The sequence below is a fragment of the Falco biarmicus genome, chromosome 10 (assembly GCF_023638135.1).
Source record: "Falco biarmicus isolate bFalBia1 chromosome 10, bFalBia1.pri, whole genome shotgun sequence".
Classification (NCBI taxonomy): Eukaryota; Metazoa; Chordata; class Aves; order Falconiformes; family Falconidae; genus Falco; species Falco biarmicus.
In genome coordinates, this window is record NC_079297.1 from 36,413,317 (window position 1) to 36,483,703 (window position 70,387).

Genomic DNA, 70,387 nt, shown 5'->3' on the forward strand with positions numbered 1-70,387 from the left:
GGTGCTGGAGCCTTGCACAATGGGCATGTTTGGATGGCTGCTGGAAAGCAAACCTTCAAGAAATGGACACCTTGTTTGAATAAACTGTCAGAAAAAAACCCATGCGCTGTCAAAATTCTCTGGTGAAACACCCTTATTATATAATATGAGCTACATGTGTCATGCAAAGTACTGTATGTCATTTGCTGAGGGCCCGTTGATACTCTAACGTCACCACCAATGTCACGCAACACTGGGCGAAGCAACGAGCATAGCAATATCACCAAGCAATACATAATGCCAATGACAGTGGAACTAATGTAGAGGCGATTATCCTTACATTATTCAACACTTCCAATTGCTCTCTGTTTTAAGTGGCTATATGATGTAATAATATATAAATACTGTAATGAAGAGTTTATTTATAGCTATCCTCAATGTTACCAGTGAAAGTATTAATGCATTTTTCCCACGCTATGTTCATTGACCGCAGCAGAGCAACCCATTTTCAAGGGACCGTGTCAAAAGAGTGTTTAAGCCATTCCTCAGTCACAGGAACAGGTGAATAGCTAATGTAGCAGGCAAAGTAATCAGCTTTAAATGTGGGAATAAAAAAAACAGCAAAAAAATGAAGGTGAAGAGAGGACATGCCTCAAATGGAAAAAGAGGGTTCAAGTGTCTCTAAAGCTGGCAACTACTTTCCAGCCTGGGGACCAAAGGGCTCCCTGGAGCAGCAGGAGCTTGCACCCATCTCTCATTTAAGACATGAGCATTGAGCCGGGGGGTGGTCAGACCTTAGGGCTGGGACCAAAAGCCTCTTCAGGTCTCAGAAATCTGGAGTGACGCCATTTGCACGCCAGAGTCGCTCTTGGTTTCTAATGGCATTGACCTTAACTGAGCTGGCATTCCTGTATAATCCTCCACATCCTTCAGCTTGCCAAACCGCTCTGGAGCCACCAGTATCTTCCAAATGTTTCATTCTCTTCCGTGAGGATGATGTGGAGAGCAAAATGGCAGGTCTTGCACGGTTGAAGATGCAGGGCTTCAGAAGGACTGTGTAGCATTTGCAGAGACACTACAACACTCCCATTCTTATGCTCCGTCTGCAGAGAGTTGCCTTTCACTCTGAACACAGCAAAACCAGGAAAAAGCAGAAAGAAAACCACTCCCTTTTCCCTTGTGGAAGAAAAGTGTGATTTCATCATTGCAAATTGTGGGTTTCTTGCGGTGTGTAGGAGAAGCCACAATTACCTGGAGAGACAAAGTGGTAGTGGTGGGGCTTCTGGCTCTCTGGTTTGCCCTCCTGTGTGGCACCAGGTCCTGCCCCACTCCTGAGCCCCTCATGTCCCCACAGCTTTATGCTGGCCCAGGAAGATCTACTTTTCAGAAATTCACCTGCTACCTGCATTTCCCCTATTCAGGGATAAGCTTTCCCTGCCTTTGAATCTGCTAATACGTGCAGCTCATCATTCCTTGCAAGGTCTGTCATGCCTTTCCGTTGGTGGCTCTTTGAGTGGTGAAGCCATGGCAAGACCTGTAGGGGAAAAAAACCCCAAAATCTCTCCACCCAGCTGAGGACTTTCCCATTCATCTTTCTTACTACTAGCTGCTCTGAGAGCGTGAAGATCCTGTGTATCCATGTGGGCTTTTAGAATGAAGCAGAGCAAGAAATGGGGCATCGGCTTTTCATGCAAAAGTGACAACAGGAGGGGATGTACCTTCCCCCATTGCATTGGCATGCTGCCAGCAAGTGCAAGAAACTGCCTTTTTTCCCCCATTTCACAACAAACAGAGCTGCACTGTAAACAGCATTCATCACACAGGGAGTTCCACTTAGAACTGGGTGAATGCTAGAAAAATACTATTTACAAATGCTCTCTCAAATAAAAACCATGAGTTTATTTTGGCACAGCCAGTGATTCTCCCAGTGATTGCTCCTGGCAAGTGATCAGGCAGGTACAACAACACTTGCTGAAATACTCAGAGGATGGGGACACGTTGCAGATACTTGTGTAAATATGAACCATTGGACAAATGCTTGTGCAAATCCGTGTTCACGTGAGTCTATGCAGCAAGGGCTTTGCATAACTGGTTTTGAGAGCTGCTTGTGGGTTCACTCCTCGTATCAAAGCAGAGAAGCTCTGCCACGTGACGGAGGTAAACAGGGACACATGCATAAACTCACTGAGAAGAGCACAAATGAAAAAAAAAATAAGGAGGAAAAAAGAAAAGGGCAAATAGCCAATAGTTGAACTGCAGTCAGGCTGCATAGTTTACAAGCAACCAAAAGACTGAGAAATGGCCAGAGAAACCATTCACGTAATAACGGTGTGTCAAACACATCTGCAAAGTTCCTGCAGTATTTGCAAACAGAGGCCCAAGTTCGATGGGATTGATCTGGGGAGCAGTTCATACAATTAAAATTAGGTGAGTGTGTAAATATCTTACTGGAACAGGGCCAGGAGACAGGACTACACTCACGTGGTCAACTGAGTTTGGTGAGTAGTCATCCAGCTACGTTTCCTCCAGGATCGACGTGTGGAATGGACCGATTAGTGCTGGAAGAATTAAGGATGGGAATTACAGAACAAGGAGGAACGACGGGAGGGCTGCCCAGGCTGGCTCGCCTGGATGGGCAGACAGGCTGATGTTCAATAGGTGGCACCTACATGCAGGGACCCAAGGCAGGTGTCCCCTCACACCACTGCAGCTTCCAAACACTTCTCCTGATGCAGTTGGAGACTTAACCGTATGCTGGCTGTAACCGATGCATCCACATGTGAAAGCAATTGTGATGCCTGGAAAGGCTTGGACTCTGTTTTGTTTGCATTGTTCATTTCCTACAAATGTAATTACCAAGGGATAAATTAAATTAGGTTGTAACATTATTTTGAACATCTTTTCTGGTTTGCTTTACTTCACATTTTCTGAGAGGCCAGTGTTTACAGTTAAAAGTACAACTTGGCAGAAGTATAATCAGGAGTGAGCAACACGTACCACAAACAAAACCATTAAGAGCATTTAGAAAATTTTTGCAAAAGACAATCAAGTGCTACAGGACTAATTTCCCACTTGGTCATCACGATCTTATGTCAACATTAGCACCATTGACTTCAGCTGAGCCCTACAGGCACAAGGCTTGTGTGATGGGGTGGAAAAACTGGCCCAGCTTAGGGTTATGTATACCGTATTCTTTAAAAGACAAAGAACTAGATCCCAGGAGTGTGTAAGTACCCTGAAGTTTCAGAGTGCAGCCCTTTTCCCACTGAAATCAAATGCAGAGCACCTGTGTGCTGGGAGGGGCTGGAATCAGGTGCCTCCCACTTGCCATTAAGAAGGCATGGCCACCAGCAGCATGCTTCTCTGGGCTGGATGTGTGGCTTGTGGGGGGAGGGAGAGGTGACTGGAGAGACAGGTATGTCTTCCTCCTCATGCACATCCTCCCTCACCCATGACTATCTTCTTTTTCTCGTTATTTCCAGTTTCTCCATTTTCAGAACAATATTGAAATTATTCCTGGAAGGCTAGGAAGTGTTTTCAAAACTCCTCAAATCAGTTAAAATATATATATATATATATTTTTTTTTTGTCCATATGTGTATGGATAGAAGGGTGTATATATATATAAACAAAAAAAAAATGTTTTTTACCTGGTTGATCATTAGGGGTTTTTTCATTTTTAGGTCTTTTAGAAGAGCAATTATATTAAAGATGTTACGTTGGCCACTAGGATGAGTAAAACAGTTTGGGAGAGGAAAAGGGTTGTGAATATTTCAGGGTAATTACTAGCAGTTAGTCCCAGAACCAGGATGGGGGGGCAGGGGGAAAGGCAAAGAAAAAGAACAGCTTTCGCCTGTTACTGATTTCCTTTTTGGTTACAGGGGCCATTGTTTGTTTTAATGACAGGAAAAGAGAGCTGTCAGAAGACATTTGCATAGTGCAAATAGGGTCACAAATCAGAGGGACTGCACAGATCGTTTAGCAGTGAGCCGGCAGCCATCCGCGTGCAACTGCGAGGACAAGATTGTTTTGTGGAAAACGAGGAAAAGCTGATAGGTTTTCCACATGCAATTGAGGGCTTGAGCAAATTTTGGGGAGAGAAACTTCCTGCTTGCAGTGGGGTCTGTCGGGCTGTCGTGAAGGCGTTGCTGTTTGTTTATTTTCCTAGCTGCGTGCTTAAGATGCATTCTTTGAAAATGTAGCTGATGGGTCTGTTTGTATAGACTGCACTGCTGGTGAGTTAGACCAGGGGTTTGTGTTCATTTGGGAAAAGAGAAAGAATCCTGGCCATCAGAAATGTTTACTATATCAGGAAATGAATTCACTACTTGAGGGTTCCAGTGGATATAAAACAAAAATTAAAAGAGCCTTGTATAAACCCACTTTGTATTGTCTTCTCCATAAACAGCCCCATACGTGACAAAGCTCGGAGCGAGCGAGAGAGGTAGTTTTATTGGGGCGTGTGGAGGGGAGTTAATTGCTGTCATGTTTTGATTTTTTTTGCACATGTTGGTGAGTTTGAGGCGAAATCTGGTCTTCTTTTCTTCCTCCCGTTCCAGGGAGAGCTGAGCCTTTGCTGAGAAATAACACTAGGCAAAATGACTTCAAGCTGTCACCATTACACAACCTAAACTTTATTTCTTCATTAATGCATTACAGAGCAAAAAAACAATGAGAGCATTCCTCTGGAATGTGTGTTTACTGAGCACAAAATGATATGTTTACTGAAATAGCAGTTGCTGCCGGGTTACCCAGTGGGAGAGAGCTTTCTCTTTCCGCACCGGTCCGAGATCCTGGTGCCGCTCTGCTCCACAGCCTTCAGTGCCAGTGACTTTGGTGGCATCCCTCACCGCCCTGTGCCCATGAGAGGAGAGACCAAGGAGGTCCTGTGGCAAAAAGCAGAGGTGGTGCCGACCCAAGCCAAGGCTCAGCGTTGTCCAGCGGCACCTTTCTGGTGGCTCCGGCAAACCCTGGAGGAAAGGAGAAAAAGGAGGGAGATTTCGAGGCATCCCTTCCTGGAAAAAACATGAGTCAGAGGAGAAGGGGCTAAGCCCGGGATTTTGGGGTGGGTGGCAGTGCTTCTCTTGGCACAGGAGTGGGAAAGATGCTGGGGGTGGAGGACTGGCAGCAGGGGTGTGTGGGCAAAGGGTCCCTTCCTGAAGAGCAGGCAGAGGCAGCGGCCAGGGGCTGGCAGAGCTGTACCGCGGCACTGGGGGAACGCACCGCAGGAGGAAGGGTGGGAGGACAGGCAATGTCCTTTGTGGTCACAGTAATGAAAACATCATTCCTGATGGCCGGGATGTGATGGGCACGTTGCAAATGCCCCAAACAAAAACAGCCAGAGGAGGGAAGAAAGGGAGTCAGAAAGACAAAGCAAAATGAAATCAGTGATGGAGCTTTCTCCTTTCTCCTGAGACTCAAAGTAAACCATGCGTGTGTTGGTACATATGTACACGCGCAGGTGCACGCACACGCACACCCTCCTACACACCCAGTCCCATAAATTCCAAGGTGGTTGGGTTTTTTCTCTTTATTCCACTAAGATTCAGGCAGCAAAAACAATAATTAAGGAGCTTTTGTTCAGTACAACTGCCAAGCAGACATCAGGTTGGCTGCAGTGCTGTTTGGTGTGGATATGGCTCTCCAGTGATTCATAACCAGCCCAATCAGAACAGGGTTCATTGGTGCCCCAACCAACAAAAACACAACTGCAATGTTTTCTGTTTGTTCTCTTCTCCTTTAAAGAAAAATACACACACGCGCGTGGAAGAAAAACAAAACCAGAGAGTGCTTTCTAACCTGGTACAGCATATTACACTAATTAAGGGATGCTGTTACTCATGCATCATTCACGACCCTGCCAAAACTGGGAACAAACAGTCCCTACAATCTGGGTAGGACTGTCTGAGCTGAACTTTGCAGAGTTCTCTGATCTGACAAAGCCCAAATAGGAAACATTCTTCCCCACTGCTAACTCCCTGTGGCTGGCAGTATATCGGGCAGTATTCTTCCCCTGATCTGCTTCTTCAATTACACATTGATATTCTTGTCCAGCAGTGACTGCAGGGCAGGTGAAGGGACCTGCGCAACGTCACATGAAGTCATCTTTCTGCTGGGTTGCAACAAAGACCTCAGGGGCTCTGCACTGGGCCAGCACCTGCTGTAGTGGGAGCATCCCTGGAAACCCAGAGGAGGTTGCACCTGAGCATCGCCTCTGCCTTGGAGGTAAAAGCATCTCCTTGCAGAGATGCCTTCACCCCGGGGCTGTGGGCTTTTTACTGTCCCGTTTGATGCTGCAGGGACACGGGGATACGGCTGCCAGGAAAGCCAGAGGTGTTTTCCCCCCAGACCCTGCCTGCTGAGGTGTGGAGGAGGGTTGGGGAAGTCCTTCGAGGTATCTCCTGCCACGGCTGAGAGAGGCCAGGGAAGCGTGCTATTTGTGTACATGCCGTGCATGTGTCTCGGCACCGCAGTGAGAAGGATTGACAGGAGCTGCAGAAAGGCTGAGTAAAATTTTCCAAAATACCTAAGTGATGTAGAAGCCTCCTGTCCTATTTTTAAAACGTGACTGAAGCATGCGAGGCCCAGTGCCTTAAAGGTACCTCTGCAGATAGCTCCTGGAGAGCTGGGCACCCTAACGATCTGAGCACCTCCATCCCACTGCCCTGGTGACCCGATCCTCCCCATCGCTCTGGGGTGCCTTCCCCTCTCAGCCGCATTGGTTCGGCCCCTGAAGCCCAAGAGGTTGCCCTTTCCCAAGCCCCGCAGAGACCTGCACAGACCGCTGCCAAGTGCCTGCCCCCAGCAGAGATGTCCCCTCTTTCCTTCCCCCAGTCCCACCAGAGCTGCTTCATACTTGGGTTTTGCTTCCAGCCAGGATGCCTCTGGGTTTTTTAATCCTTCTTTTCTTTGCTGATCCAGAAGCCGCTGCTGGGTGGTCACTCCCCTCCAGCCCGGCCAGCTCCCAGCTGGGGCATCCCCAACCCTCCCAGCTGCTGCACTCAGGCACGTTGCTCTCAGCAGACCTTGTAACTCCAGGATGGGTGGCAAGGTGCCTTTAGCAGTGTCTTTTCTCACTGGCCAGAAGGCTCTGCGAGCCCCAGCCTGGCTGGCTTGGCCCAAAATATCTCAGGCTGCTTCCGCAGCAATGAAATGTCGCCTATTTATTGCTGCTGATTATTGCTAATGACAAAGGCAGGTGGCCGGGGCAGGCAAAAGGAGAATGGCAAGGCTCAGAGAGATGGGGCACGATAAAAAGGTCAAAAAGCAGTTATTTTAGCTGCCGGCTTTGTGCAATTTTGGAAGCAGAGGACTGTTTGCGTTAGATGTAGCAAGCACAGGTTTCAGCTGCAACGGCACTCTTCCCACTCCGTGTTTTTGCAAAACTTTCTGCCTATTTGTAGCACCTCCTGCTGTATTGCTCACACCAGCCCTTGCTCAAGAAAGATACTGGAGCCATACGTCGGAGCCGTATGTCTCATCGGTACAGCGAGACTCGAGCAGAAGCTATTGCCAGAGGCAGAAATACTCTCATGGATGCAGCCAGTAGAATAGGTGGAAATTTTCCAAATTTCTTTTTGCAGAGGGAACATTTTTCCCTATAAAAAATGTGGAGGGAATGAAGGGAAGGCTTAATAGTGACTTTTACAACATGTCCTTTCCCATTTCTAACTTGTCTTTTCTATCTTACGATGCCCTTGTGGAGCCCTGACTCTCTCACTGATGTCAAGACAGGAATAGTGAGGAAAGAAATATTGTCACCCAAGCTGCGGTGCTGAAAGCTCCTTCTTGTCAGCGCTCTGATACAAATAACCGTATAGATACCGGGACGTGCTCCTAAAGTTTCTGTCATTGCGCAAGAGCCCTTCTGGCCTCTCAGCTGCTGTGGCAGTGCAGTGTGGTTGACTTTCCCATGTCTCTCCCAAGCAAATCCCTTCTCTGCAGACCTGAAGTGATGCTGGGGGTTCCACTTTGCAACGGTGCTGCGGTCGATGAGGATGGAGCAAGAAGCGGGTTGGAGAAGACAAGGGTTTGCGAAGCACCAGCGAGAGGCAGGCTGGGTTCTGGGAGGGAGCACAGGCACCACGTGGTGCTCGGGCTGAAGCAACCCCTGTGCTGTGCATGCTTTTCAGGGGGAAGCCTAAACCACCCAGTGTTGCAGGGGGATCCCTAAAGTGATAGGGGGAGGAACCCATTAACAGCAGGATGTCAGCACATCACAGCGAGCAGCCCTGGAGCTCGTACTGATGCAAGCACCTACACCAGAGACAGGTCCAGAAGAAGCATGCAGGAGTTCACCCCCTCCAAATACCACCCCTACAGTACAAAATCACGTAATTTAAATGTCAGGATGTCTGTTTTGCTTTCCTTTGAAGCTGTGAGATGCTGGTAGAGGCGTTGGTGACTTGTGAGCTCGTGTCTCTGCAACCTGTCACTTGCTGAACCCCGGGGACCATCACGCATCCTTCAGGTACCAACAGTCACATCCCTTTCAGCATGATGCGGCACCGGCTCCCGCTCCAGGGAGCTGCAGCCATGGGGAAGCCACGACTGCTCAGGTGAATGCCTTTGATAAATGGCCACCCTCCCACTTCCCTGCTGCATGGACCAGATAGCTGCAAGCCAAGGCCATTACTCAGCGTATCATCAGGTGTGTAGCTGTGTCCTGTGCACTCCAAATTGGCAGGGAGATGACTATTGGAAGGAAGCTGAAGCCAAAAGGGCTGTGGCATCTGGCCAAATCCACTGTCGATTTTAAAGCTGATTCCGCTGTTCCTCCTGTGGAGCAAAACAACCATATTTTTCATTTTGCAAAGGACAAAGCTCAATAGGTCTGCGCTTTTTTTTTGTTGCCTTTTTTTTTTTTTTTTTTGGTTGCGTTTGCTAGGAATTTATTGAACGCTGTTACATTATTCTTCTTGCTGTCAGGAAACAGGCTGACTCCCCTCCCAAGTAGCAAAGTTTGGCTACTGAGCAACCAGGCTGCATGGGGCTTTTTGGCCACTGGTGAGGCTACTGTCTTAGATGGTGGCCTGTGAACTTCCTTCAAACACTTGGCGCTGAAGAGCTTTGCTCTCAGCCTCTGGAAGTTCCCCTATCAAAGGGCAGTGAGCGGGTGGCACAGCTTTTGGGCCTGAAGAGAGTAAAACCCTGTTGCCATAAAATCTCTAACGTAGCATCTGGTTCGGTTTATACTCTCTCTGCTGTGTTGCATCCCGAGCAAGCGGCCCCGAGCCGCTCAGGATGCATGCTGCATGGTCCAGGGCTGTTGGGGAAGGTGCCCCCTGCCCCAACACCCACAGCTGGTCCCGCATGCTAATAAAGGCACAGTCCCACAGTGGGAAATTCATGAATCTGACGCTCCTTCTTTATTCCTTCACTGGAAAGTGCAGTAGGAAAAAGCTCGCAGTTTATTTTTGTGATGGGGATGAGTGGCAGAAACGGGTTGTAAGAAGGGACAGTAGCATGAACAGAGCGGGAACTGGCACTGTTCTTATGCCTTCTCCTCCCAGTTACCCATTGTGATTATGCACCTGACCCATCCACCTCCATCTACACCAAAAATCTGGCACTTGGCCACCTGCCAGCCATCCTCTTTCTGTGCTGAGCAGGTCTCATACAGGGGAAATTTCTCCAGCCATGGAGAAACCTGAGCAAGAAGCGATTTCCCTGGGTTCATTCCATTATTCATCGTTATCCTCCCCTCGGGCTGCCCTGAACAATTTCCTTCCTCTCCCCTCCGTGTACACCCTTCAAATGGTTTTACAATATGGCACTGAAAAATAAAGTTTAAAAAAAACCCAAAAACCCAAGGCATTGAAAACATTCAAATATATTGCTCAGCTCTTTCCTCCCTGCACCATTGTCTTAGGAGGGCTGGCGTGGGACCAGACTTCTTTCTTATTACCAATCTTAACTACTCCACTGGGCATCGAAAAATAAAGCCCTATAAAAGTCACTAATTAAATAAGTTCTCCCATCTGACCTAATACAAGCAACATGGGAGGTTGCATGATTATTTTTTTTTTTTAGATTTTTTTTTTCTTTTCTCCTCCCTTTTGTAGAGCCCACTTCTCTGACGGGGATTCGTTGTTTTTCTGGTGAGGGAGAGGGATTTCAAGGTCATGGAATGAATAAATGATGATAATGCGCGGCCGCAGGGAGAAGCGAGCACAGCAAGCGCGCAGTGAGCAAGCATGGCAGCAGCCGAGGTGCTCGCTGCCTCCCCGGTCTCCTCCATGGGGGTCTGGGCTGGGGTCGTCCCCTCCCCGTGGTGGCTGTGTGGGTGCTTAGCCTTCCTACTATTGTTTGCCAGGGCAGGCGCTTCTTTTTTAAATTATCATTATTATTTTCATCTCTTGCGACTCAGAGGCGTGTGGTTATCTCGTCTGAGTGTCCCCCGCCCAGGGCTCTGCGGGGCTCCCTGGCTCCAGCCCTCGCGGGGTGCGTGCCTGCCCCAAAGCAAGCAGGATGGAAAATTAGCGGCTGGATTTCCTGTTATTCTTGGGAATTTCGGATGGGTTTGTGCAGCTAGATATTTGCCATGCTCAGCTGCGGTGATTCCAGTGCTGTGTGCAATCTCTCTCTTCCTCCCTGCTCCTTGGGCATAGGTGCACAAGTGATATGAGCTGGGCAGTCTCAGCCCACTGCCCCACCGCCGGGGTTACGCAGGGCAATGCTCTTTTCTTTGCTCCCGACTCGCTGGCTAATAAGCTCGCCTCTTGCGAGAGCATCCCGGGGTTTTCTAATAACAGGAAGCAGGAGCTGCCTGCCCCAGGTTCCAGCCGCCTGCGGGAAGAGGTGTGGCTGCCTCCAATTTCGAGGAACACCAGTGTCACCAGCGGCCCCGGTCTTGGCGCGCTTCCTCCTCGGCATCCTCCTTGCCGTCTCCAGCAGTGTAGCCCTTTTATTTCACTTTCTACCTGAGTAACCCAAGGGGTTGCAGCCAGGATCGTCCCCTGCAGAGACAGGCATCTGGAGGGAGAGGGTTGCAGCTCCCAAAAGGTGGCAGGTAGCGGGTGAGGATGCAGTTGTGGGTTGACGGGGGTCCCAAAGCCAGTGCTGCAGTGAAACAGACACCAAAGGGCTTGAGCACACACCACTAGAGGATTCCCCAAACCTCTTTTCCCTTTTTTAATGCAGAACCTGTGGCAGTGAAGGGTCTTGCCCTTTAACAAAGCAGCGGACGGGACGTGCCCAGCTAGACAAGTTCTTCAGCTGCTCCTCCTGCCTCTCTTCATGCCTGGAGAGCCAGGCAGCGCAGACCCCTGGGGACACCTCCCGACAGCCCTGATTTACCTTATTCTAGGCCATGCTGAGAATTATTAGCTGCAAGAGTCTGCCTCTCTCCCTTCCTTGTTGAGACCAGTTTTCTTATTATAGCATGGTGCTTCACTTTCCCCCCACCTGGGATATTCATTCTATAGCTTTTACGCTAGGATAAATAAACAGCAGCTGAGAGGGGGCCGTGGCTCTCAGGGAGGGCAGGGATGGGAGCCCGGCACTGGGCACTCTCCTTATGCAGTGCCCGCAGCCAGGGCCGGGGGAAGCCATGCAGCATCTTCCTGGCTGTATTCCCGTGATGGTGGTCGTGGTTGAGCTCAACCCTCAGTTTCGAGCACAAGGTGCTGCTGGGTGGTGCAGCCTCTCCGCAAACCTGTTCGATAGCAGAGCAAGCCCCAGCAGCTGCAGGGAGCCAGTGGGCTCATCGCTTAACCCATGGAAAGACTTCACATGATTTTTCTGTAACCGGTCACTTCAAATCTTCCAGCAAATGCCGTCTGGCTGTTAACGTTATGCGAATATTCCTGTGTACTCATTTATTGATGACAGGCCCATGGAAAAGACAAACCCTAAACAAATGCAGGAGACTGTTCATAGAACAATTAAATTTGCTTTGCACCAGCTTGTGGCCTGGAAAAAGACATCCCTGAATTTGGCTCATGTCAATCTAGTCATGAGTCAAATATTTTGTGTGACTTGGCTTAAATGACAGGGCTCTCCGCTAGCTTTCCAAGTGGTGGCGAGCGCGTTTGTTTGAGGTCGGGGACTCAGCAAGCTTCATTTCAGTTGACGCTTCACGCAAGTTGCATTATTTTCCTGTGCACCATCTACAATCTCGAAGGGCTTCTTGCCTCTTGGGGCTTGTGCTGAATATGTGACAGAAACTGTCAGAGATACCTGCACAGGCCTCTTAGGAGATGATTTCCAGAAATGAAGAGCAAGTAAGCTGCAGAACAAAAGCCAGGGTGAGAAGGATACGAGCACGGCCGTGATGGAGCAAGCTCATCTCCAAGCTCATCTCCTGGCCAAGGCGTTAGCAGGACCTAACTGGCTGCTTACCTTGCAACTTAAGGAGGAAACTCTTTACATTTCTGTGTTCCTTATATATATATTACAAATATGAGACACGTGCACTGTCACTAATTTATTGCCTAAGCAAATTTGATTAGGAGAGAGGCCAAGTCTTGAGTGTAGAGACTGTTCTCCAGTGATAGAAATGATTGCTGAATATTTAATATGATGTCAAGCATCATAGCACACCTCAAATGGGAAGATCTGGGGACTCAGCCTCTCTCTGGTGACTTTCTCTGGACCACTGAGGCCTCCTGTTGCCATCCTATGCTGCGCACATCCTTCGCGGTGTCTGTGTTCCTGCAGGCTACCCGGTGGGAATGACTTTCATTTTTCCATGGGTAAAGACTGACAGTAATTACAGGTGTTTGGGGGCTGCTCTGGGAAAAGCAGGAGACGAATCACGTTGCTGCTCTGACCAAGAAAGGCTGTGGGTAAAAGATAATCATTTAGTCTTCTGCAGGTGCAATCGTTGGGAGGCATTGCCTGTCTCCTGCAGCCTCTCGAGCTTTACAGTCAGCGCAGCTCAAGCTAAAAGTGTTTTTAGTTGGGAACCTGGACGGGGTGGTAGGAATTAGTGCCCTGCAGGGCTTGGGATATGTAGATAAACCATTTGTTGTTGAGCAGTAAAGAAAACAATTATTGCCACAAAGCTTTTTCTGCAGGAAAATGTCATTGGCTCGTGATGGACAGCCAGGTTTAAGGCGGCAGGGAGATGAAATGGATCATAAATATTTTCTAGCTTAGCCTCTAACAACAAACCTCCAGGAACAGCTTTTGTCTGGTTGGCTCTTAGGGACTTTAAAAGACAAAATAACCAAGATTTCTCCTTACAGAAAGCACGCAATGGTTCACAGTATAATACAGTCATGTTTAAACACATAGAGTACAAAATATGGGGGTATTGTCTGATACTCATGCATAGCTTAAATACATCAGTTCAACTGCATATTTGCGTCAGAATAAATCTATAATCAAAGGTTTGGTAAAAAGGGCCGACCTTTTTTCGTTTTCTTTCTTTTTTAATGCTTCAATGGAAATATCCCCATGTTTCTAGCTTGTTAGGACACAGACAGGAGGGGAATAACCCATTACATACTTCATTATTTTCCAGATAGCAGAGGAAATCTCCTAGGAATATTTGAAGTGTAAAGGGTATTATAATATCTAAAATCAAATGACATGAATTTTGATGATCTGTCAGCATTTGCAACTGGTAATGCTGAAGCTGATTTTTAGGGAGCCATTACTCAGGCTGCACCTCAATAGCAAATGAGATGAGGATTGCCTTACAAGCAGTTGCTCTATTCATTTTCTAAATAATACCACAAAACAAGGCATAGCTAGACCCCTCTTTTTTGCCTTTGCTTATTTGCAAACCCAAGCTTCAAAATTACCCCTGATGTTTTGTAATATCAGCCTCTCAGACACAGAAATCTTGAAGCAAATACCTACGTGTTCAGGGCTGCAAGCAGTATTCAGTGATCTAAAATATTCTTTATGATAGTCTTAAAATCAGACTTACTCAGTTCTAGTACATGCTGAAATTTACAGTGGTGCATTAAAGCTACGACAAACAACCTCTGACAAATAATTTGGTAGTAACTCAGCACACATCATGGCGAAGCAGCACAAGTGGGAAGGGATGCTGTGGGGCAGCAGTTGATGCGAGCTCTCAGTGCCAGACTCCAGATTTTGATTTCAACAAGCAAAATTATCTTAACCTATTTTATCCTTTTTTCTTGGGGGAAGGGGGAGGAAAGAAAAAAAAAACCTATGTTGTTTTTTCCAGAAACACTCTTGATTTTAGAACATGTTTGAAATTTGAGAAGAGGCTGGCTGTGCTTGGTCTCCATAAGAACTACCTCATCCTGATAGATTTAGTGGAGAATGTGTCTGTGCTCCATGAATCTTCCCCTAAGAAATAGCGAATGCATTGTTTCCAAATACTAATTCTCTCAACTTCTTAAAATCCCTTGGTGCTTATTATATTCATTCCTCGCAAGCAGTAGTGAAAACAAATGTTCTTTGTGTAAACAGACTTTGACAGAATGTGGGAACTTAAATAAATATGGTTATAATATGGTATAAAAATCAGCTTCAGATTTAAAGCAAACTGAAAGTGCATGGGTAAAGAGTCTTGTCACTCGAGTTAACAAGCCCCCCCAAATATTTACTGACATGTATTAAAACAGGTAAATATCAGATCTCAGGGTCCTAACCATGTCATATGTTTGAAGATGCTGAAACTGTGTAAATATACAATGTTGAGTAAAACAGTTGCTCCAAAACGTCCTTTTGCATAAAACATGCTATTGTATCTGCTATTCCTCTCCAAGAAAAATGAACGTGTTATTGGTGCTGTTCTCCTCAGCCAGCCAGAGGCACGGGGCATAGCTCTTCATTGGGGTGGGCAATGACATCGTAGGGCTGATGGAAACCAAGGATGTTTTGAAACATTTATGTGGCTTATTTGAGGGGAGGGGGGGAAATCCTTACTCCAGAAAGCACAACTGGCCACAAAGCCTTTCTATGAGATTGGATACCCTGGGTGGTTTTCTGAGGCATGAGGCCAAAGGCCAAAAGAGTAAAACCACAAGAAAAGTGTAATAATTGCCCTCCGGGGCAACGGCTGCATGAAATGGAACTTATGCATAAAGACAAGGGAAACCCATTAAGTAATATTATTGACATGCATCTGACAACCAGTGCTCGCCAATTGTGCTCTGGATTTCTGGAATAATTTCTTAATGGAATAAGGGGGGTTTAATTCATAATGTCTTTCTACAGATGCTAGAGGATGCAGGTTTGCCAGACATTCACGTTCCCAGCCTGCGTGCTGTTAATAAATCCTAGGTTTAGCTGAAGCACAGTAGTAGTCCTCTGTTATATCGGCATTGCAAGCAAGTTTCAGCTTCATGCAATAACACAAAATTGCCATATATCAGCATTTCTTAAGCACCTGTCCCTGACAGTGCCAAGCCACTCTGAGAATTACAGGGGGAAGAAATGAGAGAGACCATTTTCCATGCGAGATGTAGTGCTGCGGCGACAAATATACCTTTTGATTACATAGTGCAAACAGACTTCAGTGCCAATTGCAGAGGCAAAATAAAGGAAAACAGGGTTCAGACGATGCTACAAGCCTGAAAAATGTGTCTGGACCACATAAGAAAGGCATAAATGGAAGATTTGTGACTCTTGAGGTTTTGAAGTTTTAGGGTCCAAATGGTTGCTTTACTTCCAGGGTTTAATAGCAAAACAGTTTTAAGGAGAAGTGAAATCTGGGCTGAGAAACGATCAGCTGAATTACCCACTTGTGAGACCAAAGTTGGATACACACTGGAGGGTGATACACTGCTCATGAGGATGGGGGTACTCCTGAAGCCAGGCAATATCCCCCCTCCAAAAGCCTGTACCCCTTCTCCTCACCTATGTCATGACCTGGACACAGTTTCTGTTGGGCTGGATGTGAAGAAAGTATTTTTCTGGAGGAAGGAGTACCAGCAAGGTGTGCTCACACTGCTCGGTCTGAGGAAGAAAATGGACTCCTCTCTCCTTGTGGGTATGGTAAAGTGTGTTGATAATGATGGCTCTAGAAAGTCAGTCCTTTTGTTAGATTTTTGGGGTTTTTTCAACATTACAACTCTGCAAATTTAAAAGTGTGTCTTTTCACTGCTCAGGGCAAATCTGCATTTGCCTCATTTAAGGAAGTTGACCCTGCTTTTGTGAAGCAATGTAGTATTTTGACCGGTAAAAACAGGTCATTCCTAACTCCAAAATGTAGACGTTAATCACAGCTAAAAGGGGCACTTCAGGAAGATCTTTTGGAGGTGTTTTGAATGTAGAAGTAATTGTTCATCTGCTGGGTGAGTTGTACTTGAGTACCACTGTGTGTTGGGAGGGACAGTCAATCACAGATGGTATTTCTGAGACTTCAAGACCTCCAAATGTTTTTATTTAATCTTCCTTATACATTTGCTGTACCCATCTTAGTACATGTCCTGCTGGTGTTTCTGTGTCCCTTTCATCACTGAACCAGGCTGCGTGGTGTGAGGATGCCTCACGCACCAGGAGCAGCCAAAGCCCAACCTTTCTGTCTTGCCTGCACAGTTGGGGTTGGTGAAATGGCTGCAGACAGAGTGGGACTACTTAGCTTAGGTATCTGCCACGCAGCCACGCATGCAAGGCACCAAGGAGGCACGCAGGGGATGTGAGCCCCCCGTTTCCTCCATGGGCATGCCCAAGCAGACACCAACCCCAGCTCTTCATGCCAAGACCCTTCTCCACCCTGCAGGGCCTGCACGAGGAAGGGTGACGGCTGCTCGCCTGTCGAGACCCCAAAGCCAAGCTTCCCTGGGGTTTCACGAGTGGGAAGGGTCCACTGAGGGAGGAGGCCCAGGCTGCCTGGCGTGGTGAGGAAAGCCAGCTCTCAGACCACCCCATGGTGGGAGATGGACTTGTTTATCAGCACAGCTTGCCCGGTGCCACCCCTCTTCATTTCAGACTGAGTCAACCCTCCAGACACCAATGAATGTGCTCTTGTAAACAAACACCACGGGTTGCTCTTTTCTAGTTGCTGCTGCTATTGGGTGTTTTTCTTTCTTTTCCAGCTAAAACTGCTTTGCTTTCAAAGAGCGAGACAACGTAACCTTTGCAGGCTCTTGAGCAACTTTTAAATGGTCCCTGTTGGGATGGGAACCTTTGCTTTCCTGGTGAAAGAGGCATGGCCATGGGCTGTAAACAGCTCAGGGAGGGTGAAGAGGGCACGGTGCAGGCGGGAGGGCTGCCCGAGGCTGCACCTCAGTCCTGCTTTCCTGAACTATGGCATCGCTGAGCCTGGTTCAGAGGTGCACCCAACGAGGGTGTTTACTGCAGCTTCGGATGGTGTGTCGGCATCAGCAGCACTCAGAGGAAGGCAAAGGTTTCTAGCAAGGTCAGGAGAGCACCATGTGTGTTACAAATACAAAGAGAGGCTAAAAACTCTTCCTTGCCCTTGCCATCCTTGGTGGCATGTGGGAAGAGATGTGGCAGGGATGGCTGGTGGAGTCCACAGCGGCTTGTCTGTTTCTTTAGGGCTTCCCCTCTGTTTTCCTCTTTGTTAAGTGATTATTTATTTTATTCTGCTCTTTTCATGCTTGTGTAGCCCTGGTCATACTGATGGCTTCCCCTTGCCCTGGCAGAGCGTTATTGGTTGACAGCACAGCATGTCCCACCAGCTGGCAGCTGGTTTGTCCTGGAACCTACTGATGCCTGTTGAGGGATGCAGTGTCCCCGTCCCCTTCCCTGCCACAGGAGGGGATAGGTTGCCTCTGGCAGAACACCAATGTAAGTCTTTTGTTATTCCATATTCTCCTTTCCCTGCCCCTCTGTCAGATCTGGTGGTCCAGGAAAAGCAGTTAGCTGCTGGCTCATCCCTGCCTGTTGCTCAGATGCCAGATGCTGCTCTGCTCTGCTCTGCTCTGCTCTGCTCTGCTCTGCTCTGCTCTGCTCTGCGTGGGGAGGAACTTGGCTCTCTTTCCCAAAAATGCCCGCAGATGTCCTTTGTTTGCCCAGCCACAGCAGCAAATTGGAAGTGGTGGGACCATCTCAAAAATCAGGGGGGGATTCTGCCTCTGCACATCACAGTTTGGAGCTTGCCTGTTATGAAACTGAAGATGACTAAATGATCTCACTGGGATGTTTCCCAAGGATGCTGCCTTCCCTTGGGTGACCATGCTCCCAAGGGTTTGTTTCATTCATGCATTAAGCTGAGTGACTTCAGTGTTAACTGTAAAAATACAGCTTTTCGACGCTTACTACAATAGCCCAGCCACAAACTGGGAGTTTTGGTAAAAAAGAAATTATGCTTCGCTTTAGGGTCAGCAAGCAAAGCTGCTTTGCCACCAGCTTTTCTCTCTTTTCTTAGTTTTTCCCCTTGAAGCCATTGGAGACCAGTAACCCCAGTTCACATGGTGGTTTTGGTGTCAGTGGACTCCTCCTCGCCATGCATCAAGCAAGCTTGCAGCAGCATGGCAGCTCTGCATCCCAATGCAGCTATGTGTATAGGGACACCAAGAAAAGCAAGCTGCACGTTCCTTCTGCTCGGCTCACCTCTCCTACCACTGCAAGACGCAGAAGTTGAAAATTAAACTTTTGAGTTACCAGCAATTTCCACTTTGGTGCATTATTGGCTTTCCTGCAGCGCTTTTGTAAGCCTGTTTATAAGACAATAGACAATGGGAGAAGTTGCTGAGGCTCCCAGTGGACACATGTTGACAATAAACCCCTGTAACAGAGGTCAAATGTGTGTTCCCAGAATAGCAGAGGGTAACTCACTGCCTGAGGAGTGTAATGCTGCAAATGAACCAATACAGAAGAGATGTCTTATTGTCCGAGCCTTTGAGTCAACTTGGCCCAAGAAGACTAATTTTCCAGAAGATCTGATCTCTTTTCTTACTGCAAGGGTATGACAACATGTCTTTTCCATTGGTAACACTTATATCTATGCAAAGGTCCCTGTAGTCACAGATAGAAAGCTATTTAAAATGATTTGAAGTGTAAAGAGGCAACACCACCCTGAATGTCATGTTCTTGACCAGGTGCCCCCGTTGGTGGAAAGCCTTTCTCTCCAAGCGAGACACAAGAGTGAGTCAGAGGCAGTTTCATGTGGGTGGGGTGGCTCTGCACAGGAACGGGGGGAGGGAAGGAATTATAAAACACTATGTCCTATTTTTAAGAAGTTGTAACTTAGCTTTACTTTTCCCTCATATGAAGTCTCTTTGGGCAGCAAAGCACTTTTAACACATGGTTTGCAAAAAGAAAAAAAAATTACTGACCAAGTGGAGGTTTTTTCTTTCACTGGTCATTTTTCAGCGCTTTGTGGATGCCAAAAAGAATTAAGAGCTTCTTCTTTTCATGCGTGTCTGCAGATACATTGATTGTTCTCTGATAGCCAGAGGACGACTGACTGAATAGGGCAACCCATAGTCATTTGTGTTAAAGATACATTGCTGCAGACGGACAGCTTGTGATGGGTTGTCTCCTTGGTGCTACAGGAGCTGCATTGACTGCAAGGTGGTATGGATAGCAATGTCAGCATGTAGGTGAGCACTTGGGTTGACAGGAAGGTTTGCAGAGGCTCCAGAAGCACTTTGGCAAACAAAACCTCTCTCCTTGAAAAAACATGTGTATTGCTCCACAGAAAACAAATCTACCTACAAAGGGATTCAAGGAAGGCTGTGGGAGAGCCCAAGTCTCCTCCATGCGCCATCTCCACAGCAGCAGGGAGGTGAGGTTGCTGTCATGCGAAGGCAACAACTGTCTTATGTTTAATGCCTATTTTTACTCTTTTTGCCTCCATTTTTCCTGGCATGCAAAGAACTGGAAGCAAAGGCACCGCACCCTAGAGTGGTGGCGAATATTACAGTGGGAGCATGGTGCCAAGGTTATGGTTAGATCCTAGGCTCCCCTCAACAATTTTATGACTGACTGTGCCTTACAAATACCCAAAGCTCATTCCAAGAGACAGGTGGGGGATTTGTTTTTTTTTTTGTTTCAGAGCCTGTTAGCAAGTAGCCAGCAGTGGAGACAGGAAGCAGCTGCTCTGTACGGGTCTGGCTGGTGGGCTAAAGACATTTTCTTTTGGAGCACACCATGCTACCAAAGCCAGCGGAGTCACTTAAAGACCCTGCAACACCCAAACAGTGACCGTGTGGCCAAGCTAGAAGGGGACTCTCCACCCTGGCCAGCCCACCATGCTGTGGCACACTTGTGCCCCATCCAACTTGCAGGCAGAGCCTGCAGTTCAAAGGGGCATGGACTGGGGTGTGGAGGGTGAGAGGGCTAATAGCACCGTGTGGAAAAACTGGATGTCTAGAGTTTCCAACCAAACCAGTGACCTGAGTATTTCCCAACCAAAATATTGATTCTTCCTGGTTACTGAACTTCTGCAGCCCAATTCACAGCTCACCCATCCAGCCCAGTGCACTGACTTCTTCACAGTGACTGGCTCATTTTGAGCAAAGTTCCTGGAGGGTTTGTTTTTCATGGTTTCCAACTGGCCTAGACTATATAGGAGGTAAGATAATGGGTATCCCTGGAAAGTTACATGTGTTCCTGGAGATACTCTTCTACCTTCATGAACTCCATTGCTAGCAGTAAGTTTTGCCTGCAGAAAGGAAGCTAGCAGTGACAATCATGACCCCAACACCCCTTTGCTAGTATAGTAACACCTGTGAAGGTCTTGCTCAAGGAACTATTCATTTGGCTTTTTTAAATTATATGCATATTGGTTTACTGGGGACGTTCGACTTCTTGAAGGCTTCACTGTCCAGCCACATAAGACCCTTTTCCACTTCTGTGCAAACCATGGGAGAGGAAAATCCTTATCAAGCCGTGCAGTCTAGTATGAGCAGGTTGCTGATATGTCTTCACATCCTTCCTTGTTTCTGTGTCAAAACCTTCATGTAAACAGCAGAATTGTAGGACAAACAGAAAAAATACTTGTTAGAAAAGCAAACAAGAGTAAAAGAGGGTAAATACAATCTGAAGGCCCAATTGAAACATTGTCTTCCCATCGGGGATACCCAGCTTCATGTCATCTGAATTGGAAATAATCTTGAGAGATTTCTTCTCCATTCCCTAGCAAACAGGTAGCAATGGAAACGTTTGGCAGGTATTTAGACATTAATAACCTAAGGACTTTGGAGTTTCTTCTTTGCAACCATCTTGAGGGGGAGAGGGAATTGAAGAAGAAACAATCAGTAAAATCAGTCTTGTATCACCATCTTGAGCCACACGCATTACAGTGCACTCACAGCGCTCTCTTCTCACTTCCAAAATGGACTCCAGAGGTATTTTTATTTCTGGGACACCACCACGGGCAGTGGCTATCCCACCAAAGCCACTGATTCAGTGGCCTCATTGGCTGAACAGTCCTATAAGTAAGAAAAGAAAAATCTGCTTCTACCCCACTAATGCTTTACAAAGTTGCTCAGGAAAATTTGTAACGCGTGAGGCAGCAGCAGTCCTATATTAACTGGCAGACTCCAGACATTATGCAACCTGAAGCTTTCCCAATTATGCTGTCCTCGACAATTCCTGCCTACACTCACAGGTCTGCACACTCTTACAAATGTGTGCAAAATCCAGCGTGATTTAACCTTTAATTTATCAAAACAGAATGTTTGATTTGCAATGAGCTAGGAGAAACGTAATAGTTCCTGACCTTAGCAAGGCAATTCCTTCAAACCTAGGTCATGGGACTTTGACATTCAGCCTCTTGGAGGAGAGGCACAGGGACCTGGTGCTGGTGGTCACCTTGCTGACAGCCACCTTTTTCCACCACTGGTCAAGAGTCGAGATAAGGGTGCCACTCAGCAGTGCCCAGCAGCCACACCTTCAGCTGACTATTTGAATTCTGCTCAAGAAAACACAATCCTTGGCTTGCTCAGCTTGGATGCTCCAAGTGCAAGTGGTAACTGTGTGAACTGAAACAGCTGCCTCCTGATTCAGTCTGCTGAAAATTATTTTTAACATAGCTTAGCTGATTTGCACCCATCTATGGCATATTATTGTCCCAAAGCCTCTGCAGCTGGTCATGATAAGGTGATCCCCCAAATGATTAGGTTATGCTGTTCCTCTTTCCTTCTCCTCATTACCTGTAGAGAAAGCAAGAGGATGGGTAAAGCTTTCTTGCACTGATCAAGCAGAGACGAAGTGTTACTTCTTGAGAAGTTTTACAGTTGCTTTGAGCCTCCTAAGTTCTGACGTAAACTGGTTCTGCGTTGCCTGTCTTGGGAGTAGCTCAACCTTGGTTTAAGCAGATTCTCCTTCCAGGAAACTGAGCTGGCAACAGGGCTTCCACAGATGGAAACTTGAACGCTTCATGGTCCATGAGCCATGAGATATTTGGGTGAACTGGTTCTTCTGCTGCTGCCCCAAAATTGTCTAGTTGCCTGTTGTGTTACATTTTGGCTGAAGATATCAGCCCCTCTACTCTGTCCTTACCTGTGTCTCACCATCCTCTGTCGGAAGTTATATCTTTTTTGATAAGCTGTCTGAACTGCCTGGGCGGTTGCTTTCTAAGCTACTTTCAGTTCGTTGCCAACCAATCTGGAGGGGCAGCATCCTGCAGCAGGAGAGTGGTTGAAGATAGTAAGTTGTCCAGCTGGCTCAGTTGCTTTTGGAAGATGTGTAATCAAGCTGTAAATAGAACCATTTCCTGCGCTTGTCTTCCCAGGCTTTATCTTGTTTATTCATGCAAATGGTACCTGGGGATTAGCTGCTGTCTGGCCTTGGTTTTAATTTGCCTGTATTTCAGCAGCGTCATGTCATTACATTGGTGCAATACCAGATTTGGAGGAAATTCATGTGGATGACCTATTCTTGATAGCCCTTTAACTATGCCCAGATGGAGCGTGAGCCGCCTGTGGCCACACATTGCTTGGTGAGGAGCACATGTTAATGTGCACAGCCGGGGAGGCATCAGAGCTCTCATCACAGCTCGCGTGATAGATGGTTTTCCTCTGCAAAGCAACCAGCTAAAAAGGTGTAGGGTGTTTCTTGGAGGTCTCAAATGCCCCAGGCAGGTGAGGAGCTGCTCTCTTCCTCCTTCCTTCAAGAGTCATTTAGGGACAGTGGGGGGGAGCACCAAGAAGCTTTAGGTTAAGCAAAGTGCAAGCACAATCCTGTATAGCAGTGGGTGCAGCGTGCGTGTGTGTTTATGGGATTTCTGATCTGCTGCCTTGTCCCTGTTCTTTGTGGCTTTGGAAAACTGCATTTCACTGTGCCAGTTCCCCACGTGTCACCCATAATGCTTGTAAAATGCAGTAACCCTTAATAGCTAAGCCATCCGCTTCGTTAGAGTCTTTCTGCAAGGATCTCGAAACACTTAATACAGGGAAATGTTTCTCTCAGTTTTTACCAAAGGGCACCTAGAGCCAAAAGATGAAGTGATCTTTGCAGGAATACTTTCAAGCCAAGCTTCCTGACTGCTTTTCCAGGAGCTGTTAAAGAACAGTGCTTTCAGCCATCAGCCTGGTCCAGTTCCGATTCTTGTGGCCACTAGAATTTTTTTCCAGCTTCCCTCTCAGTGTGTCACCGAGGGCCCTCTGCTTTAGGACTCAGGAGAACACGTAACCCATGACTTCATCCATAGTTTAGCCCCTTTGTATCACCGCTAGCCCCAGGCTGAATGGGAAAAGAGTGGTTTGACCTACTCAAAGGTGAGGGTGAAGCTTCACTGAGTATTTAGCTGGAGCAATCCAAAGAGTCATAGGACGGCCACCAGCTGCTTTGGGGTGGTGAGATGCTCAGGGCTGCTGAAGGGTGAACCAGTGCTGAAGCACACAGGGCTGCCTTCTCCTCCACCCAAAGTTGGAGACTCAGGGTTGGAAGTGAGTGGGGTGGTTGGTGTCCACGTGAGCATGAGGCATGAGGTAGCCTCTCAGCATTGTTTCCCATTTCATTACCATGTGATGGAAGATGTTTTTAAAGAAAACCTTGCTTTTTCACTGCCATTTAATAAAGCTGTAAAAATGAAGACCAAGTCCCCCAGCATGCTGGGGAGATGGGGTTAGCTGATACTCAGCCACTCCAGCGATGTGCTTGGCTCCACACCCCTTGCAGCTTTACGTGATCTCTGGGGCCTGAAGGTCTCCTGCAGCTGGGCCCATCGCAGCGGTATGTCCCAGGTGATTGTAGTGAAACAAAACTTCACTTTCTAGGATTAAACTCCAGGATTTCCTCGCTCTTAAGCAAGTTCCAGCTCTCTGGAGTCAACAGCAACTTGGCCAGATCCTGCTTTCAATTACATACAGATGTAAAAGGCAGGGTAACACGGTGCTCTGCTATCCCCCTGGGCTGAGCTGCTCCATTGGATGCTGTACCTTCCCCCACCCTTTTCAGGGCTGGAGGGACACCACCACCACCACCACCCCGAAAGGAGCACGGTGACCCACTCCCCAGTGTTGCACTGGGACGTTGCTTGCCTCCATGCTGTCTGGCTCCTCCGTGGCTGGGAAAGAGTTTGGATGCAATTTATTCATTGCAATCAAAACCCAACAAGTACTGGAAGAAAGTTCAAATGTATGTGAAATAACTTGTCCAAAAAGCTGGCAAAGGCAGCTTATTTTTCCTGTCTTACAAGAAGTTATGCAATCAAGTGATTAATTACCCATGGCACGGTCTGAGGGGTGAAAGATTAATATTCCTGGAGACTGCTGCTGTTGACCTTGTGTTATACCCAGGATGGGAATAGCCAAAGCTTCCCAGCAGAATAAACCTTGCCCAATGTTGAGACTGTCTTCTCCATAGTTGAGTGAAGAGGTTAAAGTTTTATTTTTCTTCTTAATTCTGTCCCTCCAGCAGGAAGACTCCCACCCACCTCCCGGATAAAAAGGAAGTTCAAATCTTCTATACTTCAAGGGCCCAGCCTCACCCAGCCATCGATGTGGGCGCTGTTGGGAATTAGCAGCACTGCATGTGTTAACCGGTGGGGCGCGAGCCGTGACCCAGCACCCGCTGCAGAGAATGCTGGAAAACTTCTCAGCTGGTTGCAGTTAGCCCCGGGGGGGGCAAACCTCAAATTCAATCACAATTTAAAATGATAGTTCTTGCCTGCACTCAATGCTCGTTAATGCACGTTGTAACATTGTTTCTTTCCTGGGGAAAGAACCATTTCCTGGGATGTGACAGAAATTAATTCTGTGTGCGGTTGCAGTACTCATTCATTCATCCTGCTCATCATGTGCAGCTGAAGGGTGCTACGTTTCTGTGGCGTAGGAGGACATGCCTTCTCAAGCACATTGCTCACCCTACCTTTCTTTCTCTGCACAAGCCCATGTGCAGCAATCACTTATCTGCTGAGAATCCTGCACCAGCTTGCTGTCAGCAATGTCAGCTTAGACCAAAACTTATTTTATCAAAACTTTTATTAAAAGGCTGCTTTTCAGTAGTTTTTAACTTTGCCAAACCAGATGCTCACTTCAAGATGAAGTTATTTTCCAAGGGAAGGCTGCAGCAAACCTGCAGTCATTGCAGTCATTGGATGTGCAAGGAATAATGTGTAGCTTACCCTATAGATAAGACCATGCCTATGCATGAAATCCTTCCCCTAGATACAAAACTTTGTTATCAAGCCTTTAAAACCCCATTCTTTGGAGTATTTCTCAGCATATCCTACCTCTGATGGCTCAATTTGCAGCATTACTCTTCTAAGGAAATAAACACTCATTCATTTTCAAGCTATACTCAGTATAGGAAGAAGGAGTAGAAGAAAGGGCTGTACAAGTTTTCTTTCTCAAGGAGTGGTTTCCACCAAAGCAACTTGGCATGTGAAAGCTCCTCGTGAAGGAGAGAATCAAACATAGGAAAGGAAACCAGGAAAAACAGGGCAGGGGGCAAGAGGTTACTTCATGTGCAATAAATAAAAACTCCCCTAATCTTTGGTCTCGTGAAAAGGTCGATAGTGTTGGTACCAAATAACTCCTTGCAGCGGGAAGACCGGACAGCAGCGAGGCTGCTGGGGCCAGTGGGTGCCTCTCAGCTGAAATGAACGGAAAGAATGAGGCTGCCAAAACAGTGAGACACTGAACGGGGGTTGAGTGGAAGGCTTGGAAATGGATGGTGTTAATGGCCTTCAAAAATGTTATGACAGACCTGACCAAGTGTGAGGTGGAGCTTGCAGCAACTCGTGTAGTCAGCGATGGCATCGGTGGTATGACTCATGTCTCATCACTGCTCTGGAAGAGCTCTGGCACCTCATTTGCTCCTGGTTCTCTTGATGCACCTTGGGTTCACAACATCACAGAGTAGCTGAGGTTGAAACGCATCTCATGAGATCACATACTCCAACTCCCCAGCTCAAGCAGGGTCAGCTAGAGCAGGTCCAAAACCCTGGCCAGTTGGGGTTTGAGTATCTCCAAGAATGGAGACTCCATAGCCTCTCTGGGCAATCTGTGCCAGTGTACAACCACCCTCACAGCTAAATATATATATATATATATTTCTTTAAAAAAAATATTTATTTTTTTTTTTTAATGTTTAAACAGAACTTCCTTTCTTTCAGCTGGTGACCATGGCCTCTCATCTTGCCACTGGACATCACTGGGAAGGGTCTGTCTCTATCCTTCCTCTCCCTATCAGGTATTTATACATAGTGATAAGATACCCCCTGAGCCCTCTCTTCTCCAGGCTGAGCAGTCCCAGCTCTCGGCCCCTCCTCGTATGATAGATGCTGCAATCCCTTAATTGTCTTTGGGGCTCTTTGCTGAACTCGTTCAAGTACATCCGTGTTTTGTACTAGGGCATCCAGACCTGGACCCAGCTCTCCAGTGTTGGACCACCTCCCTCAACCTGCTGGCAATGCTTTTCGTAATACAGCCCCCAGAATGCTCTTGGCATCTTTGCCATGAGACCACATTGCTGGTTCACGGTCAGCTTGTTGTGCACCAGTACTTACGCTCCCTTTCTGCAGAGCTGCTTTCCAGCTAGCTGGTCAGCCCCGATTCATACTGGTGTCTGAGGTTATTCCTCTCCACATGCAGGACATCAGTTTTCCCTGTAAACATTCTGAGATTCCTGTTGAGTCATACCTCCAGCCTCCTGAAGTCCCTCTGAATGGCACCACAGCCATCTGCTCTAGCAACCAGTCCTCCCATTTTTGTATCACCTGAAAACTTGTGAGGAGGGTCCTCAGTCCCATCATCCAGGTCATTATTGCAGACATTAAACAGTGCTGGCCCCAGTATCAAGCCCTGAGGTGCACCCCTGTAGTGACCAGCCTCCAAATGGGCTTCGTGCCACTGATCACAACCCTTTGATCCCAGCCGTTCAGCCAGGTTTCAAGCCACCGCACTGTCCATTTATGTCATCCATACCTCATCAGTCTGTCTGTAAGGATGTTATAGGAGACAGTGTCAAAAGCCCTGTTTGAAATGGCATAAACAACATCCCCTGTGCACCCCCCACCCACTGAGGCACTTGTCTCGTTGCAGAAGGCTATCATGATGGCCAGGCATGATTTCAGCATATCAAATTCACCAGAGTGTGAGGTTTGAGAAACTGGAGAAAGGGAACTGCACCTCATCTCCCTCCGGCCTTGGTTTTCATAATAGCTGGAGGGAAACTGGTGTTTTAGCTTTTGTTGTAACTAAGAATGCCTGTCTTCCTTCTGGGGAGTTAAGAAAGGCGGAATTTACTGTAAAAGCTTAGTTATGTGTGCTAGAATTTTAGTCTCTGCTTTGGCATGGACTTAGAAAAATAATAATCACTTAAAAATAAACCTAGCTATTGTATTTAACCTTGGCCCGTGCAGCCAGTGATATTTTGTGAGACGTTCCAGCTATCCACAGATTCTTTTCACCGAAGCTTCCCTTCAGGAAACAAAATAAATTAATGATACAAACAGGAAGCAGCTGTCTTTTCCTAAATAATAATTAAAATGGGGTCCCCTTAGCGAAGTGGGGAATAAAGGGAAGGGAAAAGACCTGAAATATTGTCGGTGTAATTGTGACCAGCCTTCAGAGGACAGGCCTGGAACAGTGACAACCTGTGGGGCTGGGAGGCCTCACTTTCTTACGAGCCATTTTTGGATTTAAAAAATGGAGAAGGCTCTGTGCAAGGGGCAGATGGGCAAGACAAAGGAACACTGCTCTCAGGGCAAGCAAGAAGCAAGCTCTCTTCCTTTGGTAGTATGCACATGGAAAGAAACATTAATCATCGTAATCATTGATGCTGTTGTTCAGCGGCTTTCATCTCCTATCAGCAATCACTAGGAAATTCCAGGGTGTTCCTGATGGGGTTTTTTTGTTTTGTTGTGGTTGGTTGGTGGTTGTTTTTTTTCTTGTCTTTGTCCTAGACTGTTGACTTGACACAGTTCCTTGAAATTCTACTTCAAGAAGGAAGAAGGATAAGACAGCTGGAAACTCTCAGCTCCTTCCAGCCGGCTGGAGGAGGAGGTGGTGGCAGTGAGTGTGGTGCCACGCAGGGCTCCTGCTGCAAGCCCAGGGCTTGGGCTGCTTAGGGCTTCCTGAGGTGGAGGGACCTTCCCCTGTGGGTTTAGCAGCTGAACCTGTGGGTGACCACAAAAACATACTGCTCAGAGGTGAGGAAACCAGGGGAGACAAGGGCCAGCAAAAGCCACAAGCAGCACAAGAGCTAGGACTCTTTTATCTTTTAAGATGATTGGGTGAAGCAGTAAGCTGCTACAGCATGGCAGTGCTCTGGGGAAGGTGCATTTCTTAACAGCATGAAATAACACTTTATTAAAAATTAAGTTTGAATTTGCTCCATCTCAGGAGATACCGTCAGTATGTAACCATACAACACGGCCCTGAGAGAAGGCTCAGGATGCACCCTCAGCTGGTACTCTGCCATTTGCTTGGGTGGGTGGCACTGGGTGACTGGTGGTGCTGATCATAACAGGAGTGGCTTAATGGAAGTTTTTATGACTGCACCCAGAGAACCAATGCAGAAAAAACTGTGCCATAATCCCATGGGTTAGCCAGTGTCACCTCCCAAAATACAGAAAGGCTGGGATAAACAAAGTTTGTGGGTTTACTTGTAAGACTTCAGGACTCTACTTGGCAGTAAAAAAGTCTTCTGTCCACTCCCAACCACATTACTAAGTACCTGAATGTGGCAGGGATTTGCAGCTGAGAAAGGAGATGGCAGAAAAATTGGTGACAAGGATTATAACTCCTTCCACTATTTGAAGGTATGGTCAAGCTATTGTAGATACCAGTTTCTGTATCGTTTGAGGTACGGAAACCCCAGAAAGATCTCATGCTCTAGATTGCTGTCCATGAATCAGAGTTGGCACCAGTTTTGACTTAAAATTTTCTACAATTTGTTACTTTTATGATGGGAAGGCAATAAAGAATCTGGAATTGAAGATTTTGATATGGTCCCTTTACTCTGCACTCTGTGACCCTATTATCTATACAACCTTTCTTCCATCTTTTTCTTATTATATCTCATCCTAAACGCTCGAGTTGGTATCCTCTGAGCAAAGCCAGCAGTAATGCACTTGCATTTTTAACTGGGCACAGCCATCTCCTGCTAGTCCTGTGTCTGTAACGCTAAAGGGACGGAGCTAATCTCATGGTAAAACTGCAAATGCTTCTTTTAGCAGCACAGAGTTTAAAAGTGTAAGAAAGTTCAGTCAGAACTGTCCGAGACACTTAGCAGCCTTCACCAGGTCACACGGAAAAATTTTCCATGGAAAAGTTTATCTTGAGTTACCTTCAGATAAAGGTGGTGTATTCACAGTCACCATGGAAATTCCCAGCCATGTCCCCTCTGTAAGAGGGAAGCCTGTTACAGGTCTCTGAAGGAAAACATAACATTTCACCGTGAGGATTTTGCGATTCCTTTCTGGAAGTACTGTTTTGTCCCTGGCTTTATTCGCCTGATCTCTCCCAGGACCTCTGCTGCAGTACCCATTAGCAGATAAGATGTTGAGTTTGCATCTTTCCTACCATGAGGCATGCTGGAAGAATGACATGAGCCAGGGGGTTCTCCTTCAGATGCTCAGAAGGAAGCCAGGAGAGCTGATGTGTTCTGGGCAAGCACAGCTATTAAGACAGAAAACATCAAGAACAACAAAAGAAGGAGCTGATATTTATGCAGTGGTACATTAATGCCTCCATGGGTCCCAAGAAGCCAAGCAGATGGCAGTGTGGACATCACCTTTGGCTTTGCATGCACTTGCACATGATCAGTGGGGTTGCTTGTATGGTAAACCTAAAATTTTGTAGAAATTTTGGAGAAAAAAAGCATTTAATCAATGTTTAGACTCACCAGGCACACACACACAAAGGATTAAAAGGGAGACGTATGTCATTCGAGACCTCTTGGCTCCCGACAGTACACATGCCCTCATTTCTAGTTCAAACTAAATTAATCCATTAAGGTACAGGAAACCTAATTTCACATCTGATTCTTCTCGGGCAGACGCTGGAATACCAAAAAAGGCAGCTAGGTCTTTATCACAATGTACAATTCAAGGGAAGTGAGAGGTATTATTCATGTGGGTGTGACCTGCTGGCCATGCTGATTCACTCTTCCACTCCAAAGCCCTCCCTGTCCTTCCGAAGCCTTGCAGCACTCGGGCCGCCTTTACAAGGGGCCTTATTTGGTGAAGAGGGCTACATATTTTGGCCGACCCTCTTTCCTCCCCGCTACAAGTTATTGTTGTGGAAATGGCTCACAGAGGGGTATTTTTTTTTCCTTAAGGATCAGGCTCCCCACGGCTAAGAATAGCTTCTTCTGTTATGTGAGCAGCAGCAAAAAGTAAGAAGAGTATCAACAATGTGAATGTCACCGGAGGCAAAAATCCCACTCCACCCGTCGCGACAGCAGTCCACTTTTGGAGATCTCCGGGTGGTGCTTGGCTAATTTTGAAGCTTCCTCAGTGGGGATCCACAGTTGGTGTGACAAAAGGGATAGCAAAGCTAGGGCAGTCATTCTGTATCAAGTAATTTGTGCAGTACTGCAAACATGCTGATAATCAGACATCATCAACCTCAGCAAGTTTTAAACTGCGACAGAGCTAGGTGTTTTGTTTCCACAACAGATGGCTTGCTATGAAGCCCCCAAAATCTTGAACTGATGTGTTTATCTCAGAGATAGCTCTTGCTGTAGCCACATAGGCTTTGCTCTCCAACTGTTGGGAGAGTAAACGGGATCGATGGGCTCCAGGTATACACCTTTTCTCCTTTTTTGCCTTTGTTTTTTTTTTCTTTTTCCCAGACCATTTTTTTTCTCAATTCCCCTTCAGGGGTCACTGCCATCCTGATCACTCTCGATTTGCAGCAGTCTCAAAATCATAGTGAGAGACCCGGGACAGGAGACCTCAAAGGAGCAGCTGGGAAGATGTGAAGGGAAGGCTAACGAGGCCACTCGGTTGTTATTCAAAGACTCATCTTTCAAATACTATTTTTCAGGGAAGAGAGGGGTGAGAAAGGCTTTCAATGTTATTGCTACAAATAAACCCTTTAAAACACATCCCAAGTAGGATGAATAAAGCCCCAGAGCAGTTCATCTGAGCTATGTGCTGTCTCGGCAGCTTCAGCATTTTTTAACAGAGGTGCCAGTAAGGACTCAGCTTCCACAGCCAAACTTGGAACCAAGTTGGCAAACTGGTGGCCAGAACAGAATTCTCACTTACTGCAAACAGCTGCGTTCACAACAGCTTCGGCGTGGTTTGCTGAGGTGGGAACAAATGGGACAGCAAGGAGGCACGAGGGGTAGCAGTGTCAATATTATTGCCAAACACCCGATAATGTCACACCCTGAGAGTGATGGGCTGCTCAGGGATGATGTGTATGGCAGGCTTCACAAAGCTTCAGTTGTTCCACAGATTTTTCTACCAGCAGACAGGATCGTACGCTGCGTGGTCAACTGCGACCAGGGTAAAGGTGTGTTGTGCCTGAGCTGCGGTGAATGTGGAATGAGTGAGGATGCTTGAAGATGGTGACCTTTGGGGAGTAACCATGCAAGAACAGGATAAAGCCGCCCCTTGTGAATATGAAGGTTACAGTTCCACTTGGTCAGACCAAAGGTCTGTCTAACCTAACATCCGGACCCCAACAGAGCCCATGAGTGCAAGCCTAGGGAGAAGTAAGAACAAGGGAAAACATACACAATACTTCCCCTTAGTGTTCTCCCAGCCTCCAACTATTTTCAGCTCAGGAACTTCCTGAGCCAGACACAGTTTCTATGTTTTTAGTAACTCTCAGTGGATTTCTCTTCCGTGAACTCTCCTTGAATCCATATAAACGTCTCATATCCACAACATCCTTTGGTAAGAAGATCCATAGATCTGCTACCTGTTGCATGAAGAGCCACCTCCTCCTGTTTGTTTTTCAGCCCTGCTCCTCCTAGCTCCATGTAATGCTGCCTGGTCTTGTACAGGAAGAGACAGCAAAGCCTACCCCATCCATGCTCCCATGCTGCTCACAAGCTCAGGAACGTCTTTCAGATATCTCCTAGTCGTTACTATTCCAAACTGAAGATACCTGTTTCAGTTGGTACGGAAACTAAGCCGTAAGGTGGAACTTGTGAAGGACTTGTGCTATTTTTATGTACAGCCTCACTTGCCCTCAGACTCCAAAGAGTCTTGTTGAGTCCTGCAGTTGTGAATGAAAGCCTCCAGCTTGCTCAGAGCTTGAGTTCCAGCTCTAATGCTGCAAGCGTCACGCGTTGGCAGAGCTATGGGGATATAAATGATAGCCTGAACTCAAATCCCAGGGAGGAACAGTTCCTAACCATGCCGTATGCGTGCACAAGCCGTTCCTGGAAGCCTCTTTGCACTTCCATCCTCCCTTACACCTCCCCAACTTTGCCAGTAAGCCATACTCCCAGCTTCACTTCCAGGGGTCTTGTGAGGTTATTCATGTCTATGAGCTGCACTTTGCAGACAAACTCGTGGCGTTTCTGGCAGTGACCAGCAGCTTAGCCTTTTCTCTCATTGTGCTGGCACGTAAAGCTGTTATGAGTGCCCAGGAAAACCAAAAGCCTGCCACCTGCATCAACGCTGCTGAGTACCTACCGAAGGCATAGCGTGCTCCCTGCTCTGTGTGTGTGTGTCACAGTGACCTCTGAGCACGCCATCTAAAATAATCCCATGTATGGAACCAGGAATAGAAAGAAAGGAAGGATGCATTTTATGTAAATGCAGTCAGAAAGTCTGCAAGACAACTTGCTTGAAGTGGTTCGAAAGATGAAGAAATATGACTCACTTCCGAAGGGAACTGTTTTTGCTGGGCTGGGCTGAAGGTAGCATTGTGTCTTAGGCAAGTGCATGGCTGCTGTTAGGGCTTTGCTGCTATCTGTGTGGATGGGCTGGGTGTCCAGTAAACTGTATGCTGGCCATGCAGGGCAGGTGTGCTTCACAAGCGTGGAGGGAACTCCGCCTCGGTGCAGAAGAGGATGCACCTGTTCGTCTGCAGTGTGGATTTACACATAGCCTTTGCAACCAGTGTCACTAACCCAAGGATGCTTACCATGGTCTCAACAGGAAAAAGTCTCCAAGGCACCTTTGTCCCGGCAAGTAGGAACCTCCTGCCTGGTTCAGAGCAGTGGTGTGTTTAATTAAATGCTCAGCTTCCCACAAAGCTTGTGGTAATGCTGCAGAGGACGAGGTAAAAGTGCTCAGCGTGGGCAGCCATGCCCTAGCAAGCTGCCAGCAGAAGTCTCCTCTGCCCCCCCCGGCCTATCAGCACTCAGCTCCTCGGAAGCATGAGGGTTTAGCGATGTTTATCAACACTTCCCCTGTGAAACGCAGCTATGTGTACCCTTATTCATCACAGAGCATTCTTTTCCCAGTGTTTTTCTTTCACTAACTCCTTGTAGCAACAAGAAATTTCACTGAATTAAACTGTGGGTGTTGACGACATTGGGCGGCGTTTTATTTCATACCATCTTTTCTCTCCATGCGTCATTGCCTGCCAAGACCAGGGCAGCTGTTGCATGTAGGTTAGCTGAGAGAGGGTGCACCTCACGTGCAGCCCCACGGCGTGCCCCAGCCCCACCGCGCCAAGGGGACAGCAGTGGCAGGTCCCTCCCCATCAGCCAGGCATGCAGCTTGGGTAGCATCGCCCTCCTGGAAGTGTGCCGTGGCCCAGGTGTGCTCCTGAGCGGGACACAGCTATTGTTCATGGCAGGTTGCATTGCAGCAGCACAGACTGAATTTTCCAAAGCCCTGCTCCCATCCGCATCCATTGAGGACAGGAATGCAAGTTCACCCGGAAACCACCTTTCCCTTTTAAGTGAGCGCATTTCTGAGCGGGTTTGGTATTTCCCATCTCTAGACACCACATTTTTTCCACTGACTCTGCGGGCAGCGCCAGGAGTTTCAGCAAGAGCCTAAATCTGTCAGTGCACCAGGAAGCGCAGGAAGCCAAACACCGAAACTTCCCATCCCGGTTTCAGCAGAGGGGTCAGACCCGTCTCTGCCCTGTGGAGCCACAACCAATTCACCGTCATCCCTTCGCTGCCGGGACAGGAAGGCGCTGGCAGACGGGCTCCATCCCTGGCACCCCAAGCCCCCAGCGGGGATGCCCGCCCCAGCACGGGTGCAGCAGCCCCCAAGGCGCTGGCTCCCTGCGGCTGAGGGCTTTTCCTTTCCCTCTGCCACGTCTTCCTCTGAAGACGACGGGTGAGGCGGGCTCGCTCACACATGCCGGGGCTGGTGGCAGGGTGGCACAAAGCCTGCATTGTGCGCGCTCACCGCCCGGAGAGGCGATCTAATTGTCTTCCCCAGCTCAGAGCAACAATTTGCTGGCAGCCAGGCTTGTGTCATTATATAACTGGAGATAGTCCGACTTGTAAACAGATCTCCAGAACATGTCTCTCTTCCCTTATTTTGGAGAAACAATAAGCTCGGGGCTGGATGAGACCTTGACGCTGTTTGCAAGGGTACAAATGGAGCCTTTGCAGGGAGGGATTTGTCCAGGGCATCACCTCTGCGGTGACAGTGGGAAGTCAGGAGGGGAATCCCAGGAAAGGTGAGGGCTTTAACAACAAGCCTGGAGACCGGCAGGCCTCCTTCAGCTGCACCTCATGCTCTGCAGCCGGCTTTCCTCAGGCTGAGACAGGAGCTGCATACAGAAGACTTTGCAGCAATAAGCCTGGAGGACCTTCGAGGGTTAAAGAGGAGGAATTTGATTTCCATGCTTGCTTTCCCTCCTCCCCCTGCCCAGCCCTAACCCATGCTAACCAGCTGGTGAGAGAAAGGCAAAAGCCATCCTCCTCTACTTCCATCCCTGGGGGAGCACATCTCCATGCATGACTTCCAGACTCATGAGGGATGCCCAAAGGCATCTTCTCCCAACACTGCCAGAGTTGCAGCTGAAGGCACCGTGTTGTCATCGTCATTTGTGCTCCTCAGGCTTTCCTCTGCACTGGGGCTTGTATCCTCCTTGGGAAAGAAAAGAAACTACTCTCCCTTTCTGAGTTTCATCTTTCTATGCTTCTGCACGTGATAACATCAACAGACAAGAATTCTATTCTGGAAAACTGTTTCTCATTGACCACAGGGGACAACTGAATCTTCATGTTAACTTCAGTGCTGGACTTCCCAGGCAGCCGTTTGCTGCCGGAGCCTGAAACAAGGAGTGAGGATGGCACATCAAAAAGATAAATTAATTCTTGGGCTGGAATTTCTCTCTGATTTTTCTGTGTAAAGACCAAAGAGGTTGAGACGAAAGGGGTGCTAGAGCCTGGTCAGAGCCTGCCTGAAGACAGGTGTTTGCAGTGCTGCCTTCACTGCATAAGGACTGAACCTGACCAACCCAGCACCAGAAACAGGCTGTTTACCTTGCTTAGGTCCTCCCCTTAGCACACCTCCCCTCTACTCTCAGAGCCAAGCCTGCCTTTTCCATTTCTGTCTTCTGTTTCACTTTCCCTGGGCCTCCAAAGCTCTGGACACCACATCCCTCCCCCGGAAAGAGGATAGAAAAATACTGGGAGGTTGCTGCTCTATTATAACTTGGCAGCTGCTAGCTCTGTGCGTCCATCTTCCTCCACTCCTCTCTCCCCCACTGTTAGATTTGATTTCATAAATAAATACCCTGCATATTGACGTCAGTGTAGGCCTTGAGAAATAATACTCCTGCCGCTTTCCTCGCTAAGCATGGGGAACGGAGGGGAGCGGGAGGAGGAACAGAAGCAACAACGTCTTGGAAGATGAAGTCTTAATATTCTCTTAATTGCCTCCCTCCCTTTGCAGCTATGCCCCAGCTGTGAAGAAAACAAAGATTACCATTATCGGTGTGCCCTTCTGGCTTGAGACAGGAAAATCAAGCGTCTAGAATTCCTGTTCCTGGTGGGGTGGGGTTTTTTCAGTGAGGGAGGGTGATGCGGAGATACTCTGTCCTAGACGTTGGAGGCGTACTCTTAGAGGTCCCTGTGCTGCTCACCTGGAACTCAAGAAAATTTTACCTAAAATGCTGGCAGAGCTTGGGTTAGTACCTTGTTGAAATGAAAGAGACAGCTCCTCCATCCAGGGAGAGAAGGCAAAAGACAGGGCTGTCATTAGAACAGGTGCCATCACGTCTGGCTTCATCTGGTCATTAGGAGATGTTTTCTAGCCACCAGAAGTGGTAAGACAGCCTTGGCCTGCCAGTAGAGGCAATGAGACAAGAAATCTGGATGCTTTGGGGAAGATCTCTATTAATAAACTATTTACATTTTTTTTATAATGTTTGTTTGGGATAACAAGCTTTATATCAAGGGCCCTGGGTCTTGACTGCCTTCCTAAATCAGTTCCTTTCGAGTTTGACATAGCTGAGGCATGTGGTCTTGCACAGGAGCATGGCCTTCATCTAAACAGACCGGTGGGAGGACAAGGAGGCACTTTTCCCATGGAAAAGCAGGGAAATACTTTGCTTTACATTGTAGTAATTGATATTATTTCATCTCACTGCCCTATAATCATGAGCTATGCTCTTTCTACAGCTGGCCAACAAAGCAGCACAAACACATCCCTGAAACAGGTGAGAGCTTTGAAAAACCAGTACAAACTGAATTTCTCTCTAGTCATTTTGAAAAGCGAGGGGTGTGTTTTATTGCTGGTGAAAGGGTGCGAGTTCTGCACTGATCTCTGTGGCTGCTACCTGTGAATTACTCAGATATTTGAATAGTGTCTTTTTTCCATCCAAAACTGTGGTCTGCTTAATCCCTTCTGGCCAGTGCTGTCCTTTGGAGAACGCCCACGGAGATGGATGCTCTAGCTGGGTGCTCACCTCCAGTCACTGCTGCGGGCTGAGCTTGTCCTAGAAACCCAAACCCAGAGCTGCAAGCAGCCAGCTCGAGACCAGCCCACTTTGAGTGTCAACTTCAACCTCCCATGCTGACTGAGCCAAAAACCACCCTAGTTCAGAGATTTCCTGCCCGGAGGCTATTGCTGGTGGCTGAGCCAGTGCCCGGCAGGTTGGAAACCTCAGTCTAGTGTTGGCAGATACAAGGAGAAGGCAGGGAAAGAGGTTCTCGCAGGGCGCTCTGCAAACGCTGACATGATTTTAATGAGCAAGTGCATTCCCTGGGATGTGCGCCGCTGGAAGCGCAGCAGTGAAGCGGGCTGAGACTCCTGCCAAGACCCGTGCCTTTCCAGCAGGTTGAAGTCATGTCTGCCACAGCGTGCTGCCCACTGACAGCCAGAGCATCCTTCAGCACCCTGGGGGGTGACTGCCACCCCTAGCCCCTCAGTGGCAAGGACAGACCCCTTCTAGGACACGCCATCTTTTTGTCCTTGCAAACCAGGGGTCTCCCTTCTCCTGCACTGGGAGCTCTGGAATTGCTGTTCTACCCCGTGCTTGGGGTATTTTACAGCTCACCTGCTGTTTAAATAAAGTGGGTGGAAAAAAAAAAGCTATCAGATGACAAGAGGTGGTTATGACTGCTTTGCTTTATTGATACTACGTTACAAATGAGAAGTACAATAGGTGCAGAAATTGCCTGAGTCTTGCCCACCACTGAGTGCATGCAAGTGAAATAAGCCACGTTACATCAGCACCTTTCCCAGGCCTCCCACAGCCACGTGAAATGTCAGTGGACGGTAATACATGCAACAAGGGAATCAGGTATATTTTGAAAAATAACAAACACAGTTCTTCCCTCCATCTAGTGTGGCTAGGTACATCACTAAAAGACCGAGCTTTTGAGAGCAGGCAGAATGGAAGGGGTGAAGCTGCTGTGAGATACAGAGGTAGAGCAACCAGGAGGCTCAGTCCATCCCGATGGCACTAGTACAACTCACTGAAAGCTAGGAAAACAGCTCAGCTGCTTTCTGGATAAAAAAAAAAAAAAAAAGCTAAGAAATTATGCAGAAGGGAGAAAAAAGGGTGGAAAGTATATGGTGGTTAGTGGTTTTTTTCCCCCTGTATCTCCCTTTATCCGAAGCCAGAGACATTAATTTACATACCTTGTGAAGACTGTGGCAACTGCCATACAGCAAGTTGCACCTTCCCTCTTTCCCAGTATCCCTGTGTGTTTCCCAGACACACTGGTAAAGTGCCCTCTGAAGAGATGCTTTATGCAAAAACCATTTGCCCTTTGCTTCCTGCAGAGCTGCACGATAATACTGTGACCCAGGGTCCAGAGCTGGAGTTGGGCTAGAGTGCCTTTCCCCATCCTTCCCACGGCTCTAAGCAGCATTTAAGACTTCTCTGCTGAAACAATCCTTTGCCTCCCCACCCTCTTGCACGTCAGCAGAGCAGCAGGTGGAGGTCCCTGGACCAGCTGGTCTAGACATGGAGGCATGCTGGGTGCCCAGACCTGCCGGTTGTCCCTCCCCAGGGATCCCAGCCGGTCACTGGTGCAGCCTCCTGTGTGGCTGTAATCCAGCAGCTGAGCACTTGGCACTGTGTCGGCATGAGAGGCACCACAACAAAAATCGGAGTCAATTCTGCCCATCCATCTGAGCAAACACGGCATCCTGGGTTTGTTCTCAAGCCTGCAGCCTGAGATTTCTAGGCTAAGCCTGTGATCTACCTACCAACCTGCAAAGAGGCTTCGCAGGCAATACAAGAAACAGGAGCTGAAGCAAAGGTCCGGTTCAATCCAGCCTCCCACCCACTGGCCAGGACCGGGGTCGGAGGTCCCTGTGGATGCTTGGGTCTCCTCACAAGCGAAAGCAGTCCTTGCCAAGCCAAAAGGCAGGATGGCACATTTTGAACAGTCTGCTGTTATCTAAAAACCTACTGAGCTGTGCTGGTCTGGCCTCATGGTGGCCCATGACAGGATAAGGCAGAAAGGAGGGTCAAAGCTGAGCTGTGCTTGGAAAGAGTACCATCACCCTTACGGTACTTCCAGCATTGCTGCTTTGCTCTCCAAGGGATGCAGGCAAGAGGTTTAGCTGAAGTGTTGCTTGGTTCTTAATCATCTCTAAATGTCCCCCATGATAGCGGTTTACACAGCAAAGAACAGAAAGGGACCAAAGCTGCCAAAGGCAGAATTTCCAGCAGTGGCCACCAGAAGCACTGACAAATCCAGTCCTTGCTGGGCACTTTTTAGCACAAAGCCAGCCAGACGTCTGCAGCAGGCGGTGGGACAGGGACACCCTCTCTCCACCTGCAAAAAAGGACATGTCCAAAGGAAGCATCCAGCCCTGTGTCTGTACAAAAACCCTCCTGACCAACCACAAAAATCCCACGAGGAAAAACTCTCTGAAATTTTTTGTTTGTTTGTTTTACTGCAAAACTCTAAAAAAAAACCCACCTGGTTTAAAACATGCATTGAGTGCCTAAACCAGCAACTGCGCTTTTGAGGTAGAAAATCTTTTCCAGGCCAAGTTGTCTGGGGCCGGTGGATGGGCTCAGCGAGGTCCGTGCTCAGGTCCCCGACCCCACAGAGAGCCAGAGGTGCTGGCTGTGCCAGTGGGACCGCGCCGGCAGTGCCCTGTCCTGCTGCCTGCGGGGGTCAGGCACCCTGGGGCACTGGTTTGCCCAGCAGCCGCTCTACCATCAAACTGGAAGTGTAGTTTTTTACCTCCCATTTGCACTGGTGCACAATGGTAATATGTGATGAAAAGCAGCTGATCAGGATCCCTAAAATCTTAGGAGAGGCCAAACCTACCCCCAGAAACCAGAGAAGCACCATCTACCAGGAAACCTACCCCGAATACTTTTTTTTTTTTCTTTTTGCTGTTGGTTGGTGCATTTTCAGCTCCCATCCAGCTTTCAGGTCTCTGGGTACAGCCCAAACCAGTACAAGCTAAGCAAATCCCAGCAGCCGCTGGGACGCACCCCCAAATCTTGCCTGGACATACTTTTCCTGGTGTGTTTTGGGGGCACCTGCCACAGGATCAAGGTTTCATGATCCTGTTTAAGGGCACCTCACCCCCTTTGCAGGTTTGGGCCCCAAAAAGAGGAGCTGCAATGTACTTTGTTCTTCCATGAAGAGTGGCACTTGGCATGGCCTTCTTTCCACCCAGCTCTCACCCCAGGAGCAAAAATAAATGAAAAGTAAAAGAAAAAGTCAGGCTTCATATTCTGGATGGATATTTATTTGCTTAACAGATTTTCTTTTCTTTTCTTTTCTTTTTTTTTTTTTCATTTTTTACTTTTTTGGTACAAAGCATCCAGGAAAGCTTTTACTTCTCTTTTTAAAAAATAAAACCTAGGTTTCTTTTAAAAAAAGACACATGAAAAGGAAAAAAAAAGTCAATTATCTGCAATTGCTCTGTTTTTATTCTGCCTTCCCCACCCCACCCACTTCCCTTCCCCATACCCCTTAATTTGGACCAATTTTCATTCTTTTCCATATATATTTAATAAAATAAATAAAGGATTTTCTTTGTTGTGTATTGCAGTGCCATTTTTTTTTTAAACAAAGGCTTCATGGCTCAACATTGCAAGGTAATAACAAACAAAAAGATTATACATTAAAATCCTCCCCCTCTCAAGACTCCCCCTAGCCCTCCCCTTCAAACCACGAAATAGAATACAATTCAAGTAGTCTTTTTTTTTTTATGTTTTAAATGTATGGATATATAAGACAAAGCAAGTACAGAACTGGTTAACAGAGTGTCCCCATTTTATTAGCAAGTGAGAGTATATTAGGGAGATGTAATTGATTCCCCCCCTTTTTACGGTTCCTAGACAGATAATATATATTATTTTAAAACCAACCTATTTTACAGCCCTCTGCCCACCTCTCAAACCCATCCGCTCACCGAGTCCCGAGCCTCAAGCCAGAGACTTGCCGTCCCCCATCCCATGCGGCAGTCCCAGCCCTGACCCCCCCGGGGTGCAGCCCTCCTCCTCCGCAGCCCAGGGCGGGGGCGAGGGCAGGAGGGTGCGGGACAGGGAGGGGGGTCCAGCGAGAAGGATACAAAGGGCAAGAGAAGGAAAAGGAGCTGGTGGGGCGTGGAGCTGATGCTTCTGCAGGGGCTCGGCACCGAGGGCCGCCCGCTCACCGGAGCGCAGTGTGAGTGAGGTGTCAGGATGGGGAGGGAGCAGCAGGTCCCCCGTGGCTCGGGACGCCAAGCTCCACCGGGGGTCTGTGCAGAAGCAGGGCCTCGAGTTGTAACTGGCAACACCTTCACCATTCAAAATGAGTTTGTCTCTAGAACAGTTCCCTTTTAGTCTAAATTGTGGTGGTTTTGTGTTGTTTTGTTTTTTTTTTAAAAAAAAAAAAAAAAAAAGGATGCGTGTGGATGTATTTCTGTGTGTGCGTGCATCTGTGTACATGAGTAACAGCCAACTAGCTCATATGGTCATGACCAAGCTATATTTCAGAAGAGAAAAGAAACACATTTATCACACTTTTCCTAAAACGAAAAGCTAAAATTTCAAGTTCAGTATTCGCTATCTTGTCCTTCCCTCCCCACCCTCCCTTGCTATTTCTGGGTTTCTTCCCTTCCAACTTACTTTAGCACCATAACACATTTTAAACATTACAATCCCTCTTCAGATACTACACAAAATGTCCCATAAAAATAGTGCTTTTTTTGCCAAAAAAGTTATATAATATATTATATATATAAATCAACTAAATCCGTGGCAAATGTGCAATGCAGACGCCTCCTCCATTTAAAGTGAGCATCAGCTCACTTTTTTCTTTTTTTTTTCTTTTTTCCCCTTTCCTTTTTCTTCTCTCTTTCTCGCTTTCTCTCTCCTCTTCCTCTCTTTCTCACGTCATCAATGATTTCAAAAAGGTGCAAGTCGATTTGAATCTTGTAATGAAGCACACACACAAAAATGCAGATGGGGGCTCCTCCTCAAAACTTCTTCTCAGGTATGTTTTTTCTTTTAAAGGTGCAACAGAAAGTTATAAACATAAGAAAACCACAAGAAAAAAAAAAGAAAAACAAAGAAGAAAAAAGTGGGGCGGGAATGAGGCGAAAAAAATATGTCCCTCAATATTTCTCCCCATTTTATTTTTTTTTTCACTTTATTGTCAAGAAAGACATGGAATGGACTCTTCTTCTCAAGAAAAAAAAAAAAAAAGATTAAAAAAAAAATTAACTTCATATCCTTTTTCCCTCTTGCTCTTTCTTTTGTCTTCTGGCGTTGGCACCAGGGATGTCACGCAGCGCCCGGCAGCAAAAAGTTCAAGTGCCAAACTGTCCCTTTGCAAGTACAGGCTTGGAAATACTGGGGGCATGGGGGAATGAAACAGGCCTGGGACATGAAACAACCCTCCCCCCCCCCAAAGGACGATGCCGCGGGAGCGGCGCTGCTGGCTGCCGCCGCCGCCACCCCTCCTTGCTGTGTCTGTTGTTTGGTTGGGGCCGGAGCGGCATGAGGGTGCCCCGCCGCCCCGCTCCGCGGCTCGGGGGCCCCGGGGACGGAGGGGCTCAGGGGCCGGGTCTCACCAGTCCTCCCGCCCTCCCCCGGGAGATCAAAAATCGAGATGGCTGGTCATGGTTCATTTCTGGGGGCCAGCCGTTTCGGGGGAGGCTCGTGCCGCCAGGGGCCTCTGGCTGGGCAGGGAGATGAGGGGACGGTGCAGTGCCTTGGCCTCCTCGGCTGCTTGCAGCCCCTCTGCCTGCCACCGGTACTGGCGAGCCCGCAGGATACCGGGCACCTCCCGCTGCAGCCGTTGGGAGTTCTTCTTCTGCCACACATCGTACTTGGAGTACTTGGCGTGCGAGGGCTTCTGGAAGCTCTCCTACAAGTGGATGGGACAGGAACATCAGCCTCACCACAAGCCTGCCCACCCTCCGAATGGGGGTTTCCCTCTCTGAGCTCCATCCATCCCACAGAAACCTCGCCCCATCCCTGGAAACATCCAAGGTCAGGCTGGACAGGGCTTTGAGCAACCTGGCCGAGTTGAAGCTGTCCCTGCTCACTGCAGGGGGGTTGGGCTAGATGACCTTTAATGGTCCCTTCCAACCCATTCTGTGATCCTACGATCCAGCCCACCTCAGTCCCCCACCTTCTTGCAGGGCACTTGGAACAAGTTGCCAATGGTGGCCATCCCTCAAAGGCTCTGCAGAATCAACAGACCCTGCAGCTGGGGTTTGTCCTCTCCTACCCATGGCCTTCCCATCTTTTCTCTTGTTATTTATTTGGTAAGGGGCCACCACCCTGGCGCAGCCCCCTACCTTGCTGAGCGCTGGCAGCCCTGCCAGGGAGGTGGCGGAGAGGTCACGCTCGGACTTGACGGACTTGGCGCAGTAGGTTTCCAGCAGAGCCAGGTCACAGCTCCGAAAGCAGCACTCCTCCACGATCCCCCGGTTGATCCGTCGGTTATTTCGTCCCACTGGTCTACCTGCAACAGCAAAGACCCCAGTGTTAGCCACCAACCTGGATGGGACCCTCTCCCCGCCTGCATGGCACCCATCCCCTTGCCAGCATCCCTCCACCAGCCACCAGAGACCGGTGATTCCCACACGCTTCAAAAATAGCAGCGATTCTCCCAAACAAGCTGACACGCGCCTGCAAACTGGCCGAGTTTCACGTTAAGACTTTCCCAGACAAATGCCGTTGACGCCAACAGGGCTCCCCGCATGTGTGCGGCACTAACTCCAGGTGTTTCTATGGCAGTGATTTACTCCCCTCCGATACCTCCCGTGCGGGCAGCCATTTCGGGCACAGCTAACGCGAGGAAGCTCGAGCCCAGCCTGGCCGCCAGCACTGCGCCAATTACTGCGACCGTCTCTGATGTTGATCCTGGCAAGTGAATTTTATTAGAAAGAAGCAGCGCGGCGTTGTGGCTGCCAACCTCCCTCTGTCAGGTCGACGCTCAGGCAGGTGAAGCAAACCAAGGCGGCTAAATTTTACCAGATGGGACAGCTCTGAGACAGCTGCAGAAAGAATACAGGCTCCCGCACCTGCCAAGAATAGCTATTAAACTTAATCTTTTAATAAGAGTTCCTCTCCTGTTTCTTCCTGCAGAAGGATGAGAAAGCCTGCGTCCAGTGCAGCAACAGCTGAGTGCATTTCATATCACCTCCTAACGATGGCCAAAGTGCTCTGAAGGAAAAGCTTACACCAGTTTTACTTGTTTTCCTCCCCCTCTTGACGTAAAAGAGATGGGGAAAATTTGAATTTCTGATGCAAAACAAATTTGCTTGGGAATTGTGACTTCCAAAGCGTAAACTGGCCCAAAATGAAAGGATTTTCTCCACGCTTTCACACACGGCACATTATGCGCTTCTGCTGACATGGGGTTTGCAGCCAGGGTTCCGCACGCTGCCCTGAGCAGCAATTCCGAGCGCGAGGTGCTTCGCGGGAGGGGAGCGGAGGCCAGCACCAGTGGGGCTTGCAAACAGTATCCAGAACGGCATCCTGCCCAGGACAATTTGGGCATGGGAAAAACCAAGAGCAAGCGGTGCAAGCACGATGCCTAATGTTGCTCGCCACGCCACGCCACGCCTCCACCTCCCAGCTGGCCTGTGGGAATGCACAAAATGGTCCACATTGGCCCCGTGCACAACCCGCGATCACCCCCCCACATGCCAGATGAAGCAGGCACTCCAAGTATTTGGCCTGGGTGAAGATATAAAGGCTCTGGCTTGCAAGGTGCTGTCCAATTTCCCCGAGGGGTATCCCATCTGGGTGCCCACCCAAAGTGCGTTGGGACAAACTGCAAAGCAGAGTTTTCTGTGCCCGCAGTGCAACCCCACATGTGCAACATAGACGTGCATGTGCAACGCAGCCCTGTCTGCGCAATGCTGGCATGGAAAGCCCCACAGCCATACCTCGCCATGGGCTCTGTAACAGCAAAGCCCCTGCAGCAGGGCACCTGCTCCCCGTTAAAATCAGCCATGCCCCTACCAGGGGGAAGCTGCTCCTCGTGCTGCTCCATGCCGGTGCATTGCCCCTGCAATGGTCATGAGAGCAAACACAGCATTGGGGTGCGGGGTGGTGGGGCAGCTGACTCACACCATGCAGCCCGCTTTCAGGAGTCATTTCAAATGCGCTGTTTTCCACATTCATCCCCTCTGTGCCACCACCCTCCTTTTTCTTTGGAAAAATTTCAGGCATGACCTTTAGCCAGCCCCACGGGAAGGTGAGAAGGACAGTTCCCTCCCACTCAGTGAAGGGAGCACTGTTAAGCATTTATAGAGAGAAAATTAAACTCCTATGGCCAACAAGCATGCCGGATTGGGCCCTCCCTTTAAAGACAGTGCAGGTGTGCTGGGTGCCTGTACAAGTGATGCTGATGCAGGCAATCCAGGCAGCGATGCCCAAGGGAAGGGAGATGGGGGTGAGGAGCCAGACTGGGGGCAGATGCGTGTATTCTTCTATATGTACAAGATGCCCAGCGAGGTCCACTGGAGATGTGCACTGCCACCGACACCCCACACCGTATACAGCCCCCGCTCTGCACCTATTTACCGCAGTGCCCACACCTGCATGCATAGCAGGTTGCTGAAGCATTAGGCTGCTCCAGATAGGCACCCTGAGCATGGGCAGAAGGAGAGTTTGGAAGGAAAAGAGAAAAAATTCAAGTCACCCCCTATTGCTAGCACATCCCCAGGGGGCTGCATTCACACTCCCGCAGAACAGAAGGTTGCACAAGTGACAACATGCACGGTTCAGGAAGAAGCTGAGGTTTTGAAAGGTTACATGTCTCCTCTCAAAAACAGAAGTTGCCCGCTTGCAGCTATGTGTTTGTTTGGAAAGAAGAGGCGAGGCAGGGGGGTGGGGAAACAACAGGCAAAGTGGGACCATTTTCACTGCCTCGCCATCCAGGGCACTTTCTGGCACGGGAGCATGCAGGAAGATCACGGCAGCACGTGTTTGTAAATGCCCAGGTGTGGCACACCAGGGTGAGCTCCCCGCAGGGACCACTGCGGCGGCACAGCCCCTCCCGCACCTTCCCACCCCTGCCCAGCCAGCAGGCACACGCGTGGCCCCCAGCCCCGGCGCGCTGCCCCTTCTTCTCTTGCATAAAGCTGCTGCATGCCGTTCCCCTTGCGCCGCTGCCAGCTCTGCTGCGATGGCCTGATAGGGCACATTTCCCGTTACATAATTGCTCATACGGATCTCGCCAAATGCCAATACAATCCTCTGTGGGAGAGTTACTTTAGGAGGGGAAAAAAAAAAAAAAAAAAATCAAACATAAAACCCAGGAATTTAGTTGCAGAAAGTACCTGGAGACAACAACTCCAGGAAGAGCTGCCAGGACGTTGCTGGTTAACAGCAGTATCACTGCTGACCTGGATTGGGAAAAGCATTTGTTCCATAACATGATTTACACACAGACTAAAGGTTGAATTTCCTGACTTTTGCCCACTGGTGACATCTCACTTTGCCACCACTGCCAAACCCAGGGAGGGTTTTGCCATCCGTCCCTTGCCCGCAGGGGCGAGCTGTGCAGGCAGCAGGCTGTAGCACCACGGGGCGTGCGAGCCACTTCCCATCGCAGCGATGACTGCCTCCTCCCGAGGAAACGCGCTTCCTTGCGGCCTTCGATGAATGGCCACGCTCTCCTTCTCCCCACACTGTGCTCCACCAAAACCTCCCACCGCTCTTCCGAGGGGCCGAGCCCCACAATGTAAAGCCCAGTGATGCAAAGCCCTCCGGCTGCCTGGGGTTCCTCCAGTCCGGCAGCAGGCTATCCCGACAGGGAGAGCTGGGCATCCCAGTGGCGCTGCAAAGCCAAACCCGCTCCCAGGAGAAGCCGGAGGCTGCATACCTGCAGCTCAGCGATGCCTCTGGGCCAGAGGCAGCAGCATTGCCATGGCCATGGGGCGACAGGAGGGTCCCTTTCCCTGGCATCACCACCCTGCTGCTGCGGACTCCCCACCCTCGCTGGGGCTGCAGGGATGCTGCGGGGAGGGGTGCATGGTGCCGGTGCCACCCTGGCCGGGTCCCCTCTCCTCCGGTCAATCAGGCGGCAAGCCGAGTGGAAGGGGACTTTGGGTGTAAACAGTCCCCGCGCCCCTGTCGCAGGAATGTCGGGAGCAACAAGGGGGCCTTTGTGCGGCACCGGGCCCCGTCCCAGTGCCCCCGGCCTGGCCCTCCCCCACCCCGGCACCGCACTTTCCCCCCTGCTTTTTCCTAGTATTATTCGGAGGAGCGGCGGGCGCGCAAGAATGTGCCCCGTCAGCACAAGCGGCTGCAAAGAGCTAAATTCTTATCAGCTGTTGGAAAGGAGGAAACAGGAGCTGTTGTTTACAGAGAAGTCGGACGCCTCTCCCCCTGCAGCCCCTTCTCCCCTCCCTGCCAGCATTGCATGACAGCAACTTCATGGCCCGGGCTTCCTCTCGACCTGCCCCACTTTTTTCACTTGGGGCTGCACTCAGCATCCCTCCGAGCCAAGCTGCCATCCCCGGGGTGGGTGCCAGGGAGCAGGGAGAGGGGGTCCCAACCTTGCCGCCGAGCCACAGCAGGATGCCACCACCTTGCTGGCACCTGCAGGCCAGCCCCAAAAGCCTTGGAAGTCACGGAGGGTAGGAATCACAGCAGAGGTGGAGAGGAGCAAAGCACTCACGGCTCCAGCTGCAGCTCGCCCAGGCACCCCAGGGACATAGCGGGCTGGCGTGGTGTACATCATCATGCCCAGCCTGCATTCTCTGCCGGATCCTGCCCTGTTGGCCCAGTTCTCTGGCAGCCCCAGCTCTCGGAGGAGGCTGCAACATCCCCAGCCCCAGGTGCCTGCCAGCCACAAGACCTCCAAGGGCACCTGGGTGCCAGGACTCACTCCTTGCGCCAGCGGGCAGATGGGCATCCTGGTTATCAGGGGGTGCACCCTCCTCAGTTTAGGTTGCATATGTCCCCATCACCAGGTGCCAGGTGAATGGAACACCATCAGTATGCTGCATCCCCTCACACGGATGAAAACTGCCATGTTTCAGAGCTAGCTTTGCTAGCCAAGTGCTACCTTGTAAGAATGCAGAGCATCATTTAAGTACTTTGATCACCACTGCAGCAGAAAACTGCTAACAGATTTTCATACCATTTTTGGTTTTTTTCAAGATTACCATTCGGATGCTTGCAACAAGCCCCATTCAGCAAGCAGAGCCCACCTGTACCTGTGGGACAAGGCTGCCCAAGGCATTTACCTCCTGTGCAAACAACTCCGTCAGCACAGGTTGCTCATCAGGTTGCATGTCCCATGCTGTGAAGTGCTCATGACAAACCCAAGCGTGATTTTAAGGCATAAACCTGCAATCATGCAACACAACAGTGTCCTGTTGAGCCTATACGGTGACGAGAGTGTAGCCATGAGGGTTTAGGAGTGAAGACAAATACGGCCAGGAGAAGTAATCACATCATAAGGCCAACTGATGGAGGCAGAGGTTAAAAATGAAGCGAGCTGGCAATGTCCAACCCTTGATCAAGTAGAGCCATTGCCCAAACATCATCAGCCCTGCATAGCACAAGCTGGTTAAATGTTGAAGGGGTTAAAATACGGGACTAGGGGGGACTTTGCTTCATCCCCTGGCACCTGGGCTTTCCAGAAGTATTCAAAAAGAAGAAGGGGGAATGGGAGGGGACAAAATAAAAGGCAAGAATCCCCTTGCAACCACCAGACTGGCCACTTGGCACCAAGCAACTTGTCTGCCTTCAAAAGTGTTTTTATTTTGGCTTGGGAGGCTGGGTTATTTGAGGTGAAAGGAGGTCAGTTTGTCCGTAAAACAAAAGCCCCATTCCCTTTCATCCCCAGAGAGGGGGAGGAGGGAAGAGAAACCACGGAAGGGAGACGGATGCTCTTCTATATATAGAGGGAGAGGAAGAGGTGTGAGAGCAGGAGAGGAGCTCGCCTCGCCGGTAACGCCAGCCCCGGATCCGCTGCCGTGGCCAAGCTCCGGCGCGGGGCCCGCTGGCCAGGGGAAGGTGGAAGGGGGAGATGAGAAGAGGAAGGGCAGCTGACATGCAAACCCTCGCCACTCGGCTGGGTCAGAGGAAGGAAGCATGCCCAGGGTGTCCCCAAAAGCGCCGCCTGCCCGCAACACCCGAGGGGGCCATGAAACCCCCCTGCTGCTCAGCCGGGACGGGGCAGGGAGATGGCCCCCAGCTAGCTGCAAAGCCCCCTGCAGCCCAGCTGCCAGCCCAGAATCACACAGCACAAACCCTGGCTGCTGCTGGATGTGGAAGCCCTGTGCCTCTCCCTGCCCAACCTCAGCAGACAGCATCAGCCAAGCCTGGCTGGGCATCCGGTTGGGAAGGACATCCCAGTTGGGAAGGGACATCCTGGGTCATCTCCTAACTTTGCAGCGCCCTGTTCCCTGCACAGGCAGACTGGGATAAAAGGGAGCCTGGCTCTGGACTCCACTGCTCCAAAAAACACCCTGTTACTTAAAAGTGACTTTTTAATTCCTTTTCCCAGGGCAGAGGCACAACTGCCAAGTGCATGGCACCATGTACAGCTGGTATCTCCATCCCCTTCCCCCCACCTGGCTTTGCACCTTCACTGTAGTCAGTTCCTCTGCGGTTCAGTCCTCTGCATGCAGCAAGACACCAGGTCTTCCCTCTCCCAAGCAGAGCAGGGGACCGAAACACCAGAAGATGTCACACTCGAGGCACCTTCGCCCATAGACTACTGAGCATCCATCGCTACTGGTTTACTCCTCCTCCTCCCCGTTTACCAGCTAAGCTAGTGCCAGAGGTCCAAATCCCCAGAGCAGCCCGGCTGGAAAAGCCTGCTTCAGCCAACTGTCCTGAAGCCACCAGCACCCTGTGGACAACAGCAACGCTGCATTTTTTTGCACTAGATGTGCTTTGAAAGGGTAAGACATCACTCTTCAGCAACAGGTTCACCAGCAGGTAGCCAGGAGGCCACAGAGTATTTTGGGAGCAGCCTAGAAGCTGCTGCTAGACCCAAGCAAAGCCTGCTCGGAAAGGCTGGGCGCTCATCTCCCTGCCTGCTCTCAGGATGCAGCACTTGGGCAGCAAGGTTTAAAAATGAGCCAAGGCCCCAGCTCAGCAGAGAGCTGCCTGCAGACATCCTCGTTCTGCTAACGACTTGCCCACATCGCAGGTGAGCCAGCCACCTATGGCTCCCCAGCAACATTCAATCTTCCCAAGCATCAAATGCAGGATCCAGTTCCTCCATGGGGCTAGACAGTCCCCAACATCGGCGCGAGGTGGGTGCACGTCACCCCGAGCATGCCGCTTTTCTCGCCCCTCTCCTGCCACGTATGAGGCAATCATGAGAGCACCAGGCTGAGAAACCGGTCCTCTCCCTCCCAGCCCTGCTCCACCAAAGCAAGGCGTGGGGTGGGGGCAGCATCCCACCCGCTGCTGGCAGCTGCCTGGCACTTACTGAAGTAGAAGCCCCTGTCCCCGCAGACAAACTGCAGTGTGTCCACCAGCTCCCCGCCGCAGAGGGTCTCCGCCGTGCCGTATGCCGCGGCTGAATCCAGAGCATAGGCCAGGAAAGCCAGCAGCAGCAGCAGCATCCGCCTCGCCGCACACATCCTCTGCACCTGGGGACAGAGGCACAGCGTTAACATGAGAGACCCCTCTCTGCCACCTCCCACAGGCAATGCCCCCCGCCCACAGTGCGCCTGGGGTCTGATGCCCAGGCATGTCAGGGTGCTGCAGGCAAGGACCGGCAGCACAGAGCCGGCCACCGGTGCAAGGCTGGCTCCCCGCGCTCGCCCCGCCGCTCTGATCGGGTAAGGTTTGCACTGAAGCAGTTTTTCCATTGGAAAATCCCACTTCAGCCTACCTCTGAAAGGTTTTTATTCCCCCTTTCTCTTTCAACCACATGATTGTTTTATTTTTTTCCCCCCCTTTTATATGGGCAATCATTCAAACAATTATCAGGAGGTGTTTTTAATTTCATTTCCTATGACAGGCTTTCAGGCCCTACCTCAGCACACATTCCCCCGAAGCAGAAACAAGTGAAAGTTTCAATCTGTCCTCGAGCTGCTTTTGAGGAAAGCTGGATTTTGCCAGGAAGCGGCGGCCTTCAGCCCGCGCACGCAAGACACTGGCATGGCCGAGGCTCAGGCAATCAAAGGGCTGATTGCACAAGCCATGTTTGCTGACGAGAGTTGGGACCGAGAAGACATCCCTCAGGAGCAGAGCACTCCCACGGGAAATGCACCTGAGGCATCACCAAGGAGGGCCAAGGGGGTATCAGCCAGTGCAGAGGAATAAAAAAGAAACTCCCTGGATATTTTCTAACTAACCCCAAGATTTCCCTGACTCGGCTCCAGCAAACAGCTTTACCTCCCTGTCAGCTTTGCAGGTGTAAAGCGAGGGTGCTATTGCCTCACTGGGTAAGGTGAAACCCATGGATGGCTCAAGGCGTTACAGCCCCCCCAGTGATGAGCATCACTGTATAGATACAGCCAAATAATGATGGTGGCCAGACCGGCCAGCTCAAAATGAAGAGGAGAAGTGTGGCAAAAACAGCAGCTGCTTTGGGGCAATGCTACATGTCAAGCAGAGCACCCCCTCTCCTTGCTAATGTTCAGCCAAGACACTGGGGTTCACATCCAGCCTTCATCACCATAGCATCTGAGCAACTCGAGAATAATATCAGTTAATGAATATTACCTCACCCCCCCGGGATGCTCGGAGATGGAGCCGAAGCCCAGGATAGATTAAATGACTCGCCCAAGGTCACGGGGGAAGTCTGCAGCGCAGCCAGGAAATTAGCCCAGCTCCCCCGGGGCACCGCTACAGTCCTGCCAGCAATAAAGCCACCCTTGCTACCAATCTTTTACTAGCACATAGCTCAAATCGTCGCTGCTAGCAAGCAATGCACCATGCTTACAAGTTGTGAGCTCTTCTGAGCAGCAGGAGGGCAGGGATCAGTAGCAAGAAAAGCCAAAACAGAGGCTGCAAGGTCTGGGTAGGCTGAGGGAGGCATCCCCCCCCCCCCGGCATGAGCTCCGAGGCCCATCCTATTGCTCAGTCTGTGCTGGCAGAGACCACCAAGGCTGGCAAAACCCCTCCAGAGCTCTGGACAGAGAGAGGCAGCAGCCCTGGGAACAAACTGCACTCAAACCAGCAAGTGATGGGACCCCGGACCAGGTTTTCCCATAGCACCAGTCCCCTTCGGCATGGCTTTGGTCTTATATCACACTAGGAGCAGGAGGTCAGCACCGGGTTATGACTGCACTGTGCTGCCAGGCTGCAGTGTTTTGCCACCGACACCTTTGCACCTTGATTTTTTTTATCAAGTGGCTGATGGGTGTTCTCCAGGCCCCCCTGGCATGACTGCAGCATCACCCTCACTGCTTGATTCTTGCTGGCCCCTGGTGCAGCAGCATCAGCTGCCAGATCTCCACCTGGTGAGGGACCAATGATCCCACTCCCTTTCCTCCTCCCGCCCCCCACAGGCCCTTTTCATCTTTTTGTACATGCAGCTCCTGATTGCTGGTGTACCATGGGCACAGGTAGCACCAGCAGCTCATTGCCGGGGTGGCAGATGTGTGCCAGCCAGCTCCGCCATCAAAGCTGCTGACGCGGGACTTCAGGACACCCAAATAATCCCCCATCCCTGATTAGGCTCATGCTGGCTGTGAGCACTGTGGCTAATGAGCAGGGCTGTGTGCTGAACACCCCCAAGCCAGAGCCAGCTCCCCAGAAGGGACTTGCTTGGTGGCATGGGTGACAATCACAGTCTTTCCTCCACATTCAGTCTAAAGGAAGGGGGTGAGATGCTCTGAAGCAAAAGGAAAGTGAAGTTTTGTCAGCGAGGCGATATCTGATGCTGGGGAGAACTGATACCTTCTGTGGAAAAAAAACCTGTGCTCCTCAGAAAATACCTGCCCCTGCACAACCCGCGCCGCAAGCCCAAGGCAGCCTCCGGCAGCCTTCCCTGCCTCCACTGAGAGCTATTTTAGGGTGCCCCACACACCCCATAACTCTGGCCAGGAAGCCCCCCTGAAGCCACGAGGACAGGAACGGCCCTGACGCTGCCAACCAGAGCTGGGCTAACGTGGAGGTGCGCGATGCAATGAAGTGCCCCCTGTGCCCAAAAAATCAAGTGCCGGCCCTTTTCACCGATGTCACCTTGGTGTCTCCTCACTGCCTCCAGCAGCCATGTAATGAGAAACCAGGCAGCAAAGCAAAAAGCATCTTTATTTACTACCCGATGCAGCAGTTCCTCTCCAGCTTGATGGAGCTGCAACCCAACCCAACCCCACAAGCCCTTCCCTCTTGCTTTGGCCCTACTGACTTGCAGAGAAAAGCCCCCAGGCTTCACCCAAAGGCTAGACAGGCTCCCAGGGTGCCATCACCAGCTCGGTGTATCCCGATGACCTTTCAGTCAATCCTTCGCCCCTCCTGGTCCTCCTTAGCAGGGATGAGCAGCACCCATGCAGGAGAGCTCACACCTGCCCCACCGCAGCTGCCGGAGACAGCGCTGCTCCCTGGAATGAGGTGGCACAGCGTGGCTGGGTACCCACAGCCCGTGACCCGGCACAAGCACAGGTTGCACATGGCTTCACCAAAGCCAGCTCAGCATCGTGAGGCAAAGCCCTGGGAACCGCTCCTAGCCTTCACTGGAGACGTGGGACAGCACTGCTTTTGGTTTCTAGTCCAAGCATCAGGGCAGGGACAGCCCCCTCAGCTGTGAGACAGGAGTAAATTCACACCAACAGCTGGAAGAACCTTCAGTATTTACTAGAAAGCCTCTCTCACAAGATGTCAAAGGGATAAGGCAGCAAGAGGTAAGTGAGGCGCTTTCCTAAAGGACAAGATCCCATCTCTGCTGAGAGAGACGCTACGCCCCACCAAAGTTTCCTTCTTGCCAAAGCAGGTTGAATCAGCCGTGCCGGCTGCTGTTCCCCCTCACGTGCCTGCAGAGAGCCCGAATGCCTCGGGATGCTGCTGTAACCAGGGCTGGTAGGAACGGCAGCGCCAGACGTGCCAGGTGCCCAACAACCCAACCACCAGATTCCTCCTAACGAGGGCTCAGACCCCACGCAGTGTGCACCAGGGTGATGCAAGAGGAATTTCTCGGTTGCACAGGTGCCCTGTACCATTCTGGGAATTGCACCTGAATCTCCCCTGAATAATCCACCCCTGAGAGCAACCTTCTGGGTGCAGGAGTGGCTCAGAGGAGCCATCAGAGCCTGCTGCTGGCCTTTCCTTGCCTGGAGAGAGTCTGCTTTGCTCTCCATGCTTTGTGTACCTCTCCTGACTTCCCCGGTCCCCCCTGCAAAGCCAGGCTGCTGCTGGAGCCAGCTTGCTGCATGCGGGATGCTGCTGCTGCCCTGGGGCTCCTGTGTATCCCCACCTCGCAGCAGGTGCTGCTGCACCCATGGCCGGGGACACCCAAACCCCTCTCAGCAGCCCCCAGCCAGTGGGGATGCACCAGCAGAGGGTGTCCTCTCGGGGTGGCTGCGGAGACAGCCCGAAGGCAGGTCTGCAGGGAAACCACCCTCCCACCCGAGACCATTATAGGATTTTTTTCAGGATTTCCTGCAGAATCAGCTATCCAGATTCCTGCAGATCTCTGTCCAGCTGCCGGGGAGCTGGGGGCCAAGAGGCCACAATGCGCTACAAGGCCCAGTTGCCAATCTCAGAGGACAGCTTAAGCATCCCTTGCATCCAGGCTTGCACTGACCCAACGAAACCACAGTGCCTCTCTTGGGCAACAAACATCTCCCCAAAAATGGAGACTAAACCTCCTGTCTGACCTAATTCCTCCTTCAGTCTGGCCTTCATTACAATTTAATACGAACAGAACAACGTAGGAGGGAATTGACAGATGGCCCAGTCTGCAAAATTTGGATTTGGACAGCAAAAAGAAAAAAAAACCCCAAAAACAAAAACCAAAAAACTTGCTTCTTTGTGGAGCAGTGCAGCGTTTGAAAGGGAGCAGGGCAAAAATTCACTGGCCCAAACCCAGTGGCATGCACAGGAGGGGAAAACCCCAGTTTGCACATCCCAGCCTCCATCACTCCTCCGCCCCTCCAAAAAGAAGCGGGCACGCTGCTGCTTCACTGCTCCGGTGATCGCCTGTGAGAGACACTGAGCATCCCTCCCTCCGCGTTACTCCTCGGTGGGCAGCCCCGGTGGCGTGGGGAGCTGACCCGGTGTGGAGCACAGCTCTCCCGAGAGGCAGGACATGGGTGCGTGCCAGCCTCACACGTGCTGAGCGAATGCCACCCCCTGCCCACGGGCAAACCTTGCGTGGGGCACCGGGCCACCGTGCCCCAAGGTGCCAAGGCAGCACAGGGCCAGCAGGGAGAGGCAGGTGCCTTGGCAGCCAAAACCCACCCAGGGGCTGCACCTCGGGCAGAGGCGCAGGGCTGAGGCACTCAGCGATACCCGAAGGGAGAGGAGCCACCGCGTGCTGTGCCGCAGAAGAGCCTCCCTTTTCATCTTAAAAAGAAAGGAGGAGATTTCCAGCCCACGGCTTGGAAGAAGCAAGCTTCAAAACACAAAACTTTCGACTGCCGAGCTGTCAGGCGAATAAAAGCGACCCCAGGACCAGGGGTTTTGCTGTTTAGCTCAGGCTTGAAAAAGATAAAACCCTCGTGGTTCCTGGCACCATGGCTCGCATGACATTTTATATGGCTGAGGTTGTCAATGCTGCTACTATTTTTAGCCCTCGCTTTTTTGTCTTCACTGCTGGTCCCCATCGCCCCACTCTGCCCCATGCCGGGGGTCACCTTCCCGCACCTCCCACCCTGCGAGCAGGGAGAGACACCTGCCTCCTGTGCCCGCGGACAGGGGCTGGGGAGCGCTGCCCGCGCCCCCCGTCTCTACGTGCCACAGCAAGAAACTACCATAGCTGTGGAAAATCAAGCTGAAAAAGGTGAATGGGGTATTCAGTACCATTTACTCACCCCCACTGGGGAGTAAGGGTGTATTGCACAAATTTTGGTATGCAGCCCAGAAACGTTTGATTTATTGCATAAAAAAAAGGAAATGCAATCTTGCTTAACTCTTCTAAAGACAGCTGGCAGGACCCAGCGAAGGGATTTAAGTCCATTTTAGTAGCCTCACTTAACTCCTCTCTTTATTGTTCCTCTCTCCCCTTCTGTGTTCCCATCCAAAACCTAGAGTGTATCAGGGAAAGTTAACAGCAAGTTAAGCTGTTAAATCAGAAATTGTGGTGACTGGAGTCTACTGGCAAGTGATATTCCCACAACACGTTGAACTTGCTTTACGTCTTGGCGGAGTGGCTTTAACCCTTTCAGAGCCGGGCTGCAGCCCTGAGGCAGATTTCTTCCCCCAGTGCTCCCCACCTCTCCTGATCTGTCACGCAAACTGGTCGAGGGAGGCTGGTAACATCCTTGGCCCGCTAAGCCACACAGCAGCCTTTAAAAGCGAAGACAATCCAAAGAAGGTTTGGAGAGGTCAGTCCCAGGACACGAGCAGGGAGAGAGAGTGTGGGACACTCGTAGTGCTCACTACGCACTGCTGGAAACACACCAACTCCTTGGTCCCTCTAAAAAATAAGACCTCACCTGCTGTGTTTGCTTTATTTAAATAAAGAAAAGTACAGGAACGCTTTTCTCTGGGTGGTCCACGAGGCAAGCCAGGCTTGCACCAAAGCCTGTAGGAATCAATGGGAAGACACGCACTGACACCTCCGGGTTGCCTGGTCAAGGCAGCAGCCCTCCAGCCGGGCTGCAAAAAGGATCACCTGTCAGAAAAAAGCGCTGGGACACACACGCAGACACATTTCAGCTCTCAGGTTTCATGCAGCAGTGGGAGGGGACCCACGGTGTCAAATCTTTTATCCCTTAATGAATTTTCACAGGAGCTGGGATAGCCCCTTTGAAAGGCTGAGTGAACTTGTGTGGGTGTCAACAACATGGAGCAAGATTTACAGCTCTGACCCATTCACACCCCACCAAAATTGTCAAGTTGGGTCCAAAACAGCTCAGTGAAGCTCAAACCAGAAATGTCAGCTGGTTTTATTCCTCCAGATGTCCTTAGCACAAAGTCACCCTCACAAAACCCCACCACCCAGGCTCCTCAACTCCACTTTAAATCAAGGCAAGAGGAGGAATAAAAAAATCCCAGCACGCTGAACCCTGCACAGCAAAAGGAAAAACCACACACACACGCACCCACAGATGCAAACCGACAACAAATAAACCCGAAGAAAACCAGGCCTTCGCCTCCCAGGCACATCCCTGCATTTGGAAGAAAACTACACACTTTGTCTGGGAAGCCTTGACTCGGGTTGAGGTGTCTATTTAAAACCGCCCACACAAACGTTGTTTTTACACTCGATTGCTCCACGCCGCCCGAGTGAGACCTGGCGTATCAGAAACCCGCTCCAGTGCCACTGGCTCCAGGCAAGGCAACCACATCTGCTGGTACAGTTACGCTAAATCCGCGTTTCCTCATGTGCCCCAATTCCCTACTGCTCAACAGAGTGCCAAAACCTTTCCAAGTTGCGCTCTTAAAACAATTACTGTAGGGAAAAGCAATTGGGAAGAAAGAAGAAGAAGAAAAAAAAAAAAAAAATCACACAAACTCGAAGGCTGCATGCCAACCATTAACTCTAACTCCATTTTGGCTTCGCTTTCTTGTTTTTCCTCTCTGTATTTCTATCCCTCCGAGACCGAACGCACCGCAGTGTTTTGCAGAAGCGAGTTGGATGCTCTGCCCGGTGTCCGCAGCTGGCGCCCCGTCCGTCCCCTCCCGCTCCCACGGCCACCCCGCCTGACCCCGCGCCGCCCGGCCCCGCACAGCCGCCCACCAGCCCCGCACCCCCCGCCGCCGGGACGCGGAGCCGCGTACCCCCCGCACCCCCGCACCCCCCCGGGGCTGCCCCGCGCACCCCCCCGGCAGCGGGGCCGCCCCGCCAGCCCGCCGGCCTCCGCTGGGCCGGCTCTCGGGGTCCCTCTAGCGACACGCGTGGGAACGGCGCGCAGCGGGCTCGGCGCGGCACGGCACGGCACAGCGCGGCTCTGCCTGGCACGGCAGGGCTCTGCCCGGCACGGCGCGGCACGGCTCTGCCCGGCACGGCAGCGCTCTGCCCGGCACGGCGCGGCACGGCTCTGCCCGGCACGGAGCCCTGGGGCTGTGCCACCGCGGGCAGCGCGGAGCGGCGCGGAGCGGCGCTTACCTTGGCGCTGCCGCTGCTGCTCTCAACTTGTGGCGGCGGCGGCGGGCCGGGGAGGAAGGCCGGCTGCCGGCAGCGCTCATCCGTGGCTGCCCCGGCGCTTGACATGCTGCTCTCCTGCCCCGGCAGCGATCGGGCTCGGCTCGCCTTCCCCGCGCCCTGGCTCGCTCTCCTCGCCTTGCCTTTTTGGTATGTCAGGTCCCTGCTGGATTTTGTCTGAAGGATGTTATTTTGTTACGATCAGGTATTTTGTTATTCTAGAGAGCGAGCGAGCGCTTTCCTTCTCTTTTTTCTCCTCCTTTCCCCCCCCTTTTTTTTTCTTTTCTTACCCCCCCCCTTTTCCCCCCCCCCCGCTCTTTTCCTTCTCTTTCTCCTCCTGCTTTGGCTGCCCCTTGGGTGGCGCTCACTTTTGTGTTTACTGACTGCGTCCCCCCGGCCGGGGCGCGGGGCCGGCTGCCTGGCTGCCCGCTGCTCCCGGCTGGCTGCCCCACGAGCGCGGAGACAGGCAGGGCGCTCCGGCTGCCCCCCCTTTTATACCCCCCCAGTGGGCATGCTCTGACTTCCCCGGCGAGCACCAGCCCGGCCACGCAGCCAATAATGTTGCAGAGCGGTCTAACCCCCTCTCTTCCCTCCCTCCCTTCCTTCTTCCCTCCTTCTCCCTCGTAACCCTCCGGAGTCCAGCTCGGGGAGGGAAGAAGGGACAGAAAGTTTCTGCCGCACGGTTCCTTCGCGGGCTGCTCCCGGGTGGGGGGCTCTGACCCACCGCGGCCTGCCCCGGGGGGCGGCGGGGGGCTGCGCGCATCCCCTGCAGGTGAGGGGAGGAGGAGGGGGGTCCAAGCCCCAAGCCCCTGCCCGCAATGCTGGGGGGGGGGCACCCGGGGGGGGCACCCCCGAGAGCCTCTAGCTGCCCGAAGGCGAGCCCCCAGCCCTTGGGGAGGGGGGGGGACCCGGGGGGTCGCCCAGCCCGTCCCGCGTTCCAGGCTGTCTCTAGGCGCGCCCGGGGCACAGGTGTCCGCGCCGCCCGCCCGGCCCCGCACCGGCCCCGCACCGCTCCTCAGGGCCCCCCGGCTCGCCCGCCTGCTCCGCAGTCCTGGCCCGCCTCACTCGCCCCGGGCGAGTCCCCGCCTCGGCAGAAGCGAGACCCGCATCCCCCCGCCGCCGGGCAGCACCGCTCGGGCCCGCACCCACCCCGCGGTGCGCTGCCCGCAGCAGTGCCCGCCCGCACCCACCCCGCGGAGCGCTGCCCGCACCCGCGGAGCGCTGCCCGCAGCGGTGCCCGCACCCGCGGGTCCTGCCCGCCGGCGCTGCCGCTCCGCCGTCACGTCTGCTGCACCCAGTGCGGCTCGCCTGCTCCCACGGCCCTGCCCGCGCCGCTGCAAGGGGCCCCCTCGCTTTCCGCAGAGGCAGAGGCAGCCCCACGCGTGCCCGCAGCCCCACGGTGCCCCGCTGGGTGCCCCCTTGCAGGGACACGCCAGCCCGGCTGGCCCCGCCGGCTCGCATCCTCCCTGGGGCAGAGCTGCCCGGGGGCGGAGGGCAGGTTGGTTTATCTCGGGCAGCGCTTGCCGTAGGTGATGGCATGCGAGGGCAAGGATGCAGCAGCCCTCACCCCAGCGTGCAATAAAGAACTTTTTTCCTCTTCTTTTTTCCCAAGTTTGTGCTTTTTCTTTTCAAGGATGGGGGGCTCGGTGCACCTCTAAACAGTCGGGGTTGCCCTAAACATGCCCAGGAGAATGTGGGCAGGACTTGTCCTGTCTCGGCAGGGTTTGGCCATCCTTCCCTCCCCAGCATCCCTCCGTTCCCAGCCGCCCTCTGGGCTGTGCTTCTCTGAGCTGTGTCGCTGTGTGACACACCCCACAGACCTGGTGTCAGGGCTGCGGGCTTCGGCTGAAACATCGGCACAGCTGGGAGAGAGGGGTGATGCTGAGGAAGAGGTGCTGTGCACACCGGACTCGAACACAGCCATCAAATCTCAGACCTTGCGCTGATATTTAAGCATGTAAAGAAGTGGTCTGGCTGTCAGAGAGACTTGAGCATCTGCCAGCATGTGTCAGGGCTCCAGACTTCTCCTAAAAAGAGACATCTCCATCGATGCTTGCCTTGGCCTTTAGGGGTTTTCTCCTCGATGCCCAGGGCTTGGTAAATCCCAGTCCCCGGTCCCTCCAAACCGCTCAGCAGAGCTGGTCTCCCTAACAAAGGGCAACCACCTTTCCTGGCTGCACGAGCAAAAGCCCATCAAAGGAAAGGACCCAACCTTGGCAGGGGGCAAGCAGGGCTGTAAGCTACTGTCAATAGCTGAAGGAGCCCAGCTCCCTTCCCTTCCCCCAGCTCACCACAAGGACCTCCTGAGAGTAGACAAAAGAAAGCTTGGAGGGTTAATCTCCCTGAGAAAAACAAGTGATTTTCCAGTAAACAACTGCAATAGCAAACAATGGGGGTGAAAAATAGCGATCATAAAAAAGTCTGCTTGGAGGAAGAGGCGACCCAGTAAGAGAGGTGTCCCTCTGGCTGGGGGAAAAAACAAGGCAGCAGTTTGGTGAAGCTTCAGCAGAAGCAGCAGCAGCAAAATAAACCCCACAAGTTGCCACTGGATCTACTTGTGTTTGTGCCTTTTGATCTTTTAATTGCTTCTTAGTTATCCTTCAGTGCAAATAAATAGTGCATTGTGTCAAGAAAGAGGAGGGGGGCGGGGAAGGGAAGAAAGAGACACAAAAGAAAGAGCTGTCACCCAGAAGAGAAAAGGAACAGGTTCTTTCCCCCCACCTTTAAAGGAGTGAATATATCTGTATTGGGGGGGGGGGGGGGGGGGGGGAAGGGGATAGGATTAGAAATCAAAGTGAAATTGGAGAGAAGCACATTAAGCCTCGGGCATCCTTACAGTAGGAAGAAAAGAGGGAGGTGGTAAACCCCCCCGGGACTTTATTCGGTGAGTTATGAGAGGATCCACGAGTGTAATATTGTTAAAGGTCAGCCTAAACCTAATTTAAACTGGGGCTGTGTGACCTCCGCCCTTCATTTAATACAGTCATAAGGAACATTAGGCTGCAGATAGCTGGAACAATAGCTGCCTCCACCCCGAATTCCAGCCCCTGGCATTGCCTGCAAGGAGGGCTTGTGGAGGAGAGCAGGAGGAGGACTAGTAAAGGCAAGGACATGGCTAACCTGAGGATGGGGCAGCAGAAAGAGAGGGAGGCCTCTGGACCACAGCACTGACTGCCAAGGGGCTTGCAAAACCACAGCATCCCTGGAAGCATGTTGGTTTGAAAGTGGATGGGGCTGCAGCAAAGCATCACCCAAAACCATTGGAAATGCAATAAAAATAGCCCACCGCATCTTGTTTTTCTGACTGCTGTGGTCATCGGCTCGGCTCAGGAGAGAGATCGCACTTATGGGTAGCTGTTAAATTCGAAAGAAGCAAGGACAGTGTTCACAAAGCAGTCAGCCAAAGCGAGCTGAAACTACAGGAATCTGAAGCAGAAGCTGGAATAAAAGCCACATCTGAAATGTGCCCTGAAATGACCAGGGGATGCCTGGGACTCGGGGGGGAACCTCTGCGGCTGCAGCGGCTGTGGAAGCGGCCAGGCAGACTGCAAAGCCCCCTGACGGCGCTGCCCATCTGAGCTGATCAAAGTGGCTTGTGGGTGGCCACCAACACATGGTGATGGGCCCAAAAGCTTTCCAAGGAAAAGGGGAAGAACAGGGAAGCTTGGGCCAGCCTGGACCTTTGTAGGCAGGGATGCGAGCTTCAGCAAAGGCAGAGGAATTTAAATAGCTGCAGAAATGCAGTTCTCATGGGCCGGGGTGGATGTTAGAGATGCTCTGGGGAGCTGAGCTCTGCCGATACTTCCAGGGAAGGGGGTGTTTACATGACTTTTCCCTTCCTCCTCATCTATAATCCAAACAGGGGACAGGTCACCTAATCCCAGCTCAACCAGAGCACACTGTGATGCTCATTTGGCTTATTTCACATTTATGCCACAAGCAGCAAGGTGAGCTGAACGGGGATCTGAGGTGCGTGGTTCAGGTGTTGTGCCTACAGCATTACAAAGGTACCCCAGTTTGTGAAGCATCTTCTATCCCATACGTCTAAGGATGAGGACAACTGGGAGAGATCAGACTGCTTGACCGATGTGCCCAGAAGATCTGGTCACCGCAGGCTGAGATGTCCAAGACAAGGCAAAAGGAAGGTGAGGGTGAGGGTGGGCCGTGGGTTTGGGTCTCCTGTCATTGAAGACTAGGAGAAAAAGTCATCCCCAGTGAGAATGGAGAGTGATTAGCCAGAGTCCTATACCCAGCTTCTTAATGACAGAGGAATAATTGCACTTGGCCCAGAGTGTTTTTCAGTAGCTTTAAGAAAGTGATACCTTCTGTTTTGCACAACCCAGGAACCTGGCAATAACACCATGTCCTTGGATGCTGCTAAAATATATTGATCCTGGGGCACACTAAACTGTTGGAACAGGGGAGATTCATCAGTGGAAGGGGATGTGATATATGGAAGGTCCCTACCTGAAATTCAAGTCAAAGAACTAAGAGTAGGAGAAATAATTCACCTGGGGCCCCTGGTCAACAAAAAGCAAACAAGAGCAGAGGCCAGGCAGGTCTGCTCAGGGCTGCTGGCACGCCTGGGTGGGGAGAACATTTTGGGCTGTGCTCCCAGCCCAGAGGGTTTCTGCTACAGGATTGTTATATGGGCAGGGGAAGAGCAGGATGCCCTTAGGCATCAGCAGAGGACATTTGGTTTGGTTTGGTTTGGTTTGGTTTTGCATTTTCAGAGAGGAAGAGGGACTTCTGTACCAGCTCCTGCCCAGATCTACCAAAGCCTTGGAGCACTCATTGGACTTAGGTGTTCAGGAGTGGTACTGGCAGGTGCGTCCAGAGGACCTGGAGGGTGCTGAGCATAGCAAAAATGAAGTTATTCCAACATAAGTTATTGCACTGTGCCAGAGGAATTTGTGACAGCAGTAAAAGACACAAGTGTTCTCACCCCTGTTTATACAGAGGACAAACTATGCATTTTTTGTGGGCTGGACAGACTTGGTATTCCTGTAGCACCTTTTAAAAGTCAACGTCCCCAGCGATTACAGAAAAGCTCCATCCTGAGCAGCCTCACTTGGCTCGAGAGGCTGCAGGAAGGAGAACGCAGAGTAGGGAGATGTCATGGTGGACAAGTGCAAGGTAGGAATTGCAAAAGTACAAATGATGTTCAGCGAGGGAAACCCGGTGGGTCTGTTTGTTGGGATGCCCAAAAAAGTGCAGCCCAAAAGAAGGAGGCCAAGGAGTCCCGTGGGTCAGGCGATACCAGAAAGGGAGAGAAGCGTCTCCTTTCTCTCCACCATCTGTGGAGCAGCAGACATCTCTTGGTCATCCTTGGCTGCCAAAGTGGACCCCAGCTCGACTAACAGCTTCCTAAAAGGATTTCCAAGAAGGGTGGAATAGGGTAGATAAGGAGAAATGCCTGCTCTCTCCCCAGCTTCCTTTCATTGCAGAGGGAGCCTGGAAAGCTCCAAGTTTTGTCTGATTGTGTCAAAAATGCACAACAAATAGGGTAGCAGAGGAGGAAGATGGGTCTGTGCCTATATTAACAGCTAAGCACATCACCATTTCCTGTTTTCCCTATTTATTTTTTTTTAAAGCATTTCTATGAGAATACTCACTGGATTATCATGTGGAAGAAGTTCAGGCTCATTTGAGGACCAGCAGGTCCTTAAATGCTCCAGCATTTAAGCTCCAGCAGGTACAATTAGCTCTTCCAAGCACCAGGGGATGAAGTTGGCTCTTTACGGCACAGTGCAAATATGGGTCTGTCTCTGGTGGAGCAAGCTCTGGGTCAGAACAGCCTGCAAGAGACATGTTGTGGGAGGCGGTGGGGAACCCTTTGGACTAGAAGAAGCTCGTTGGGGCAAACCCTATGTTGGGGCGCCCCATAGCTGTGTCCCTGCTGGGGGGGCTGGTGAGGATGCTCTGGGAAGGCAGCACTAGTAGTGGGTATCCTTGTGTCCCTGTGGAGCTGAGCAGCAGGAAGATGGGCTGCAGGGATGCCATCCACCTTTGAGCAGGAGCACACCGTGCCCTCTGAGTGTGTCTGTATCTCACTCCTCAGCATGGTACCCTGAGACCCACCACTTTGTTCTGCCCTCACTTGGAAAACTCAGGGTTCACCCTTAGAAGTGTTTTATCCTGCTCCTGGGAGCATCAGTATGGACTGATCAGTCTGGCTGTGTGTTGCTGGGTTCAAGCTCTTAACAAATTCTTCCTCAAAAAAAGAGACACAGCAGTTGTTGCTGAGATCCTCTCCAGCAGCTCCAACAGAGCAGCCATCGCTGAGCAGGCCGGTGGCAATGCCTGCAATGGGCCGTGCCAGAGCCGGATTCAGTCCTTGCACTGATTTTTCCTTGGTGCAGCTTCTTTCAGAGCTTCCCCTTGGCCTCGTCGTGCAGTCACCTTGCTCAGCAAAGCTGCCCAGGTGAGAAGGGCAGCATTTCCAAGCCTTTGGTGCTCGCTACTGATGCAGCTCACGTGTTTCAGGCGTGCCCTTTGGAGGTGCACGCTTTGAGCGCCTGCTCAGTACTCTGCAGAAAACCAGACACAAGAGCCAGCTGGAAATTGCACCCTGCAATGGGTTATTTTTCCAAGTGTCCGAGAGAGGCAACGACACTGCGCATGAAGGGCGATGCATTTTAGGGAATATACACGGGGCCCTTACTTGCCACAGAGAGGTGGAGTGGTGCAGATACATCTCTGTTGTGTAATTAATGGCTTTGAAAAAAAAAAACCCCGAGCCTGTTGGCTAAGCCCAAATACCTCTGAGGGGTTCAGGAATCCCAGCTATGTATCTTTCAGGCGTTTCTTCCTCTGTTGTTTTTTTTCTTTTTCTTTTTGCATTGCTGCTGTGCTTCAGTGCAGGTCTTTGTTTGCAGCTCTCATTGTCTTCGGGCAGAGGGTTGGGGGGCAGCATCTCCCCCAGCCAGGGCTTCATCCTAATCAGGAATCCCTGTCTCCACCTCCAATTACCAGCCCAGGCAGGGCCACACCATCACCTCTTCAGGCTGGGGGCTTTTTCAGGCAGGGCTGCCAGGCCAAACCACCGGTGCTCTCAGGTCTGAGCTGAGCAGCGAAGACCCCAAAGGAGGATGTGGGGCTGGGGTCCCGCAGGTGGGTGGCTGTGGACGTGGGGAGAAGGGGCAGAGCAGTGCTCACACATGGCTTCTGCACCCTGAGCACAGCTGCCTCTGCCACTGCATCCACACATCACCTTGGGCAAGTCACTTAATTTCCCTCTGGTTTGCATCCCCATCCATCAGCTTGGGGCGGGAATAAATCTGTCCTCCTTTGCCTAGTTCCTTTAGGAGCTGGGACTACCTACTGGTAGGGGGCTGGCAGTTTTCAGTAAGGTTCCCACTGCTCATACCCTCCCCTCATTCCCACTCCTGAAGCAGGTGACACAGGGACACTTTGTGCTGCCAGCATTCCCTCCAGACCACGCTGCCCTCCCTGTGGGTGATGGAAGCCCGTGAGGAGGTAGGAGGTATGGGCAATTTGTTTTCTCGCTTAAACAAAACACTCTCTCATAATCGTAACGAAGGAGGGGAGGCAACCACACTTGACAAAGCAGCTTACACTAAGAACGCTTCACTAGAAATGTTTATACTCCACTGCTGAAAAATCCACCGAGCACGGCAATAGTGTGGCACAGCACTGGCAGAGCAGAGGCAGCGAGCTGCGGATTGTGCCCTGAGCCAGATCCCAGCCAGCATGGGCTTGGGGATGTCACCAGCTTGTGCTGGCACAAGGCTCCCAGGGTCTCTCACATGGGGACAGCAGGTGGGGGGACCAGGGAAAGTACACGGGGATGGCTTTGGGCTTCCTGAATGTGGCTCTGCCTGGGATCATGCACCCTCAGAAGCCTTCTGTCAGTCGTTGGGGGCTATTTAACCTCCAGGGAGAGGTATATGGATGGGGTTGGCATCTCCAAGGAGGACTGCAGGGCAAATAGGTATAATGTAATCCTGTGTAATGGGAGGGGAAGTTTTTTTTTATGGTGCCGGTTATGCTCCAGAAAGGCTCTGGTGGGAGAAGCAAGGGTGGTTTCGTAGGGATCCCAGCGCTCCTGGAGCAGCAGACCTCATGGGGTAGGACCCTTGGTAGGATCCTTGGTAGGACCCTTAATTAGCTAAGGTAATTACTAATTACCAGGGAGGTAAGCCCCACCAAAAAAAATGCATGTAGCTTTTCAAAGCAGCAGGTGGTATGCTTGCGTAGCATGTGCAGGCGTGAGCGTGTGTGCACACGTGCATTTTTGTGCTGAGGGGGAAGCAAGTGCTCAGCTAAGTGGACAGAGCCAAACGGCAGGTGATCGAGATGCTACCCCCTATTTCTGGGGACCCCACTTGAGTCCCCGTCCCTTCATCAGCCGAAGGTAACAGGCTCCACAAAGGCCCTCCATGAAATGCCGCTGCAAGCCCCGAAGTCAACAGGCAAAGGGTTAACCGAATTCCCAAGGCAGGTGGGAGCACGAGTCAGGCTGGGTGATATCACAGACATGTTATTTGAAAAGCTAAGAAATTGTGGAATTCCTCACCTAATCCAACTTCCCCACAGTTTAAAGAAAACTGCAACACAAGATATCGCAACGGCCAAGGGAGACCCCCCACGAACCTTCCCCTGTGTGATCCAACCATGGATGTACGCGCCATCAGCCGCCTCCCATGGTGCGAGGCTCCCAACCTTCAGCGTGGGATGCAGCCCGTGGGATGCAGCCCCTATAAGCAACCCCCTAACGCCTTGTCCCATCCGAGCTGCAGGTGGCTCCTCCATCCCTGTGGCACTGCTTGTGTGCGAGGCATGGCCCTCCCTCAGCCCGCGAGGGATCCCTGCCGTTCCCTGAGCTGAGTGCCCGGGCACGCTGCTCACCCCACAGCAGCCAGAGTCATTAAAACACCTGCGTGAACGAACGTTCGATAAGACAACACAGAAATCGGTGGAAATAACGCTCTTGACTTCAGCAGGCCCTATTTAGGGCATTCCTAGTTATGAGAGGGGGCTGCAGTGAGCCTCTGTAGCTACGCAAATACCTGGACATGATTAATGATGAGCAAGTGTAATTACAGCAATGGAAATTGCATCCGTGGTTCAAATCTGCCTGCCACTCCTCCTTTATTTTTCCAGATGGGTCTCTTGCTGAGCCATCTCAGTCCACCAGGTAGCTCTTCATGCAGAAGATATTTTTGTTTGTTTGTTTGCCTGGAAGTTGTGTAGATTTTTGTTTAGATTTTTTTGCATTAATGGTAACCATTTCAAATATGCACAGATCACACGGGTGTTTTTTAGTCAAAACAAGCACAGTAACCACAAGAGGTGCCAGACTGGAACAACCTCTTCTCCACTAACCTAATCCAAAGGGAAAAAAAAGAAAAAGATGCTTTCCAGAGATAGAATGAATTCCTTTGTCTCTGTGCTTGAAATAAGGAGAGAGAGAAAAATCAAGCAGTGAATAGCAGGCATCCCCTAAAAGGGGCTTTCAAGGGGAAGTTGCTTTCCCTCCAGGACACCTCAGTGTTGGAGCTGGGGAATTATTTCAGGCCAGACCTGCTGGGTCCCATGGCAGCGGACGTTGTCGGAGGCGATGAGCGCCTGCAACTACTGCTTCTCACAAGCTGCTTCGGTACTCGTTTCTGGGTGACCCTCTCTGCTTGCAGTGAGTCAGCCCAGGGGCTCCAGGCTCATCCAGGCAGGCTGAGTACTGCCCTCGCTCCCTAATTAACTTACATGAGTGTCATCTCATATTTGCCCGAGTCACTGGCATGTTTCAAGAGCTCCCAACCCAACCCCTGGTGAGACCCCACTCACCCTGCCCCATGCCAGAACCGTCTTGGGGAGGGAGTATTTCTGGGGATGCCACACTGGTCCCCCCACACGCAGTAATGCAGTCGGGGCACAAAACCCCTCCAGTGGCTGATGCCTGTTTCATGGACATTTTCTCCCACCCACTGCCGCCCTTGCCGTTCCCGTTCCCAAAGACCCACATGAAAAGCAGTAATAGCATTGCCGGGATATACAAAGTAAAAGATGACTCACTGCAAAGCCCTTGCTCCCACCTTCGGGAGGCAACCAGATAGGGAGCAGTCTCCTGGGGAAGGGGGATGGAATTTAAGTCAGACTGATTTTTTTTTTTTTTTCTGAAAACCTTTCATTTAGTCTAAACAACCACCCTGGGTTGTCGGCTTTTGAATTGAGCGAGATTTTCTGGGCACAATTCTGCCAGGATAGCAACAGCTGGAGCCAGGTTCTGGTCTTCAGAGTGGAAACAGCCCCAGACCCCCACAATAATATGGGAAACCAGCTCTTGAGCTTCACTAATTGCTTTGGAGGGTCCGCCCCGGCTGATGGGTAACTCATGGGGGGGGGGGGGGGGGGGGCCTCAAGAGCCAGGGAAGAATGGTGCTACTCTGCAAAGGGGCTGCATTGGTCGCACAAGGCCACCACAGGAGGCTGAGGCAGAGGAAGGGTTTTCCACCGTGCTTGGAGGGGTTTGGCAGTGATTCCCACCTTCTGGGCTGCTCTTCTCCCTGCCACTGGCAGGTGGCCTCCGGCTACAAAACATGCCAGCCCCTGTGACCTGCCTCTCTCTGCTCACCGGTTTCCCGCACCAGGATCGATCCTGTGATGCTTTTAAAAGACCACTTGCTCGGGGTGAGAGCGTTGTGAGCTCTTAAGCCCAGAGGGAGGATGGAGCTCCCTTGCAGGCAGCAGCATCCCTGCATCCCAAACCTTGCAATGCCCCAGGCATGGGGCTCCCACGGCTGTGGGGTGGGAGGTGGAAGGTACCGGCAGGAGGATGCAGGAGCTACTCCGGCCAGACACAAGGGGCCGTGGGGTATGAGCACTTCGCTCGGTTTAACCTGGCCACGCTCCAGCTGGCTTCGGCGTTCGGTGCCTGGCTGGGAAAGCAGCGCTGCCACACATTTACCCGAACAGCGGCTACTTTCTCACCTGCCTCTGCTCCAGCTTTGCCACAGGAGCCAGCCTCCCCACCACAGCCTGGTGTTTTTATAGTAGGAGCTGCTGTGGGGCTCTCTGACAGCCACTTCCCCCCGGGACGTCCTTCCAGGGGCTATTCCAGGCTCTGCAGCCACCCTGCCACAGCCTGCGACTTTGTGACTTTTGTCAGGAAGGAAAGAAAGTGATGCTGAACACAGCGATGCTGGTGCTGCTGATCACAGCTCTGCGATGAAGTCAGGGGACCTTCGCTGGTGCGTTGAAGCTCACTGTGCCCCAGCGAGTGCCCAAGCAGGGTGCATGTGCTGGTGACCGTGTCTCTGTGGGCTGCCCAGAGGATACACTCTTTGGCAATCAGAAATAGTCAGATAAAAATGGTTTGTAGCACAGGTTTTGTTTACAGAGGCATGGTGTGGCAGTCAAGGGGAAAGGCATCGCCCCAGGGCTCCCACTGCTCTGGGGGATGAAGTCTTCTCCCGCTTCTGTACTGGGCATGGGGTTCTGTCAAAAAGGGAATTTCTATCAGCACATGTGGAGAATATTACAGACTAAGGCTGATTTTAGAGAGCTGCTCATATCTAAAATGGGTTTGCTGACAGCTTGGTTGTGCTTACTGATTTGGAGCTAACCGTAACAGAAGTCCAAACAAATCACTGCTTGAGCCATTTTGCATTAATTTTTTTTCTTCTATTCCATCACAGCTTTTGCCATCCCATCTTCCTGAAGGCCTCCTGGTCCTGGTTTGCATGAGTAAGGTAGGCTCAGGCTTTGAAGGAGTCACCCACATTGCAAGGAAATGATGGCTCTCTGCTCAGTTTTTATTTTGAGCAGCTATAAACTGGAAATACCAGGCTGTCTTGGGCCAAGGCATCACCACCTGAAAGCTGGAACCAGCTAACAGCACACAAGATAGTCGGAGAGGCAGAGAGTGTCTTCTGCTGCAGAGCTGCATGAGATCTCTCCTGACCCGGGAGGAAGATGAATTGGAGAGCAAGTGCAGGGAGGAGGGAACTTTTCCTTCTCGGGGATTTATTCTCCTTATTTGATCCTGGCTTTGGGAAGGGAACAGTAACATCGGCAGGCTGCCTGGGCTGGTGGCAGGGTTCACTGCCACATCTCAGCTGTGAGAGGGTGTGGGCTGCAAAACAGGGTTGTTTTCCAGCAGAGATCTTCCCTG

General features: G+C 50.8%; 1 protein-coding gene and 1 long non-coding RNA gene across 2 annotated transcripts; one reads left to right on the top strand and one right to left on the bottom strand.

Moving 5' to 3' along the window:
* The first annotated feature begins 8,256 nt into the window (after positions 1–8,256).
* LOC130156498 (uncharacterized) lies at positions 8,257–34,562 on the top strand. The gene is made up of 4 exons (XR_008824442.1): positions 8,257–8,449; positions 17,480–17,661; positions 26,384–26,460; positions 30,553–34,562. It is a non-coding gene; the product is annotated as an uncharacterized LOC130156498 (long non-coding RNA).
* A 6,274-nt stretch (positions 34,563–40,836) lies between these two features.
* On the bottom strand, positions 40,837–58,732 carry IGF2 (insulin like growth factor 2). The gene is made up of 5 exons (XM_056354554.1): positions 58,623–58,732; positions 58,219–58,431; positions 50,485–50,647; positions 43,370–43,536; positions 40,837–42,933 (listed from the first exon to the last, which is right to left on the bottom strand). The coding sequence occupies exons 2-5, from the start codon at positions 58,321–58,323 to the stop codon at positions 42,691–42,693; spliced, it is 678 nt and encodes a 225-aa protein (XP_056210529.1). The 5' UTR covers positions 58,324–58,431; positions 58,623–58,732; the 3' UTR covers positions 40,837–42,690.
* Between the last annotated feature and the right edge of the window lie 11,655 nt (positions 58,733–70,387).

What these genes read in the sequence shown, in the direction of transcription:
- IGF2 (XM_056354554.1), bottom strand. Translation starts at nt 58,323, where the DNA reads ATGTCAAGCGCCGGGGCAGCCACGGATGAGCGCTGCCGGCAGCCGGCC. An exon ending in GCAGCAGCGGCAGCGCCAAG is followed by an intron (nt 50,648 to 58,218) that starts GTAAGCGCCGCT and finishes CTCTGTCCCCAG; the next exon opens with GTGCAGAGGATGTGTGCGGC. An exon ending in GGACAGGGGCTTCTACTTCA is followed by an intron (nt 43,537 to 50,484) that starts GTAAGTGCCAGG and finishes TTGCTGTTGCAG; the next exon opens with GTAGACCAGTGGGACGAAAT.